The sequence below is a fragment of the Enoplosus armatus genome, chromosome 18 (assembly GCF_043641665.1).
Source record: "Enoplosus armatus isolate fEnoArm2 chromosome 18, fEnoArm2.hap1, whole genome shotgun sequence".
Taxonomy (NCBI): Eukaryota; Metazoa; Chordata; class Actinopteri; order Centrarchiformes; family Enoplosidae; genus Enoplosus; species Enoplosus armatus.
The window spans coordinates 13,608,672-13,680,760 of NC_092197.1; the positions used below are offsets into that span (position 1 = coordinate 13,608,672).

A 72,089-nucleotide genomic window follows, 5' to 3' on the forward strand; every position below is an offset into this window, starting at 1 on the left:
ATAGGCAACAGTGTGTGTGTTGGCATGCTGTTCACCTTTGCACCTGCCTACATCCCAGAGTGCCTTTCTAACGTGTCTGCATGTGAGGCATTTCTGCTGTAAACCTGCTGCACGTGAAGACAAATAATCACCGTCGGTGCTCTTGGAATACATTTCTATTCAATAACCCTTTTTCCTTGCAGAGATGAGGCAGTTTGACCATTCAATAAAAAAACTTTGTAAAGCATTGTGAGTGGGTTGATGCCTATAAGGATGACTACTTTAGTTGGCAGTGCCCAACACATGACATGTAAAATAAATAACAGCAAAATTAGCGCATAAGGATACCAAATGATATAATGAGAACAACGTTTCCCAGTTGTTGCTTCCACTGAGAGTCCACTGGCCCTCCACCAGTCAGCTCAGGAACTTTGTCCCGTGCTTTGGCATCATAGCAGTTCAGAGCGGAGGGCCAGCGAGAGCGTCCAGAGAGGTGGCAGCAGCCACATGGGAGACGTGGAGGGGCGGGCGCCTAAAGGTGAGGCGGTGTCAGAGGTGCAGGAGCACACCTCGTACCCGTTCTCTGCGTGGTCCGGGTGATGGTGCGCGTTGCCTCTTGTCTCCGTGCTTTTGGGCTCCGTGTCCGGAGAGTCCGACTGCATCTCGGTGCACAGCAGCCAGTCTTTAGCGATGAGGCGGGGGTATCCTGCCTCCGCCTCCATGTCACTGCCTGGCACTCGCCAGTACTCCTTCCCCTTGAAGAAATAGGACGAGCCTTTGGAGAGAGAGAGAGAGAGAGAGAGAGAGAGAGAGAGAGAGAGAGACAGAAAGAGAGAGAGAGAGAGAGGGCACAGGGTTGTATTAGTGTGTGTGAATGACATGGAACTGAATACAATTCAAGACGATGTGCTTTATCATTCACACAAGGTACAAAGTTGTCTTAGCTCTCATCTGGAATACACAACAACCACACATAAAACATCAAGGGCCAGATCAGATCACAGACTAGTGTGGATGATTTCCAAAGCATATCACTTTTTAGATTTTAGATAATGGATGTTTTTTTTCCCTCCTAAAACCATCTGAATGTGCCATCTATTTCAGCAAGGTAGAGTTGTTAAATCAGACCCAGCCACTAAGCTACCATGAAATGATGATGGCAAAAAAGAAAAAAAAAATAGACATGATGTTCATTCTTACTCTGTAGAAAATAGTACAAATCTGGTATTGTTACCCGTTTATTCCTGTGTAACCTCCAGTGACACTCTCCTTACTGGAAAAACCCCACTCAAGACACACAAAAAGAATACAATTTCACAGACTCAAATCTCTGCACACTGCACTCACATAAAAAAGAGCCCTTGGTCTATTGACACAAGACCGGTCTTGTAAAACTAAAACAACAACCAGATAAGCAGTCGGTGTGTGCCTTGCTGTTCAGATGGCAGGCTCCACTCTCTCCATATAAAACTAATAGCTAAGCTGGCATCACTACTGCCAGTCACCATGTGTTGTCACAAGCTTTCTTTTGGTTGCTGTTACTCGCCGTGGGACGGCGATGATTCGGCTCGGAATGATGGATGATCTGAACCAAATCTGAGGCGGCAGACGCATCCTGTATGTGCTTGGATGTTTTGCGGAATAGCTGAGTTGTAGGCAATAACTTGAGATTGAGTACGCACATTGGAAGAGACAATTGAGCACCAGTGTGCCCAAACAATCCTTCAGAGAGATGGTGTGTTTAGTTTTTCTGCCTTACTGGTACATTAAAATTATACTGTTAATGTGCATTTACACATACATGCTATTTGAAGAATGAATAAGTAAATCTGACCAGGATTACTTATATAATAAAAGGCACTATATATAAATGTCACTTTGTAGGGTCTCTGCGGGTGTGCTGGCGAGCGCTGAACACAGCAACGCCTTGTGGGTATTCTTGACACTGTAATTGCACCGTGCCACTTGAATGTTACTGACACACCCCCTACTGCACCTGTCCTTTCACTTCAGGGTACTTAAGTTAATCACCAAAATACTAAATGGACACTGGCAGAATAAAAAAAAAGAAGAAAAAACTAAACGCTGCGTGCTTCTGATGAAAACACCACTTTGCTGAGACAAAGCCTCCGAAAAGCTCCGCGTGCCATTATGAAAAATAGGTTCAGAGCTCATCAGAAGTGATAATGTGATGAAAATGACATATAAAGATTGAGGGCAATATTTCCGTTTCGCTCTTCCTTTGTCCTGAAATGCGACTGGATGTTTCCTATAAGGCTATTCTCCTAACCAGCCACAATATGCTATTGATTCCTACTCATTTTCTTCAGACAAACAAGAAGAGAGAAGTAGACGTGTGACAGTATTGTGGCTCAACTGGTGACTGAAATGAATAAGAGGCAAGAGATAAATGAGTGAAGAAGCAAAGTGGAGAATGTCCTCTTGTTGTTAATGGCCTTGGAGGAACTGCAGAGTTAATATTCTTTGTCTTCAAAATCCCATGAAATGCACAAAATCTATAGAAAATAACCAAATCTCTTTCTGTCACATCGTACAGGCACGAGCCTCGCATTCATTCATCTGGAGGAAGTAAGACGCTGAGATGAGAAAAAAACACGAATGAAGGACAGAGAACGACTAAAGCATTCAGTTTACTTCTGAATGTTTTCCTGCAGTCAAGGCCCTGTACCCTGAGTGGAATATCTCTCAAAGAACATTTGTGAGCAATACGCTTGTGCATCACTTTATAAATGAAATAAATAATGCAGCAATTTTCGCTGCAATGTGTTGCCTGCATGGACCTTTGCTGCTTATCAAGGCCAAAGAAATGCAAACATATGGCCGACAAAAATAAGTTAGATGTTCTCTTTCTTTCATTTTTAAGCAAAACAACATCCCCATGGAAGGGGAATGTTTTCACTGGACACCCTAATTTCTTGTGATGATCTTAAACAACAATAAAATGCCTGAAATGTACATGGTAATGTAAAACGGGGGTGATGCCGGTCCAAGCAATTTTCTTGTGAGTGGGTGAAGGCTCACGGCACCTAAGTAAAGTCCATTTCCTGTACATAATCATGAGAATATATGCAAGCCGGGCTGCAACTTGTTGGAATAAGAATAAGGTGTGCACATTGTAGCTCTAAACGTCTGAGGACTGTTAGAAACACAATTCATTTCTCTCAGTCCTGCCTTAACCATGAAAACGAGTCCCGTAGCTCTCTGAAGGCCTTTGTAGTGAGGACTGACCATAATATCCCAAAAACGTCCTCATTCTCCAAGTCTAGAGCTGACCTTGATCCTCACTAAGACCGAAGCACAAGAGTACAGACACACTCACAAAGTCACTCTCCTTATCCATCTATCACTATTATTGGAAGATAAGGCCTATAGGGCTGAATGCCACTTTGTTTTCTTCAAATTTGTCTTTCTTTACCTCAGAAACTCAAAGCCTTAGAGCTGTCAAAAGTGCTGAGCAAGTGTCAAATCTCACCCACGACTGGCTAACAACCCCCGAATCATCTCTGGCCCCTTGTTCATGGTAGTGAAGGAGCATGTCACCCAGTGGCCCATTGATGTGTTTTTAACAGTTTTGGACAACTATAGCACAGACGAATAAGATATAGATTTTATATATATTGCATATAGATGATATAGATTTTATAAAGAAAAAAAAAAGGTAGAATCACTTCCTGACTTTATTGCATCAGAGGTTGTTACTTCGACTCTAATGTGACACTGAGGTTAAAGATAACATTCACGCCTGATAAATTTCATTTTCTTCTCTTTTTACCTTTTTCCTCGCCACGGCTAAAAGGCTAAACTATTGCTGGGTGCCGTACTGATGTCAGCAGCTATGATTATTATCATCATTACAGCTACGTTAATACCCTTTATGCCCCCTTTTTTCCCTCCACAGCAACCATTCTCCATGCTTTTACTGCTTTTCTCTGTCTCTCTATGATTTGTCGATCTGTCCTCTGAGTAAAAGCATCTATCTCCCTAACATGATGTCTTCTTCTTCCCTTGTCTTTACTGTCCCTCTTCGTCCCCAGGTGTACCCCATATCTCCTCTTGTCTGGATTCCCCTCGTCTTCCTCTTTTCCCCACATCCCTCCCCTCCCTCTTCCTGCTCTATTTTAATAACGAGGTGTCACGATATCGCCTCTCTCCTTCTTGCTGTCATATCACTCTTTTCTCTCTCCCCTGTCTGCTCTATCTCTTTCCTCTCTCTGTTCATCCTGAGCTGGTGAAACAAACAAGAGAACAGGCTTTGATGTGGCTCCAGTTCCCAGGCCCCCATGGTCTGTCTATGTGCGTTTGTGCGTGCAGGTTTCCAAGTTTACCCTTTCAGGCTCCGTGGTGATAATGGCCGGGGGTGAAGCTGAGTCGGGACTGTGTGTGATTGGCCTCTTCCCACACACTCACACACACACATGTGCGTACAAACATCAAAGAGCTGGGAGCAAGACCGGAGACAGAACACAGACCACTAAACACCTGACAGGGAAAGAGCTTCCTTATATTCACATGCTGTAGGGGGGATTAGGGACATCCGGGCTCCCACTGAGAGGGGCCTCAAATTTCAGGACTCTGGCTGTTTTTTGGGGGTATTTTTTTTTTTTTTTATCTAAAAATGCCCTAGCATCATTGAGAGCTTAATACAGCCTAACAGACAAAAAGGTGCACAAAGTTTCTCAAACAAATGGCTTTAGACCCTTTTACACCTCTCATTACCATGCACATGTGATCGGGTGACTGTAGCTATGATCCTCTGATGGAAGCAGGCGCTGCGACCTTGACACTCAGCTGCTGCAGTGGAGCTGCTCGCTGTGATTACACTGGGCCAGCTCCAAGGTTTGAATGTGTTGGACTGCATGAATGTGAAGCAGAAGGTTGGCAAAAAAAAAAGGACCATGTGTGCTACGTCAAAATAACCAGATAAAAAGGTTTAAAAAAATATTTTGACACATGGAAAAAAAAAAACAATCAAATGCAAATGTGCCTCTAATCTGCACACTGCAGCTATGCCAACACAATATTGTGCATGGATATAACCATGGAGACTGCCAAAATAAAAAAAATAAAAAATGTTATGACAGAATGAACTGTATAAATGATAACAAAAAATTGGAGTAGATTTTCTCTGATTTTTCTAACTGCTTTTAACATGAAGATTAATAACAACTGCATGTTACTTTTGATTTATATTTGCTGACTGTAAATAAAATATATGACTCCAAATATTTTCAGTGTTTTGCTGCTCCTGGGAAGTCAGCTCAGAATCATAACCTGATAAAACTTCATCCAAGACCTGAAGCTGCATGTTTGCTAACTTGCATAATTGTACCATCATTGTCTCATATTCCTCTTGTATTTCAATGCTCTTTGAGGATTTCCCCTGAGAAGGATATTGCACGGTCTTGCCTTAGGACACCAGCAAATGCCAGAGCTAGCAGTGGTCTGACGCTCTGGTGAAGAGTTACAACTTTTTTTTCAGAGAAATGTAATCATTTATCCCTGGAAGACAGTGGTGATTAATCATTTATACATTGAATGTAATCAATCAGAATGTCTTTATAATCAATTTTTAATAAAGACAGAAGAGGTCAAAATATGTCACTGGCTTCCCTCTAAAACACCTTTTCACTGTGGGTGATAGATTACTTTTGGGGGTATAGTTTAGGTCATTTATTTTGTGGAATATTGAATACGTAGCAATACAGCCTTATTATCTCAAATACATTTATTTGAAGTTCTTTAGAGAAGCTGCCGTCTTATTGAAAGAGAGAAAGACAAACACAGACATCTGCTTCTGTGGTATTCTATCATGTTATGATACAGTATCGTTGTTATTTATGTATCTGCATTTTATGTCTGTCTTTTGTCTTTTATTGTAAAGCACTTTTGGGACCACGTCTAAAGGCGAAAGTGTTCAAACTCTGACTTCTTTCACATCTCGGCGCACCTGGCTACCAGCTGCATAAAGTGATGGAGTGTTTTTATGGTACTTAACTCACCATCAGACCATCTCATGGTGTCGTCAAGGTTTGGTGGCAGCCCCTTCCAGAGCGTGCTGTCTTTAGGGTAGCCCAGGTCCATACGCCTCAGGTGGTCATCATAGCGCCAGTAGTGGTTGTCCTTGAAGAAATACGTTTTGTCGTTGTGTAGCCAAACAAAGGCCGCATCCACGCCCTCCAAGGGTAGGCCAAAGTCACTGATTGGACGAGGGTAACCTTCCTCCACGATATTGTCTTTAAATACCCAGTACTTCAGACCTGGAGAAGGTGGACACAGAAAATCTAGCTAACAATCTATAGTTTTACACATCATGCACCGCAGACAGTGTATGCACTTGATGATACATTTGAAAAGATGACGCCTGAAAGATATGTACAGGACACACTCTAGATATAAAAACATTACACATATTTGTGTTAAGCTGCCAGTTTAGAACGTTCTCTGCCAGAAAGGCTGTTTTACATTTTGCATCCACTGTGAAACATGCCTTTGTTTCTGTACCCATGCTTTCTAAAATTAAACTTATAACTCGTCTGCCCATTCACATAGAGAAAATAAAAGTCACAATTTCCTTCAAAGTCTCAGCCACATTGTTAGAAAGGTGTGAACTATCTCTTATTATCTGGGCTCTTTATAGTGTGGATGAACCACATTTTAAAAAGTCTGCCGGTCATTGGCAGTATTCAAAAAAAGTGTTCATGTACCAAACTTTATTGGAAAGTAGATTTTTTTTTGGTACTGTACCTTTGAAAAAGACTATTTTGTGGTCCCCAGGCCTCTCATACACAGCATCCACACTGTCCAGATTGGTTGGGAGGCCCCTCCAGAAGCGATGGATCTGAGCGGGACGAAGAGACACCAGGTGCTTCTCTCTTGTTAGTCGCCAGAAGTACTTTCCTATGAGGAGCAGGACAGTTTGGAGTTAATAGGATCAGCACTATTCAGGATGCTGATAACAAATAATAATGGCTTTTGTGGCCATTATTATTTTTTTGTGCATTCCCTAATGGGAAACAACAGTACGACAGCACAACGATAAATAAATGTAATGAAGATTAACATGTTGTCATTGCCATGTTTGTATAGAGAATATATAAACAGCAACTCATACTGTGAATGTTAAAAGTCCATTTTCAAGGTTGACTAGTTGGGTTGTTTGAACTCTTTGATTTTTATTTTTCATTTAAGGCCTAAATCCGTTTCAACTGTAGATCAATCTTCATCAAAGGGCAGTAGCTGTTTCCTTTTCTCTGCAGTTTGTCTATTGTCATCTCTATCTTTAGCAGAGTTCACCCATGTGGTGACATTTCAGGACTGGTCCAAGGCTGTGAGGGGTTCGCCATTCTTTCAAGAAGCACAATACGTCAGATATTTGTGGCAAGCCAATGCCATCCCATATGTTATAGGCTGACTAGAACCGCAAGAAAAAACTACATTGATCAATACAGACGTCTATTCAAAGGGCGCATTGTAACAATGATCTATACACTTTTAATGCCATCTTTTGTAAGTTATATAAAAGACTAAATATTCTAAAAAAGTATACTTTGCTAACACTTCTGCTGTTGAAGGTATGTGAATATGTTTCTTGTTTCGTTTGTCAGTGGGAGGCTGGGGGGGGTCATTCCTCCAGAGGGCGAGCATGAAAGCCTGATGTAATTTTTGGCCTGCAGTCTCTCAGCAGGGCCCAACAGGCTCAGTCGGGTGTGTACATCTTCCCCACTCTCTCATCCTCGCCCTCTTCCCTTTTCTCTATCTCCTTCTCTAATTTGCTCTTCCTCCTCTTCCCTCTGCTCATTTAGCTAATTTCTTTTCATTTTTCCCACGCAGCTCTGTAGCTTTGCCTCTGTCTGTCTCCCTTTGTGACTCCATACCTTTGAAAAAGAAGGCCTCCCCTCGTATCTGGGCCACTGCATCAAAGTGACTGGTGCATCTGTCTGGGGCATCTCGCGCCAGCCTGAGAGAGATGTGAGGAAAGTAGAAGGAGAGAAGATTGTAAAAAGAGGGGAAAAAAAGCTCTTATGTAAAACTGGACATTAACACTTTAAATCTTTGAACACCACAAACAATTTCTGTACTCTGAGGAGTCACCTATCATCTAAAAGGATTCATTACATATTTGTAGTTGAATTCATACTTTCTTCAAATGATATATATGTGTTGTATGCATCTACATTTTGTTCATGCTTTTCTTGTCATCCGCTGCGACAAGGCGCCTGTGCATGAATCAGTGAAACCAGGCTAAACAAAAGAGGAGATGCTATCAGGCTGACAGGGTGAGGTCCCTCGGTGCATTTATCCCCGGGGTTTTTAAGTGATTTAAAGCACCGACGTGGCCTGCCTGCCAATGATGAAGCCATTAGCACCATGGGGCTGAGAGTGGGAGCCCGCCAGCCCTTATATCACCAACAAAGGTCTCTATTCAGAGCTCTATTAACACCACACCACTGCCAAGTGGTCAGTACAGGTGACCTTGTCAGGCCTAATCCAGCTTTTTCACGCATCATGACCTCATGGAGTCAGAGGGAAATGATTAATGAAGGCAGTGGAAGTCCGAAACTGGGGGGCAAAAGATGGTTAATTATCCCAACACTGCCTGTTCAGCTTAGACATCCTTCTCAGTGCTGCCTTGTTTTGTTTGTCTTTTTACTGTTGTGTGTGTGCATGCACATGTGTGTGTTTTCTGAAACTAATTTGAATTGCAGACCTTCAGAATGAAAACATTTCTTTTGTTGGAACTCTTGGGGGCTACTTTAAGGTTAGTACTAGGCTGTTTGGGCGTGTGTGTGTGTGTGAGTCTATGTACGCTCAAAATACATAAATGGACAAAATTAAGTCTAATTATCCTTGATAATCTGAAAAACTACAGGCTGATAGCCGCCCAACTGGCTTTGGGGAATTACTTAATTAGACGGGCAGGCTCCCGAGCTCAGTCTCAGCCTCTCATCTAATTTGCTTTGTTGGCACCTCGTGACTTCTTATCAAGCTCCAAAAAAACTCTTTTTACAATAAATTAGTAAATTCCTGCAAGGATTCATTGCATTGTTTCTCAGTGGAAATGGGGAAAAAGTAAGAAAATAAAAAACAATCACAATTTAATGATGCTGATGTGAAGGGAACCATCAGAAAAATAGAAGTAGCAGTAGAATAGAATCACTCTATCATGAGATCCAATACAGTTACCCTGCAATGAATACCACCTATGTGAGGCCTCGTCAACCTTTGCCATCTGAAGCCACGAGACGTTTCAAAGAGCAGCACTTGTCCTGAATCGACTGTGGAGCAAGCATCGAACCGAACCGTACAGAATGAGTTTTTTGTTGCATGTGAAGAATTCCACGTATCTTTACATCTACTTACAGAACAGTGGATCTGTTCTCAGGAAGGTCCAGCAGGACAGGAGGTTCAGCTGTCTGCGGGGGGTTGCCTGGTCGGTTTGTGTGGGACACCGAGTCTCTGACACCTAAAAGGTCAAATGTCAACTCAAATGAATATACAACATCTGTGAAAATCTTCTTTTGATTGTTAGTTATTTGCTCTATTCCCGTTTCTTTGTTCACTCACACACTTCACTTCACTTTACTTCACTCTTTGTGTTTGTGTTCATTATGCTCTTTCCCCACACTGCCATTTCCTATACTAGTGAATGGTGCGATAAGGTCACATGCCATAACAAGGTCCAATTAACTCCATCCATGTTTTCATTAAATCAATGAACTTGCTCTACAGAACTCATCTATAGCTGCTTCCTGCATGAGGAGGCCTCTGTATCTTCACTCTGCTGAGCTGTCACCAGAAAACTGCTGTTTCCACCACTTCACCAGGAAACACATAATTGCAGCGGAGGCTCATGAGTCATGGACAGTGGAGTAGAGGAAGATTGTGTGAATGCAGATATTGGTAAAGTACATCTTCGCAATGTTTACACAGACACACACACACACACACACACACTCTGAGACTCCCTCGTACCGTAGAGCTGCCAGACGCGGACCTTGTCTTCATAGGGGAGGTCGTATTTCAGAGGGTCTCCTACAGGACCCTGGTAGTACGGTCTCATTATAGACTCCATGGCGGAGGTGTGGACCAGGCCGATGGCATGACCAAACTCATGGACTGCAACCGCAAACAGATCCATCCCATGAGAGTCTGAAGGAGACAGAGAGAAAATGATAGTAATAACAATAAAGAGTTTACATCAAGGTGGTAAAACATAAGAAAATGCAGAAATGACAAGACAGGGAAAGTAAAACAGTACTAACACAATCCAAAGGAGTGACACAGTGGCAACTTCTCAATTTGTGTTACAATAGTTTTAATCTTAACTTTATTTTAAAATACACAACACTTACTGGGTGAAAATGGGTGGTAAATGCTCCTTCTCCATTGAACGGTATAGACTATTTATACCCCTTTCATAGCGAAGCAACCATCTCAGAAATACCTGGAAAAATCTGATCCATACCTGAGTTTAATGTGGACATCGCTCAGCATTGTATGAGGGGGTGAATATGAGTTACTATTGTGGCTATAGTTACTATAGTTACAGTGGGGTTACTACAGTCCAACAACTGTGGTCCTACCACTAATTTAGAGACATAAGATGGGTGACTTGCAGCCCACTTAGATATATTTTCCGCAATTCTTGATTGCACAGAAAAGTGGTTGCATTTACTTTCAGGTGACTGAATAATGAAATGAGAAATCATCAGGTAGCTTGTCAGGTTGAATCTCCAGTGTAAAAACAACATTGCACAAACCACAAACCATCAAAATCGTATGGCTTGCAGCTATGTTTATGGAACTTGTACTAGCTGCAGCTTCAGACTTGGGTAATGTGCGAATGGGTTATGGGTAAACAGCTTTTTACATGATAAATAGCAAACATGTTGAATTCATTGTTCAATATACTGTAAGTTTGTGTATGAACAGGGCATGAAAGATTTTTATTTGACCCAGTGGTGACAGTCACCAATGTGACCTTTCCGCTATAAGTGCCCCGTGTTCAGGTATTTCATCCTTTTTCAACCCATCTGCTTATGGTGCAAATTAAGAGGCATGACAGACAGCTCAGGAGGATTTGAGTGCTGTTAGGCGTGTGGTGTAGTGAGATAACTATGGTAATACTGCCTGAGTCCCTAGGCTGGAAATCAAAACCTGAGTGCAGAAAGACACCTAAAAAGCCTGCAGGCTATTAAAGCACCTTTCACTTGATGTTCAGCTAAAAAAAGAAAAGAAAAAGCCCCCCAAACTCTTTGTCAGACTTTGTGAAGCAAGACAAAACCTGGGGCTTGGAGATTTAGATTTGCAAAAATATGGAGAGCTGGCGTGTCGAGCCAAGCTAGCTTAGAGTTCCTTGGTGGCTGGGCTCAAGTCTGCATTCAGTTAACCTAAGGTTGGCCTCGGCTTGGGACATGCACTCGTACTTACAGTACCCAACTGGGATATTCAGATGGCAAATGCCAACTCTAATCTACGGGAGCACATGGTGCAGAGAGGAAAGGTGGACAAAAGGAAAGATAGCGAGAGAGAACAGGGGCTCAGAACAGAGTATGCACCATGTCATCATATTTACAGTCCGTGTGGGGCTGACAGAATAAATGTAATGCCTGTGGACAAAGTCGGAGCAGAGAGAATTGGGTGGACGAACCAGATTCATTTAGGAAGGCAGAGGGAGATAGAGAGACAGAGAAGACTACACATAACTAAATACAGAATATTGAATATTGTTGTGCTGGATTCACCAGTGAACCATTAAGCAGCTTTTCATCAACCCAAATGCTTTCATTGCTAGATGATTACTAGACCTCGAAATTCTACCTGTCTGTAATTCCTCAAGTCACCAAAAACTAGGATAACAGGACAGAGAGGCTTTGCTCTCAGAAGACCTCTGTGGATGCCCTGAAGTTTACCTAAAGGGCCAGCATGTTTATGGAAGATATAGTCAACATTGTAACTTATATAAGGATACTGTTTGAGGACCTTATCTACAATTAACACCTTCATTCCAGAGCTCCTGGTCTCCTGGATTACATCAGCTATTCGCAAATCCCGCAAACAAGTGATTTCCTACATGTGGTGGCACCAATAAAACTTTAGAAATGTCTTAACTAGTAAAGACTTTAGTATTGTGTAAATCGGCAAGGAAACATCTGTAGCACCATCCAATCAAAAGCAATGTAAACAGGAAGTCACTGTAGCATCACTAGCTGTAGCATAACTTCTAAAAATTACAATTTTAGAGGGAGCAAACAACATCTTAAACTTAACTGCCCATCCTTTGTAAATGTAGGCATTACTATGATTTTTTTTATATATATGAGCTAATCTCTATGTAATAAGTAATTTGGTGGTGGTGCAACTAATTTTAATTTAGTGATGTGTAAATCTCAATAAACACTTCAGAGACTTGAACTTATGGAAAGCTGGTGTAACCATCTCTTTGTCTCTAAATACTGTGATCACTGCATTTCCAACAGAGTAACCAGAGATAATTGCCAACAACCTTCCCATTCTCCAGTATCTGCTACTCCAGGCTCAAGAAGCTTGCATCCAACGTCATTACCAACCTCTTCCACTCACATCGTCCAAACTCCGAGAAGCACCTCTGGACAATTGGGAGCCAAAACAGCCAAGAACAAGAACTCATCACCCAGTGTTCCTCTAGGTCTGCTCAAGGTTTCTTCCATTTTTGTTTACCAAATAATGTCTTGTTGGGAGTTTTCCTCACAAACAATGGAGGTCTAGAGATGGTGGTTGTGCTTGTTACTGTATATCTCCTGAACACAATATTCTGTCTGCTGTTATGTTTCATGTTCTTGCTGATGTTGTGATGAATTATTTTGTTCTGCGATCAAACTTCTTCTAACTGCATTGCAACATAGTTAAATTCATTTCTAGTCTGGTGCCTAGTGCAGTATTCTCTAAAGTTGTATTTCTGTCTATTATTGTTTTCATAACTATTGAATTTACCACCGGAACAACTCCAGCTGTGGTAAAGATATCTTGCCACTCAGTCCTCTAGTTCTTTGTTCAGATGGCAAAGACAAGGTTTGTTAGCCTAAAAGTATACAAGATTTTTTGAGGAATTGGTAAAAAGGAAACTAAATAATAATGTGCCTGGAACAACCTTATGTAACACATAATTAATCAATTTATGTTGTGGTTCGTCATTCGCTCTGTCAAAATTAAAATTCAGCACCCTTTCTTGTGATTATGTATCTTAACTGTCAAAAAGTATATTGATTTTGTAATTGTCATCATTATGTGTCACAGTATTCTTCTTTTTTCAGGTTCATGGATGCAAATATTTTAATAATTTCAAGTAGTTTTCTAGTCTTCTTTCCATATCAGTGCAATGGAAACCCAGGTAGACAAGTTACATCAGCTTATCTCCCAATATCAAGTAAGAGTAATGGCATAAATATTCAGTGTTTAAGCACATATTTCGTGGTTACTAGTACATTCCACAAGAGGATTATCCCTCCCTGATATCGCCTGCATGCTCAGTGAGCCTTAACAGAGCTGTGTGTTTACATGTTTATCCACTGGAGTTACATGAACACAGCCCAGTCTTATATAATGTAAACTCGCAAGTCTTTTCCACTGGCACAGTTGTTCAAATTTAACAAGACGGAGCAACCTAATGGCTGAGTTGCGTCATATTCCACCAAACTCAGTGGACGAAAACACAGACACAGACTGTGCTGCTATAAAAACAATTCTCACAAAGTAAAAGTTGACCCATTTAATCTACAGAATATGTAATGTATTAATCAGATTGCATGAATCAGTAATGATTATAGGTATTTTTGAAAAAGTCACACTGTTTCTTGGTGGACTCATTTTTGGAGGAAGTTACGCATTTTAAAACAATATATATGTACCCTTTGTAAAAGATGGCAGAAGTAAATTGATAGTTCATGTCATATTTACTTGATTTTAAATCAAATATAAGTAAGTTAGGGTACTTTAGAGGATAAGGTTTCTCATTGCAGTACTGTTTTACTCTGCCCTCCTCTCGTTCCCACCTGTTCTAACTTTGTGGTTTGTTTATTGTCTCTAGATTCGGGATCCTCTTGCTATTTTCTGTCTGTATTGTTTGCAGATTTTTTTTTCCTGTTTTCTATTCTGCATTGTACTTGAATAATTTGTTATTGTCTGCTATGTTACAGCCAGACATCAGAAATGTGGTGGTGTGAAACCCAGGGCAGGGACAAGATGTGGCTTGATATTAAAGGGTGGGTCTGAAGAGAAAACTTTTACTTACACTTTCAGTAATGCTCTATATAAGTAATAACAACCACATGATGTAGCTTAGAGAGTCTAAATTCTGCCATTCTCCCCTTATATCAAGGATTTCTCTTGTAGAGGCTGTAACTGCACTTTCCTACACAACGTCTCCTATTCTCCTCTGCTAACAAAAAAAAGAGACGGAGAAAGGCAAGGTTTTTCTTTTTCTAACCAGTCCATGGCCCCATAACCTTCATTGTTCCCAACAAATTTCACACAGATAACTTTTAGATGTTACCTGAGAAGAAACCAGAAAATCATCGGTCACTTCATTTTGTAAGTTTCGGTTGATAGACCTTTATGACGTTCAATTGATGACTGTAAAAATGCTTAAAAATCCGGACTGTAACAAGTTGACTGGGGCATCTGCTCGCCCTAAGATATGTGTGTATGTCATATTATCTGATAAGAAGTTTATAGGAATGATGATATAGTAGCATTAATCTGTTTATAAGCATGCTCACATAAACATACACACAACGATACACGTGCACCACGGTAGCACACACACACACACACAGAAAAAAATTGAATGTCATGAAAAATTCACCTGCTTAATGACGCTTTTGTTTTAGTCAGGGTAATCAGTTTGCAGAAGCAGATTGCTGGCAGAGTGATAATTAATAGAAGCAATCTGCTGCCTGTGAAAGCAAAAACAGCACTTCCAGACCTCCACTTATTTGATCTCACAGAGATTCGGCCTCTCACGACTCCTAATGGACGGCGGAACCATCAATAACACAGCAGGAGTGAGCTGGTCCGCTAAATGTGGTGCTTAATATTCCACTATTCAGCATCATCATACACATTAGGAGATGGCCTTAGCGGACCCAGATTCAGGGTTCCCGCTGAGAACAATGCACCGGGAGATGGGGGAAGGGAATTAGCAAAGGCAATTACTCAGCTACGGATTTGTCTGATAAGGCTCATTTTTCTAAAGACGATTACATAGCTCTGCAATCTGCTGAAGCACCAACATTCACTTTTTACCTTCTGGGCTGACCCAACACGTTTACATCTTCTCAAGGGATTATCATGCTTTTGAAAAAGTTGCCAAGAACAACAATTTACGAATCTGATTGCTCTGTGGGAGCGCAGCTAAGCCGGGCAGGACTCAGCATCTGCTGTCCTACAAGCAGAACGATATGTAGAAGCAGTGATACTGACATCAGCTAAACAATGCCTTAGAGACACGCTGATGATGCTGGAGGAGGTTGTTGTGAGACAGCAACAAGGTGTGACTTGAAAGAAATTAAGACTTGTTTAATTAACTTTTTTCCCTCTGCCCCAGTGCGTCAGTCTGGCAGCCTCAGAGTGATAGAGAGGGCAAACTCAACACTTTAAACAAAGCATCAAAATCCGGAGGTGAGCTGAGCTTCACTCCAACACCACAATAAGCGAGAGAGAGAGAATTCTACCAGGTTTGGGGCTATCTTTAGGGAGCTGATTAAAAGACATTTGGGGAGAGTTTTTGTCTTCAGAAGATTTGGAATGGGAGTCTGTGCTTTGTTTACAGATGAAAAAGTTTGATGCACTGGATGCGATGCGAATTTCGCCCTCGAGGGAATTCATCACAGGTATGATGGTTCACAGAATCGATTCACATTTTTACTTTCTCCCACATCGAAGGCCTCTTTATTGTACAAACACAACGAGTACCATTATCCTTCAGTCTCCCTGAAATTGTTTATTGCTGGTGAAATCAACATCTTCTTTAGAATTAGCACTTAAAAACATATCAAGGGCAATAACTTTGCTGTTTATACTGTTCCTAGGTTTAGCTATTTCACAGGTTTATTCTTGAGTACAAATGTCTTGAATAAAATCTTTACTGCAGCTTAGTGGTTGTCAGAACCTGTGAATAACAGTCTTTTGGAAAGCACTATGATGGAGGCAGACACAGAGAGAAATAAATTGCAGTCATATAGACAAGGTCACAACTCTGACCCTTCCCCTGCTTCTCTGCCCTGCTGCCATTAACCAAACCTACATCTATGCAGCTGTTGCTACCCCCCATTGCCCCATACACATATTCAAACACACACTCAGGCTACACTATGGCATCTTCTGCTTGTCCTGCCACTGCGGCGGCCTGGTGGGAGGTCTAATTGGAGCAGATTGAGCTGCTGTCCTGTAACATATGGCTCACAGCCCTGACAGCACAAAACAAAGGAGGGAGATCCACGCAGGTCCTGGCCCCATCACAGACTCACCAGCTGGGAGAGACAGCCTGTCTCTCTCTCTCTTACACACACACACACACACATACACACCCTCTAAGCTGAGGTTTAATCTAAAACATGCGGTCAAAATGCACCATAGGGCACTGGATCTTTCTATAGACCTTTCTTGTTAACAGTTAAACAAAATGAAACCATGTTAACCTGGCATTAGGTTATTATCTGGCACAAAATGCCAAACCACTTTCAGACTCAAGATCAGTGATATTTGCGACAGAAGCTTTTATATTCACAATTTGTTGTTTTCTGCTGTGAAGGCTACCATGTTCTTACTAATGAAGAAAACAAAGTTGTTCCACGAACATCTAGGTTGTCTGATCCCAATCCACTACTCCTTTCAGCTAACAGCTAGCTGAGAGACGTGATGTCAAAAAGAGAAGAGAATTCAATTATTTTTTTTCCTCAACACTTCAAACTCAGTTAGGGAGAACATAATGCTAAATCAAATTTACCCTTCAGATCTGTGATATCAGACAAGCGACTGAACTCTTGGTCTCACAAAATATTAGCTCTTTTTACAACAGAGTGGAAATTGTGGTTCTGCTTGTTGTCTGTGGCAATCAAATAACTGTCTGTATACTAAATGACAAGGTTAAGTGATGAAAAACATCAGAGCTCCTGATATTATAAGTGTTTTTTTTGATGAATTAACCTAAAATACTTATAACTAACTAATATTCAATGACAATCAAATACTACAATTGCAAGATAATAATTTCCATACATATTCCTATGGATGATAGGAATGATTGATGTGAAATGAAAATTGTGTTAAACAAACTGGTTGCTTGGATGCTTGTTTCCCAGAATGCACCCTGGGAAGGGCCCACAAATGGCAGCTTTTTCAGAATGCAGCAACATCAAATTATAGACTGGTGCTTAGTGTGCATGTAACTGTAACTGAGCTCTGTTTCTTTCACTGCATTGCACAAGATAATGTTCACATAACCCTGAAAATCACACAGTATATGGGCCTACTTTCGCTGCGTCGGTGTGGCAAAATCACTCATATTGTCAGTGCTGCTGATTCATAAAATGCAGCTTGCTTACAGATTTCTCTCTGTTTTTCTTCCAGCTTTGGAAGAGGCATTCATGTCAGGTTTTGTCATTAATCCATATTTCATCCAGGAATTACTGTATTTGGGATGTCTGAGGGTGAGCTGAGAAAGAGGTATAGTTAGAAATAGGTATAAGCTGCCAAGTTGTGCAGTTCTGTTTCTTCCTGGAAGGAAAAATGGCTTCACTTGGGATCAGAGGAGGAGTAATGGCATCCCCACATATAACAAGCCTTTGGCACCCCTTCATCTCTTGGCTTCGGGGAGTTTTAAGCATATGGTGGTATATACAGCACGGCAGTAACAATTACTCTTTCTCTGATTAGGTACTATTTTCAATTCCATAATGCTGACATCAGTTACTCACAAACAAGTTAATTTCTTTATGTTTTAACATGTCACTGCCATGGAGTTGACATACAATACTTGTCAGTGAAAGTCCAGGTTGTCTTACCCAAAATGTAGTGGCTAAACTGACAGGTGATAATAAAAACTTTTGTGGGTCTTTACTGCGAGATAAAACCAAGAATCTAAAGTTTAACATGTCACAGTAATTACCTTTTGGCTTGTTTGATTAGCTTATCAGCCCACATGTGTCGCTTCAAAATTGCACAAACTGTATGTCATTATCCATTTTAGCTTGGGGCTAAATTAACTCAGTCTAGCAAACCTTTGCTCTCCCCACCTGACTCAGCCTGACAGAATTTTGCTCCACAATGCTGTATGTTATTTCTTTTTTGAAAATTGGAATTGATGGACCACTAGAGCTGAGCAAATCTCCCTTATGCAACAACAACATCACTGGTAAGTGGGCTTTGAGTTGAGATTGTTATGTCATACTAATATTTCCAAGGTCAAATATGAACTCTCATGTTTACCTTAGTTTGGAAACTTGTGAGAGATTTTTTTAGCCAAACATTTCTCATATCATCTCTGTCTTTCTTCTTGTCACCATTGCCTCTCTCCTCTGCTGTCCACCCATCTTTCAAAAAGAAGGGATGAATGGAGGTACTGAGCAGAGGAGAGAGGAAGGTCATCTTAAGTTCAGTCATCCAGATGAAAGGAAGACTAAAGAAAGCAAGTGAGAGAAAAGGAGAGTTAATGATTTATGCTGTCATTCGTGTGACCGCACTGAGACAGCCTCTGCCTGACGATGCATTCAGTGCGACTAGATCACTCAATCCGCTCATTTCATCCGGATGAGTGAACTTATAATGCTCCCCTGCCCTTTCCTGCTTGCCACCTCCCTTTCTCCCTTTTTTAAAAAAAGCAAAGGACAGTGGGGAGGAAGAAGATGATGCTGAGTGACAAGACCGCCGAGGTTCTTATCAGAACATGATGATTTGGCCACATTTCGAAAAATTGTCCTGTCGTCATGCAGCAACGGCTCTGGAATTCACAATTATTCACAAGATAACAAGGACAAACAGTTCAGCAGAAGTACAAAAATGAGGCGAGTGAATGACGATGTTTGCAGAGAGGACAGATATTGTGTTGTGAGTGAGTGAATGTATGAAAGTGTGACTGTGTGGAGGTTAGTTTCAAAAGCCAAATCACCAAAGCGCTGTCATGTGTTTTTCCAGAGCTGTCTAAGAATAACGGATATTTCTAATATAAACTCGTCTATTTTTGATTGGCAGAACTGATTGAATTCCATTTTGAGACGATGTCATCCTGTCCTCATTTCAAACTCGCAGATCTCCCTCAGCGGGTAACCAAGCCCTTTGAAAACTGTTTGATGAAAGAAATTTGGCCAGATCATTCAGGATAACACTGCATAAACCAATCTATTAGCCCACACAGCTCAAAGCAGAAACAGACTGAATGAATATGTTTCACTGGAATGGGCAAAACACAGCCTGTGTGTCGGTGGCTGTAATGATAGACTTAATAATGCAGATAATTTTGAATTTATGGCGAGGTTATGAGATTTCCACAACTGAGACCTCTGCCTTCACCTCAATACAATAGGATAATGTCATTTTATTTGATGTCCAAAAAAATCTCAACAGTTGGGCTGCAACTAATGTATATTCCTGAATCTATCACTTATTTTTTCAATCAATTATTTCAATCGTTTAGTCACCGAAAGGCAAAATAAATGTGAAAAATGCCTTTAACAAGGCTTGAGAGCCTATGATGATGTCTTCAAATTTTCCAAGTTTGTCAGACCAACAGTCCAAAACCCAACAATATTTACTTTAACAACAACATGACTCTTTTTTAAGCAGCAATTCCTCACATTTGAGAAACTGGGACCAGGCAATGTTGGGCATTTTTTGCAATTAATTGATTATTATGTTGATTTTCTGTCCATCGACTAATTCATTAATCTAATTTAAGATCTCGCTGCCAACAATCTTCACTATTTCATAAACATTTTAGGTTGTCATCATGTACACAACATTACAATTCATTGAATTATAAAGGTGTAAAGCAATTAAGAGCTGTACTACAGTATCACCAAGGACAATGATTCCCAATCAGGGTTAGGCCAGTGGGTACTTCTGCATTTGCCAGGGGGTACATGGAAAGCTCAACTCAACTACACTAACTTAAACTTAAAATAAACAGCCAGATATGACTACAAATTGGTGTGATGCTGATCTTTAGAAACTTAACAATAACCAGTAAGCTGTCCATCAACCTGTCAATTGTGGTTTATAATAGGAGATTGTTACGTTAATCACCTGGAGATCTGAAGGTCCAGGCCTCGTCATCATCAAAGTGTGTATCCCCAGCTGTGAACCTCTCTCCGGGGAAAAATGCGTGCGCCACGGTGCCGCCTGGTCCATCAAAGGGATATCCATCATTGTGGTCGGCCTTAGTGAAGTCGATTTGAATGTCTGCATCACTTCCTGCCACCTCGTGGAAGTTAAGTGGTGCGATGTCACTCCAGACCTTTAAGGCGTAGTACATCAGGGCTCGAACTGTGTCCCTGCCCAGTAAGGCCGAATCCTTAGGGAAGGTCCTCACTCTGAGAGAAGAAAGGGAGAGAGGGAATATATTACATACAAGAAGGAGAGAGAAGAGGGGGTGAAGAGGAGGAAAAGAAGGACATGGGGGAGTTGAGAGGACAAGAAAGGAGATGAGAGAACAGGTGACTGATGAAGGAAGTGGATAGGAGACTTGACAGAGGAACAAAGTAAAAGGGGAGACAAGAGAGGAAAGCTGGGCAAAATGAGAGGAGAAAAAAACGATGATGGACAAGAAACAAGAGGAGGAGAAGAAGAAGAGGGAAATTAAAGTAGGAAAGGGTAAGAGAGGTAGAATCCGTGGGAGGAGACAAGAGAAGAAGAGGAGTGTGTCAAGTGTAAGGGTGACAGAGATGAACATGAATATGGAGAAGAAACAAGAAAGGTAAAAGCATGGGAAAGAGGGAGCTGAGCACAGGGACAGAAGGAACCAGAGGGCTTGGTGCAGAACTCTAAATTGCATAAAAGCACAAAAGCATAATGGTCAACAACACACCTGAAAACAAAAAATTCTGTTTTGAATATCTTATGTGATTCCATTGGTTTCTGTATTTCATGGTTAGGTGCTCCTGCTGCTCACATATACTGATAGTAAATTGAGAATACAATGTGCATTTGAAGAGATTATGGTATCCGCTTTCAGGAACAACTCATGGCCTTTTTCACTGTCTTTCCCTTTCCCTTTTTCACTCACTATTTAATTTCCTTCCTCCCTCTCATCACTGTAACATCTCTCAATCCATTTCTTTCTGTCAGTGACAGTAGAAACAGGACAAGACGTCAGGCTAAGTTTGTTACCCCCTCTCCCTTTAAATCTCCTCTCCTTCTCCATTCTCTCGTTGCGTTGAGAGCACTGCCTCGTCTTACCGCCACAACCAGCTTACAACCTGCTAGAAATTGGTTAAAATTAACAAAATGGTGTACTGATGGAGCTTCCTTTTCCCATTCAAAAATCAAAAGCTAACAAGGTAGCATCAGCATTGAAATAAACACTGAAGGTACTTCATAGTACAGGAAATTGTCCACTTTCAAATGACTTCCTTCCGCTAACATCCTATTCAATGTATATACTAACATATCACAGGTCTTCAGGGTTACCCAGGTAGCATATCATGCTGGGTGTTGTGACTTGCATCAAACCAGACAAGGCTGTAGCTCAATCCAAAAAGGAGCACAAGCATGGATATTGATTCAAATATTGATTGTTATAGACAGACCTGAGGGTTTACTACAAAGCAAGATGTCCCACACATAACGACTGAATTCAAGGCCAATTCTTGCATGTACCTGTGCCTAAACAAGAATGACCATCTGCCAAGCCACCTGTGTTTCTCATTTATGCTGCAATTCACAAGTGGCAATGAAACTGAGGAATTGAATGTGGGTGAAATGGTGAATGGAGAGATGTTCAGTAAGCAACAAGGACTGTAAAAAGTACAGGGGGAATTGAAGGTGAGTGCACTTCAGCTGACCTGTGAGTTTTCAGTGTCAGTGGATAAACCGGCTTATGAATTAATTCTCTCATACTCAAGGGATAACACACTGTTTTTCTGTTTGGCTGGTGTATTAATCCATTAAAAAAAAAAATCTCCAGCACACGCACACATTTGTTAACTCGATTTCAGCTGTAGAACAAATAATCTTAATAGGATCAGCTGGTTCCAACTAAGCATGAGATCAGAATACATTTATATCGTGCACTATATGGGTTAGGGTTAGGGGTTAGGTTATCTCTAAACTGTCAACAGAACAGTCCAACTTGGTCTAAATCTAGTGGTTCTCAAACTGGAGGGCAGAGAGCCAGTGCGGGGGGGGGGGGGGGGGGCATAATGAGATGGGGCATAAAACAAGGAGCCCAGCTACAGTTGATTCAGTTGAATGAATCTGCTTTATTAACTGACAATGACCAAAAAAAGAGTGCTCTGATACTTTCCACTGGGGGCATGACAGCAAAGGTTTGAGAACCACTGGTGTAATGACTCTTGAAGTTAGAATCCTTACCATTTTCATTAAAGCGAGGGGCTCACAGGAAACAATGCATGTTAAATACTGTACGGAGTAAATGAACAAGAAGGAGAACACATCCAAAGCCTCCAACATCTCAGCAAGGTAACCAACTACTTTCACCGTGCTCTGCTGTTTTGTGGAAAACTACTCACTTTGTGCAGCATGAAATCAGACTGCGGTTGCTCATGGCATGATGGGAAGAGGCCAATTATTGACTGCTTTATTAAAACAACGTAAGTTTGTTTGGCTGCGATGTGAACAGATACACCACTTGTTCTTCTGTTGTATTTCTGATAAAGTAGCTGCTCAAGGAGTGTTTGCTGTAGCATTAAATCACACTAACCATGGGTGTCGGACTGAAATCTTACTATTCTGACTTTAAACTCGAAATGACAGTATAATAGTTGTAATGCCTGCCCACCTCTCCCCTTTATGGTGCATATACAAATCTCACTCCACAACAAAAATACCACAAAAACCTCATTATGTTTGATCAGTTTAGACAAGCTCCACCAGCTATGGGACTGTCAAACTCAGACTGTGCCAATCACAGTAAACAGTTATGTCACAAAAAGGTTCAGAGACTAAAGTTCTGTCACTTCAAACAATCTTGTTCATAAAAAAAGCCCTCTGTCATTCCCATTTCTACTTTTGTTGAATGTGGCATCTTGAAAGCCAAGTTTCTGTCAAACTCATCATCTGTTTCAATTCATACTTGGATTCTTCATGATTAAGGACTTCTTGCTGAGGACCGGTGACTCATCGCTCTGACTGAAGTCTCCCCCCCACAGTTTCTTTGCTTTGTTACCAGCCAAGGATCTCTGGTCATGGTGAAGGTACAGCAGCAGTTCACAATGATGGTTTCAAAGGTTCATTTATTTTTCTTGGTTGTTTATCTTTCCTTCTTTTCTCATTTTAAGACCATTGGCACTGTTAAAAGATGCATCCAATATAACTGCAATATAAGCTGCAGATCCATCCAATATAACCATCATTTTCAAGGGATGCTGGGCTGTTCACATATGACATATGTCTGCAGGCCACTTCTAGCATTCCCCAGATTTCAGACTTGTTTAATTTGTTAATGACATGTACCTAAAGACCACAGAAGTCTGAGGTGCTCTCAGCTTGGTGAAATAGGATTGTTTGTCCAGTACTCTGATCGCTGAGACTGGCTCTGTGAACTTGTACCCACCCAGCTTATCACAGGGGTTTTAAAGTAAATGCTTACCCTCCACAAACAACTCAGCTACTTATAAGTTGCAATTCAAGTGAGGAAGGTGAGGCTGGATGGTTGTGTGTGTGTCAGAGAGAAACAGAGCGCACTTCTGCTGTAGAGTAGATTCTTGTGTGTGCTTCCAAATGTATGTGTGCATGGGAGACTCGACTTTGTTTAGCATTAAACAATTTAAAATGATATTGTTAATCTTTTTATACATTTCGCCAAGTGACAGCCACTATTTTAGCTCAGAGGAACACACTGTGTGTGTCCAATCTGCAGAGAAACAGAAGGAGAGAATGAATAGGATGAAGATATAGAGAGATAATATTAGATAACAGAGACCTACTGTAATATGAGGGAGAGTGAGCAAAAGATAGGGTAAAAAGCACAAACGCAGACACTCTCCTATTGCAGAAACATTTCTGACATCTCCCCATGGCTTCATCTTCCACACTTCCAACTTTAGTCAGAATCACGGAGTTTGTTCTCCATGAGAATGACAAGTCCTTAAGTTTCAGCGTTTCTCCAGGCTACTACACTCAGAGGGATCGGTGATCACACAGACACATTTCCATCTCTGACAGAGTATCTGATGTCTCTTTTTCCTTACCCGCAAAAAAATGTTCCTCATTACAAAAGCTTTTTAAAAAGGGCTTGTGTTAGAGACTTGTAAGGCAGTACAGGGGTGTGAGTATGACAGACGGAGAAATACAGATGATACATGGCTGTAAGTGGGGGAGGGCAATATTCAGGGTTTAAAAAAATTATGCTTTGTGAATCCCCTTTCCTCCATAGGCAGTGTTATCAACTTACAGTAGCAAATAACACATTATTATGAATTGGTCATCATTCCTTCTATGATAAATGAATAAATGAATGAGTAAAGCCGTGTTCGTTTCTGTATTATCAATGGCTTCACCCTATGTATTTGCATTGTGAACCAAAAAATAGTATCAAAAGCAATGTCCTTTACAGTCCAGTATTATAGAGGTCCAGTATTATAATTACACACTATCAACTGTAAATCAAAACATAAACTAACTTTTCCTAAAAACATGGCAGAGGAGGACATGGTAAGGCTATGATTTTCAACCCTCAGTGGTGTCTTCTTGTCAGGCTGCATGGAACCCCAATAATCTCCAGATGGTTGCAGCCTGAGAGGCGAATCCCAGGGCAGCAAACAGTCCTTAAAGCACCTGCTGCTGCTTTATGCTAATTTATTGCTGTGAGTACATGGTAACATTTGAAAGGGATCTACATCTTCTCAGTGCTTCTTTCAAATTGATTATAATGTCTGGACAGCGAGAGGACACTGTTTAGAAAAAACTTAGCAAGACATTTAAAGTGTAACTATAAAAATATGAAACTAGAGAGGTCTATGGGGGGCATGTCACATGGGTCCACTATGGAAATGCAAAACCCCAGATTACATTCAGTGTCACTGTTTAAAAAAATCATACTTTCAATATCTAGAAGGGAGCAACAGTATGGTAAAGGTACATACCACCTCACTACATTACAGGGCACACTACTTCCTGTGTTGACACTGAGTGTTGGCGTTATATCGTAAACTGTGAGGTGCATAATCGTAAAATGTAATTTGTAGGGATACTGGGCTGGGAAAATTATTACTTTGCATCAATATGTCCACGAAACACACAAACCTACACAATTACCATGGCTGGAGGCGCCCTCCATACTCTACGACTGAGAAATGTTGATCAGCATGTTTGTATTTAAACATGATGTCAGCAGTATCACACTTTGCCAGCTGATGTGTTCTCCAAGTTTTGCGAATGCTGATTCATAAACAGAAGGTTTCCGCACAAACTTCCACAAACAAATCTGCCATATTTACTGCAGATCAAACATTTCTGTCAATCAAGAAGGCAAAAAAATGTTCCTGATTTTCAGCTCTAAATGCAATTTCACTCAAAGTCATGTTTCAGGTCACTATTCCACTCAAACGACGAGTATGTGGTATGGGGATAAGCAAGAAACAGGTCTGCAACTCATCTTCCTCTGCCAAAGATTAGGAAAAAGTGATGTAACGGACTTTGAAATTAGTTTGACGGACAGAAGGCTGACTAAGGTGGACTTAATTTTCTCGACCTATTTAATTGCGTGGCATGATTTCCACCTTAATTTGACAAATGAGTAAGAGCAAGCCAGGCTTATGTGTAGGTAAAAGTGTGTGTGTGTGTGTCTGCGTGCATGCTACATGTGTATGAGCCTAAGCTGATGTGGAAAGACACAAACGTTTGCATGCACACACACAATCTCCTATTACATTTCACCTGCTTGACTTGTAATTTCCACATACTTCTTATAGACCTTTCCACACGCAGAGTGATGATTCAGATGAAGAGAGGCAGAGAGGAAAAAAGGGGGATGGATAGAGGGAGAGAAACAGATGAAGAAAACTCTACGACTCTTTTGCTGTCCCCCGCCTTCAGCCTCTCAGCAGGCTTTTGCCTCCTGTGGCTGTGCTGCTCCACAGAGACATGAGCTGACATCAAAAGTGCTGCTAAAAAGTACATGCACTCGCAAACACACAGGCACACACACAGGCACGCACAAATAATATTCACCTCCTGTGCGCTGCTACCCTCCGTAGACATAAGCTGATTACCCTGAAAATCGAAAGCTCATATACAGACGGTGATTCATATGCTCGTATGCGTTTGTAGATGCACACATGTAGCAGCATAAATACTCAAACACACTCACAAACATGAAAATATTGCACTGACAGAGACACAGACTCATGTTGTGTATTACCGAAAACTCCTCATATTTCTCTGTTTCACACACACACACACACACACACACACACACACACACACACACACACACACACACGTCATTCAGGCTGAAGATGAAAGACACGAAATTAAAAGGCTCTGCATGAGTCTACCCTCTCTCCACAAATCTTTCTCTCCCCTTTCCAGTCTGAGCCTCCCTCTTTCTCTTCTTCTATCCTGACGATCACAGTCACCCACTCTGAGATGGTGATGAGAAATCTGGAGAAAAATATAATGGGGCCCTAATAAGATAACACTGAATAACAGTTTCTTTTTTTTATTGTTAAAGTTCCACCAAGCAATTTCACAGGTTGGTGGCCTCAAATGGCAGCAGGGAGATGAATGCTGAGGACTTCAATACCTTGGAATTACGTAGTATGGTGTCAATAAACTCTTCTGTGTGGCAGAACTACTTTATGATACAGACACAATGATGGATTTGTGATTGACCAATACTAGAAGCACCTCTCATACATATAAGGGAATGGCACACGCTTCCCTGAGTAGAATTTCAACAATATCTTACTCAAGATAGCTAATTCAAATAGAGAACTGCATGTAAACAAGGCTGTATTTTGAGAATTACTGTGATAAATATGTGAGGCGATTTCCTGAATGATTCATACTCCTCTCCTACTTCCTGTCATGAACAATGTAATTCCAAGAGTACTTGTTATTATCTATTGATGACAGATTTGGGCACCGGAAGCTTGTCCATGAGTAGAAACAAAAAATTGGTGCTCAACATCTTATTGTGATCTAAAGACATTCCCATTAGTCTCAGCTGTACTTTGTGGTAATTGTTAATTAGCAAATGTCAGCATGATAACATGCTAAGCTAAGTTGTTTAGCATGGAAAACATTATACCTAATAAACATTTCCATTTTAACGCTGTCATTGTGAGCATGTTAGCACACAGACGTTAACATTTAGCTCAAAGCTCCACTGTGCCTAAGTAGCTACAGCCTCACAGAGCTGCTAGCATGGCAGTACTCTTTTAGCATCAATGTATTATTTTGCAATCAGTCCAGTAACTCAGGCATAGATTGTTATCTTGTTCCTAGTTAGGCACGCAGCCCCAGTGTCTTCTCAGCTGGATATGAGAAATGTCAGAGGTTATCCTTTAAGGGGCGCTATAGTAAGCTCTCATAGTGAATAGCTCAGCCCTACCATTTTGGATATTCTGTAAAAGTTCTCCTTATGTAGTTCAGAATGCACACTTTGTGTGGATTTTTCTTAGTTTGCAAATAACGAAGGGATTGGTCAGATTTATGAATACTCAACAAATCCAAATATTTCACAGGTGCCAAAGGAACAAGAGAATTAAAAACCATGGTATGCCTGGCTGTTATTGCTAGCAGCTTGATATTGTTACTTCTTATAGTCCCAGAGCTACTTCTCGGACTATAACATCCTGGTACCTTTGGATACAGATGTGGCTATAATTAGTACTTTGATGGACCCCTGCTGCTGAGTTATGGCTATGGCTACACTCAGTACTCTCACCTTCTACTTGGAATACGGCTCTACTGTTTTTAAATAACCCTCGCGGGGCTTGGAGTGCTTGACCATGGAGTGCTCCCTCAGGTCTCACAGAACAATGGCTTTGAGCTTCATGGTATGTTAATACAATAATAATATACTCCGAAATGTAGAGAGCTGTGGACTTACATGATGGATTTTCATAGTCATTAAGTGTTTGCTTATGTTCTTACTGTGCTCATTCTTCAGTAAAACCCACATACTGTATCAGCCGGAGAAAGAAAAGATGCAATCTTCCTTTTCATGTCTGCTTCTTATTTTCTTTCTTTACTCTTCGCTATCCTCATCCACCTCCTCGTCTTTTCTCTCCTCCACTCAGCTCGCTACACCTATCTGTTTGAGTTATCAGTCGGGCTGCTAATGACTGCCAGGCTGTCTGCTGTGATAATGGACTAACAATATGAGATAATGAGCTAACAGTGGGCACAACTTGGCTATAACATACTTAGCTGAGTGCAGTGTGCTGCATGGGCGTGTGTGTAAGAGAAAAAGAAAAAGAGGTAAGCAGGAGTTAAATTGGGGATTAAGGGCTCAGCCCTAGCACAAAGACTCCCAGACATCATCAGAAAAATAATTTACTTATATTTCTATTGCTGGAAAACACATTACTTATCCAAGTCCCTAAAATGAATGGCTACTAAGCTTAGCCTAATCTTTTTTCTTCCCTCTATGAAATAAGTGACACTCACCTCTCACGCCCACTCTACACATTCTCAGAACATAATGATGTGATTGATGTGTGTGAATAAGCAGAGGAGAGTGTGAAGCGTCGGCCACCCGGACACTGTTGGTGATATTCTAATGAAACAATATAAACATAATGTGTTATGTTTATAAAGTGCAGACCTTTGCTAGATCAGGGAACTCCCGTAACAAGTCACAATTTAGCAGATACTAAAAGTCCCTGTTTCTGTGACTACCCAAATAAAAGTTATGGTTCTATTCAAGCATTTAAATGCTTTGCAGTAACTTTGAGCGTTTTTAATCTCGAGTTAACACCTGGGCCCTGTTTCACAAAGAGATTTCAGGCTGGTCTGTGGTGTTAGACCAGTCTTAATTCTGCTTTTAGATCAATCTACTTCAATTTAGACAGTTTCACAAAAGTAAACACTGACTTATTTGAAGCCTAAAAAATTTGCCACCCTACCCCGGCTAACTCTGAAGAGCCATGTTTCCATGGCAACAATCAGTATCACCTGCTGACCAGTGTTTCCATGGTAACAGTCAGTAACACCAAGTGAAACTTTTGTAATTGTTGAATTCTTCCAGAAGGCAAACATTATTTGCTCAAGTGAACAGAGTTTGTAGCGGTTGCTTGATCAGCCATATTTCTTAGTTTGAAAAAGTCTTAATTTATCCTGAAATTGATGCAAATTGATGAATTCAAACTTTTAGTTATGTCTAAGCCATAGTCAAAGTTTATCTTTGTGAAACCAGCTCCTAGGTATACAGTATGGTAGTCTACAGTGGAAATGGAGGGAGTTTTTGCTCATTGTTTCCCACAGTGATGATTTTATGGAGCTGTGAAGGACTTTGCATGCTAACACCTGCACGTCTTACAGAACTTTATATTCATTTTTGATTCAGGGCGAGGTGATACAATTTTTTGTTGAGGTTGACAAAAAATATGCTAGCCATACATCTCCTTTTTTGGTGAAAACAAACCACACTTCATCCAGTTTATTGGGCCGTGCGCACAGATTCAAAGACCAAAAGAACAATACAGCACTGTGAGTAAGACTAACAAGTAACTGAGCTCTGTCTTAATGTGAGTACAATAACCTTATTATGTCCTTAACATGACAGATGCTATCTAATTCATGTACCATTCACATGACTTATGAACAAACTCTTCAAAAACTCCGATAACAGGGTAACCCTAAATCCTAACACACAACCTAATTTGGGATCTGGGAGGGGTAGTGCTGCAGAGAAAGTACTGTCAAAAACAATCACATATGAAGAGCATATGTAAATCTTTTATATTCTGTGCCAGCTTCCAGCCTTTGAGAAAAGTCCTCAGTGTCAAAAGTATCAGATGCACAGCAAGGCCTCTGTTGCCAGAAAACTCTCAGACATTGTGGGCTGGTTTGAACTTGAATAACATATAAAATCAAGTTATTTTTTTGCATCCTTTCCTTATTTCATCCTGACATCATGTTATCCTCCTCAGTAGCATGCTTAAAAAAAAAGAATAAAAAAATGAACTTGTCCTGACTTAAAAGAATAAACACTTTTGTTTATATACAATGATGTACTTGATTGTACAATGAAATGATTCAAATGTATATATTGATGCAATATGTAGGTTGCAGCGATATAAATAACTATACTTTTCTTTAATCTGACTGATGTGGTGGATGAGAATACTAACATTTAATATGCCTGTCAGATTGCATCTGACTCATTAGCTGTTTTGCACATTATCTCCATTCTGTCAGCCCTGTTATTCGCCCATATAATCTAATGAAGCAGAGACACCGTGAAATATTAGATGATAAAAATAATTTTCTAAACCAAGCAGTGAGGGAATTGCAATAAAGTGCCACAACATCAGCTGAAAAAGACAGAAGAATGAAAGCACACCCAGAGCATTACAGAGGAGGCAAATCTATGCAGAATATCAACGCTTTGTTATGGTGCTTTACTGAAAATCTGCACCATATGGAAATCTCTCCGGATCTGAAGCCAGCGCATAATCCACAACTGTTCCAGTGCAATGTTCGACAAATCTGACTGCTGTGAATACAAAGGTGTTTCACTGGACTGAAGACAAACCTGTCTGATTTCAGAGGGGAGGGAGCTGACAGGAGCACGGAGTATGAATTGCAGCAGTACAAAGAAGAGAATGAAAGTTAAAGTCCACCAGGAAGGAAGGCAATACATACACGCCTATGTGTATGTGCATATATACTGTATGTGTGTGTGTGTGTGTGTGTGTGTGTGTGTGTGTGTGTTATCTCTCGTGATATTTCAATTCATGTGTATATTCACATTCTGCACACATGCACACACACACCACCTCATTGTTGATGAGTGTCTGATAGCTTCTATGAATCACCACAGACCAACCCTATGTTTCACTGCCTCCCCCTCTGCTGTCGAACACTATGCTATGGTTTCTCAGGTGGTCACGGATGACCATATTATTTTATCATGAGAAAACTACAAAACACCTGTCTCTCTGTAACGTAGCCTTTGCTCTTTAGGAGTCAAACATATGACTGACCATTAAACCTTTTATCAAATACTCACCACCTGTAGGCTTGAAAGGTGGCTCTAAAAAGTTTGTATCATGTTTCTTGTAGAAGACGGCAGCTTGGATTCACAGCAGTTGAAATTGATTCCAACAGGGAGCCAGAGTCCTGGCATAAAACGTTTCAAAACATCCATAGAAATCCCTCAAAGCACTCCTGCAGCTTTATCCACTCCTCTGCTGTTGATATTCATGCTCAGTGTATTGTCATCTCTTTTCCAATAGATCACTAAATACACACTTCTGGCGGAGCATCTGAGAAATGTGGAGGCAATGACATGACAAGGTAGTAGTGCATTTAGCAAAATTGTGTAGATGCTGGAACGTTCTGAACATCGGCTGAACAACAGATATGCTGTTGGATAGTGCTTTGAGAAGTTTCTATGGCTTTCACTACGTTTTGATACTTTGCTGTGACTCTAGGTCACCAATGGAATCCATTGTAATAAAATCAGTTTAACATAGACTATAGATAGATAGATAGATAGGTATAAAGATAGATAGATAAATAGATATATATATGGATTTTCAGTGGAATATTCCTTTGCAGTAGACTGTTACAGATATAATTATCTTTTCATGGACTTTCTGTGCCTTGCTGCCATACTGAGGGAATTTTGTCAAGTAGTTATTTTTTATCACTTTAAACAACATTTCAGTTTAAAGAGGAATCTGAGTCTTTGTACACCCTCTGAAAGGACAGACGTGTTTGTTGTTTATTAAAGGATTTCACAAAATGCCCTTCCTTTGAGCCAGAATTGATCCAGAGAGCAAAAGATTTCTGGCTTGAGGAAGGGTCCTCTAATCTAATTTATAAAAGGATGCGCAGATGGGGGCGAAAATGGTGGGATTTCTGATTTATTGCTGACAGCACTGCACTGATGTCATGTACTGGGCTGAATCTGTACAGAACTGCATTAGGCTCATATAAACTGATTACACAAATTACACTAAACGAACTGAGTGGATGTTTGTCCGTTACATAATCAATAATCAATACTCAATTTAACTGTTAACCCTAAAATTTGTAACAGAACCCTTAGCCTTAAGAGCAATACCAGGACAACTTCTGAATATCTATACAATTTGCAATTCAGTAGACCTTTCAGTGACACACAAATAGACAAACTCTACCCAAATAATGACCATGATCTGTTTTCAAAGGAAATGTGTATTTTCACCATGTCCTTTCATCTGAAAATTACAGCATTATAGTGATAGCAATATAGGTCTCATATTCCTTATATTCCAGTGTTTCCTACCTCCAGGACAGATGCCTCTTATTCCACTTGTTCTGAGGAGTCAGGCTTCGTTTCCTGCGGCCCATTGTCCCCTCTGCCTCGGACACATCTGGCAGAGAACATCTGGGTGTTTTCATTAGACCTAGCGTGGCTTGGTCTGGAGAGGAGAGGAGATGGATGTGTCAGAGATGTGCTTATTCAACTGTATGGATGTTTCTGAGGCTATAGTTGGTGGTTTTCTTGATTGGACTGTATTATATAATTCATTCTTTCATATATTTTGCTTCCATCCAGCCAAAGCACCAACTCTACCACATGATTCCCCCCAAACAAACACAGCCACATACCAAAGACTCCGGTCTCCTTTAGCCCTCCGAACTTCTGCATGGCTTTGATGGCCTTGGTCAGGGCCTCCTTGGTCTGAAGCTGACCAGTCACTGGGTCCGGGGGCGGGAGGTAGCCAAATTTGCTTAGCCAGTCCTGGAAGGGGAAACAGTAGGCACAGAGTTCAAGAGTCATCCCAGGCATTTCAAGGACTCCAAGTATCCCAAGGCTGCTGAGAAGCACCTGTTCATGTTTACTGTCTGTGGATACTGTGTGTCTATGCACATGTGCACGTTCAGGTTATGTGAATGGTTCAGCAAAGAAGCAACTGTGACTCGATTTTGAAAATTGCTCTTTTTGTCTTTCTCCTTTGTTGTTATGCTCGAGACATTTGAGGCTCTATCAGCGAGGCAGACTAGAGCAAGATACAGACATCTATTTCATGTTTTTTTATGACCTGATCTTAATTTAATGATAATAATTTTACACAAAAGCCATACAAATATCACCGACATGCCTATGATAATGATGATGATACAGATTTTTTATGTGTGTTTGACATAAATTCAAAGAATGATTTGGCTGAGTAGGTTCACAGAAGAAACGTAGTCCTGTGGAAATAGAAGACATTTCCATTTGAGACCAATGAAGTTGCTGCCAATCAAAGCAGCCCAGCTGACTGCATTGATTGGTTTTGGTACGTGTAAGATCTGACTGACGGATGCATCTGAGCTGCAACTTGAGCGTTGCTCTTTCTCTCTGGCCTTTTCTCCCCTGATGTCTTTCTTTGTCTTGTTTCTTCCGTCCATCTGTCTCAGCCCCACTAAATCCTCCGCCCTCCTCATGATCAGACAGCCAATAGGACATGGCAGATTTGAAATAGGTTTTTGATCAGCACTCATCAGAGGTGAGTGACACAGATCGATAGCAAGGCATCCCTTCTCCTGGGAAAATCACATTAATTCAAAGGCTTAGCTTCAGCTTCAGCTCTCTACTGGCTGATTTGCCTCCTCATCCTTGGCTTTGCCATCCCTGCAGAGGACTTGGGAAAAGGTTTACAGGGAAATCAAATTGACCCAAAGCAACATCAGGCAGGATGAGAAACAACAATTTCCTGAAAGAGTTTCAAACTGTAATGCCAGGGGTGAGCAGGAGAGGTAAACGACTTTAAAACACACTGTTTTTCAAAAGTTTTCCAATCAAGTTTTCCGTTGTTCAAATCATCAGTAACATTGTACTCACCAACATCACTAAAAAAAAGTCAGATGGGCCAAGAAACATGAGCGGTCAGACAATCGTATAGGTTTCAAACAAACTCCCAGGTTAACCAGACTTATTTGGAAGAAAAAACTAAAGTAAAAATGGTTATGGTTATAATCCAAATAAATTGTCTGTCTGTGGTGTTAGAAAAGTGATCAAATTAAGAATACTCAAACCAGACAATGTCAAAATAAAGTGGTTTTCTAAACTGATTGATTACAACTTGTCTGACAGCTCATGTTTCTTGCCACGTCAAACTTTTTTGAAGCAATGTCAGTGCAATCAGATCGAAGACATTTCTTTGTGAGTTTGTTGTTATCGTAACAATGGCCATAACTATGACAATGAGACCCAAGTTATAATAAACCAGAAATTGTGTTTAAATGAAAACAAATTGAACAAAGTGTGTATACATGTCAGTGTACACTGTGTAAGGTCTGAGTTCTTCTTTTCTGTAAGCAAGGTGTGCTATCTACGAAATTGCAATTCCCTGTTTTCACACACCACTCATAAACTCACTACATCAAACTTTTTTTGTGGAGCCAGCAACTAATTTAAACCCTGACATCGTAGCTCACTGCAGGAAAAAAAAGCTGTAAAACCTGCCAACAAGTTCAGCAACATGCTGAACACTGCTAAATTATATATGGGGATGTCACCGTGTTTAGAAGAGATTGGATATACTTTTTAAAGGCTGCACACAAGTCGTCTGAGTTCAAATAGAGAATCAAAAAAAAAAATCAAACATTACAACGTAAGGATACCAAAAAAATGCACCACACTTACAGTAAAATATCAACATTAGGCAATAGACAGAAATTTAATTCAAATTTAATAGACCAAAAACGAATGGCGCTTTTCTCCTGGGGTCTTCACCCTCGAAATAAAGATAAGAGAAATAAATGAGCGCAGAAAAAACACAGAATCTGGCCTGTACAACAAATTCATCCTCTCCGATTAACAATAAGAAGACAAAGACTCTTGAATCGCTCATTAAGATACACAGTTAAGCACAGGCACAAACCCACACATATATACATACACGCACACTCTGAATGCACAAAAATGATGTCAAACACCCTTGAATCACCGTACTGCATCCCAAATGAGAGGCCTTTTTTAAAGCCTTTGAAGCAGCAGCGGGAAGTTGTTTGCCTTAACAATTGCAGCAATATTTTGATTGCTGTGTTGTGGTCTGCGTAAAATCAGAATGTGGACTCTTTCACTTTCTTGTGCCAGAGTTGTAAAGCAGAACTAAAGAACATCTTGAATGGCACAGTTTAAAGTTCAACCACTGCTTCAAGCGACAAAATAACGTATAATTTATTCAGTAAGGCGAGAGTATGTGAAGGAAAGATAGAGAAGAGCAGACAGATATAAGTTCCCTGTCACAAAAAAATAATCAAGACTTTAAGGTCATGTGTAGAAAACTACCAGAGAGAAAAAAACTTTTATGTTCATGTCTAGCTTCAGTGGCTCTGGAAATATATGCACATTAAAATGCAGAGCAAACTTGAGCTGCGTCCTTCAGTTTGAACTTCAAATCTGTGTGTAATTAGTATCTGATCTAACAATACAGCAACAATACGAGCACCTGAACTGCGTTCTGAAAAGTGAAGGTTAGCTCAGTTCAATGCTGGGATTTGTGTAAGATCAGTACGCTTAGATAAGAAAGGCATTGAAAAACACTATGGCTGCATAAAAAAAAAAAAAAATTGGCTTCCATTTTTCAAGAAAGTAAAGAATAGTATAGAAATGTTTGTAAAGCTACATAATAAAGTTCAGGTTAAATGAGCACATAGTCATGATTTTATATCCACTCTCTGTTTGTTATTACAAAATGGTCAGATACAGTATTCATCAATTATCAAATTACCACCCATTATTTGTATAATCCGTCCTTAAATGCATACAAATAAAGGAGAGAGGCTCACTTCAGTGAATGCAAACAAATGTGACCATGGGTTTGCCTATATGATGAGTGACACACAGGATAGTGACACACTGAAATGATATCATTTGGGCAATTATTTTCTATTTGTAATATGACAACGCTTAATGGAGACACCCACACCAAGTTCCACTTACAAAAACAAACAAAACTTTCTCCTCTCTCTGTGTTTTCTCCCAGCAGTGAAGTCAGAGCTCCAGCTCAGCTGCAGTCCAGCAGCCCTGACACTGGTATTCAATGAGGGAGGGCAAATGCTTGCTGACGTGGGGGCTTGACCCCATGTCCCAGCTCAGGCCCAGGGGGTCTCAACCACTTAGCCTACTTGCTGCTCAAATAACCTGCACAGTCCTGGTGAATTATCATTGGTAAGCCTTCCCAAATCAACACGATGAAATATGTTCCTGTAGAATTAAGTAAAACCGCTTTGAGGAAGTCATGTGCCGTTTTGTCTGAAGACTAAACACAGCACTCATATGCTTGCCGTGTGTCTGCCAATGTGTTATAATGTAGTCATGTCTAATTTTTGGAACTTCAAAAGTTGGTTGACCAATTTCTATCCCTTCAATGTCTACTACTGGCAACTAAACATGACTGTAAATACATTTTAAAGGTTTTTATGATTATCTTAAGGCAACTCAAAGCTTCTTTAGGTAAAAGGAATTAATGTCATTTACCAATAGTGCCCTAAAATACAATGAACATTAAAACATTGCCCCCTCAACCTGTGTAGCTCACTGCTCCAGCGTATTTGTGGTTGCCGTAATCCTGTGAACTTTCCTGAGTGAAAGCTATGAAACATCCGTGTGAAATCAAAGTGCCTCCTACACTAATTCCAAGCAAAAAAGATTTAACATTTCGGAAAATGTGGTTATTTGTTTTCTTGCCAAGAGTTGAGATGAGAAGATTAATACCACTCTCATGTCTGTACAGTAAATATGAAGCTGCCGCCAGCAGCTGACTAACTTAGCTTAGCACAAAGACTGGAAACAGGGGGAAACAGCTAGCTGGGTTCTGCCCAAAGGGAATAAAATGCCTAAAGCTAACTAATTAACATGTTGTATCTCCTTCATTTAATCCGTAAAAAAAACAGTATTTCTGGGTCAGCAAGCTCCTGGGGTCTCTGCTGGTTGCCGGGCAACTGGTACAGAAAAGCCAATGTTTCCTTTTTACTGATTTTGACTGATAAAGTTTATTGTTTGTGGATGACAGCATTTTCTCAGGCACAACAGTTTTGGTAGCAAGTGACTCTCAGTTAACTACATATCAATACAATTTATAAGACTTCACTAATTTTTCACTTAAAGGCCCTGAAAACACATTTCTTAAAACCTACGTAAACACACAGTTCTATGCCAATGTTGGAACAATTTTAGTTACTTCACATAAAAGCTTTCTGTACTTGTCAATCAAATTTGATCAAACCAACTGAGTAAAGCACTACTTTATATTTATTTCCAAACTTTAACTTTGATTGCTGCTTATAATCATTAATATTTTATGTTTCATACTTTGAAACCAAGTTTTATGGGGGCTTTAAGTCTCCTACATAGCCCCATCAGATTTTTCCAGATTACTCCTTCATCAACTCTTTCAGTCATGTTTGTGAAAAAGCCATTAGTGGTGCAGAGTCCCTCCAGTGCTCTGCAAAACAACATACCCGTGCTCTCTTTCTTCTTTCAGCGGTATTATTTGAATACCGGCAGCTGTGCAGCATTTAATCAACTGAACAACACTTTTCATCACTGTCAATAAGCTGACATTTATCAATCGCTCTATACTTGGCGGGAGACGGGGCTGCACTGATGCACTTCACAGTGGCACAATTAGACGGCCTCCTAAACCAAACCTGTCTGTTGATGTACCACCTACTGCAACAACAGTCAATTTTCCTCAGCATGTAACCCCGGCAGATTCAGCTCTCTGTCTCATGGCATCCTTCCTAACAAATCTGTTGACTTCAATGCATGCTCTTACTTTTTTCCATGTTCTGGACACCTCGACTCCCTTGGTTGGGTGATATAATGATACATACCATGAGACATTTTACTGTTTATTCCAAGGCAGCTATCCCTTCTTTGATATATCTGGTTGTATATAGCAATGTTGGGTCCATTTCACTAAATTTGCAACACAAGTTCAAGTTCTCTCCCATTAATTTCACACGTTTCAGTAAAACATTCACAAAACGTACAACCAATGTATAACCACTAGCTGCAGTTTGCGAAAAACAATTATTTGTGAAACGTGACGCTGCAACCATTTGTGATCAATGCTTGCAAGTCACTTTTGTCACCTTTGAAACTACACTAAACATCAACAAACAGAAGACACGAGGACAGAAGACTAAATCCCTTCCTCCTACAGTGCCTATACATATAACTGCACCTAGATATAAATATGTACACATATACATACATACACGGACCATACGAGACGTTTCATATCATTTACATTTCCTGCCTTCCCTGCATGTTTTCTGGCTGCCCCTTGTCCTGAATAAATTATTGCCAACCCTAAAATGAACATCTTTAATGTCTCAGATAACACACGAGGGTTCTTCCAGTGAACAGCAGGCAGCCGTTTTTGCCGCTGTCAGACTTGTGAGGCAGAATGCAAAGTATTAAATTTGGTATATATATAGTCAAAGTGTTGCTTGCTAAGAAATTCAATGATAACTCCAAAATAAAACGTGAAAGAAAATGTTAAAAAATTTGCAGGCTGGATGTAACAGCAAATCCTAAACATGTTTTCAAGACTGCTACTGTTTATTCATATCAAAATACAAAAATGACATATACTGTGATATTACATCATTTTCATATTGCACCCATATACTCTCGTCCAATGATTTGTGACAGTAAATGATCTTGAAATGATGTATGGAGAGAAAGTCTGTACTATATCATACTTCAGGACACAACTCTACACACACAAGGATTGCAAATGTGAGTGTGAAGCATGGAGATCGTTGATCACACATTTTTACTCCACTAGAGTACAGTGCATAACCTTTTTCTACAAGATGCAGCTCATTAGCCCAAGTATGCAAACACACACACACTTGTTACTGACCCAAGAGATCATGCATACACGTTACACACACACTCATTCAAATCTTTTATTTATATCCACATTAAAACAATAATTCACCAAGAACACAAGACATGCAGCACACACATTCTGCCTTTCACTTTCTCACACATACACATGTAATTGAGGCGTGGAGTGGGTATTAAACGGTCTGTGAGGCAGTATCTGGATGTGAAGGATAATTTATCTCTGTAATCCTGAACCCTGGTCCCTGTAATCCTTTAATACAGTGAGGTCTGGAGTGGCTACAAATTCATAAGAAATATTTCGGGTGAAAGAAGACAGACAGAAAGAGAGTATAGGGCCTACCAATATTCCTAACAGAGCATTTAGTGGTGAGATTAAGTAGGGCAACATCTTTCTTCACCTCATTAGAGTTCGTGGCTTTTTTAGTACATTATAGCATGGTATATTTATAGTATTTATATGTATATTCTCCTTTAAATGACTTGCTTCTCAATAGCAGAGTGTAGCTGTGGACAAAGCAAGCAGAGTGAGAGAACTGCTCGCTGACTCTCTGCAACAAAGCTGATTGTCCAAGCCAAGGAAAAAAAATAGATTTGAGATGGAAAGCCAAGCTTCATGTGTGTGAGACATTGATTAATGTGGGCGCAGATTTGAAGCGCTGCTGAATTGCCGGTGCATCAGAGATCAGTGTAGCGTTTGGAACGGGAGAGTTGAGACGGAGAGGCAGTGTGTGGGAGAGCGAGTTTGAGGAAGAATAGGACAGCACTTATGTGATTTAATACATTTTGCTTCTTTGTGTTTTGTTCATGCAAAGGCATTTCAAATCTGTCTGTATTAACGTTTTCCATCCCCAACCAAAGCCAGTTGTTAAGAATGGGGGGTCAAAGTTCTCCTTTTGTCCACATTAAACTGGCATGGATACATTTTAAGGCACTGGCTTGAGTTCCTTTGTCTGACAACAGACACATATGTAAATGAGAACTACTAAATTGTGAGTTTGGCAAACACAATATAGGTGACCACAGAGCCGGAGAAGATTTGAGCAGAGGTTTAAAGTTTAAACACATTTAGTTATCAGTTTGTGCGATAAAAAATAATGCCAAAGGTATTTTAAAAGGTATTGTTATTAGTTTCTTTATTATTTAAAGGAAGAATAAAAGTGATGTGTGATTTATAGCAGCCAGCAGGCTTAGCTCTGGTACCAAACACTGGCAGGGGAATGAGAGGAAAGGTAGACTTGCGCTGCTAGCTTACAAGCCATGGCCAGACAGTGTGTTGTTAGCGGCTCTTAGTTGGTATTGAAGAGTAAGGAACACACCAGCATCTCAACGGACCGAAGTGATATTTGCTGATACGTTTACGAGCTGTTAAATTAGAGTAACCAAGCTGTCTGTCCCACTCCATACCAGATGTTGGCTGTGGTGCACAGTTTTTCTTCTTTATCAACAGAAAAGAGGATGCAAGAAGAAATGTTCGGGCCTTTCAGTGTGCATGGAGGACCTGGAAAGTCACTTTAAACTTAGCTGCGGCTGGGAGCGGGCGGTCTGGAACACACACATAGTCACCTAATTGAAACCCATGCAACTGTTGAATTGACAAATGAGTTTCCTGTTTCAGTGTGAGCTCCGGCAGACCCACAGGTCAAAGTTCACTGTTGTTTAACTTTGTCGGGCAAATAGAAACAACTGCATCTTGTGCTTGAAAATGGAGGAGTCATTATTCTACCATCACCAAGTTTGACACTCTACAAAAGTACAAACTCTCACTTTCCTCATTATTTCATTATGGGACCTGTGACATCACATCCTTTTTTGGTCTGTCAGCCGGCACACACACACACACACACACACACACACACTGTGACTATGGTATCACCATAGCGGCATCTCTCAAAAGCAGAATACATTTCTGTCCCACAATACCTCCCTGTTTAGCCCTGACGAACAGCTGTGGAGTCCCTTCATCTTCAGCCTCACTGACAGGAAATGAGTCACTGGGAGGCATTTAACCTTGCGACCTCACTGACTCTCAAAGGGTCATGAAGTAGCACAGTCCATTATAGTGTTTACATTGTTCCTTACTACCTCGAGGATGAGCTCAGACCTGTGGCTGAACTTTTAAAAGGTTACGAAGCTGCACTAGATTTAGAAGAAAAAGTTTAAAAGGTTGAATTTATTTGAAAAGTGAGAGCTATAGCATTAAAGGTTTTGAGATACCATCATGCGAGTCCATTAATTAATGCCAATTACGGATGTCCCTTGCCCCTTGGGTCCTCTTTGCTCAACGTGAAGACTTTTGTTTTGGCTCATGGAAGAAAGAGGGGGGTCCGTTCAGAGCAGGAAATGTGACAATTCATGCACACAATGCAAGCACTAAAAGAGTCATAAAGAGCACAAAAAGATATGGACTTGCAACTAAACTTTATGAGCTTAACAATCTTCCTCAAGGAGCATAACAATTCTGATTTCGAACATTAAAATGCAAAGCCTTTACCTTTCTACATATATTTCAGCTGAAAGACTTGTTCAAAGATTCAAAGATAAGTTGACTAACACAATGTCCTGAATGTGCCCTCCTGCATCTCTTGTGAGTTTAATTCTGAGGCTTGGTGTATTGTGATGGGAAACAAGTCAGGAAAACAACAACAACTGATACGACCATAAATTCCCCAAATGCCCTGTACCATGACGGAATTCAGCCATCACAAATTTTATTATTTACACTTGTGCTTTTCCTTCTGTGACATGTGAAAATATCTTTATAAAAAAAAGGCCTATCCGTTGCCTGTGGAGTGGGCTCGGAGGACTTGGACTGACATCAAACTGTCTTGATAAATCTCTACATTGCCGCACCACATGCAGGGACAGTAAAGAATTGGAATGGGAGCTGCTGGCGGCCCCACAACCAACAGAACTAAACTCTGCTGCAGTGAATTTCAGCATGGACTGCTTTGGTCAAATTCTGCTGTGGGCAGCAGTGAAGAGCAACTTCTGATCTGTGTGACAACTTGGGGCTTGAGACTTTCCAAGAAAAACTGAAAGTCACAACCAGAGCCATCAGAAACAACTGAGCAGTTGACTACCATATTGGCCGGAATATAAGTCTGAAAAAATGAGGGCTTGTAGCCTCAATGTTGCTAGGCTCGCAAGTTATTTCAGTTCTATATATTGTGTGCTTTTTAGACACTTTTCCACAGAAAAAATACATTTCTGATTGCAGGAGTCAAAATCTACGACAGAAATAGACTGGGAACCGAACCATCAGTCAAACAGCTAAGAACTATTCTATATAACTAAGTATGCTGAAGTGGAAGCATCTCATATTATACAGTATATATAAGAGGAAATGCTTTAAGAATGAGGACTTATCCTTGGACTTACGTACTTCTGTATTGGTCGTCTCATATTTGGGCAAATATGGTACCAAGTTTCTACTTTTGTATATGACTGGCAGTGTAATTCATGTTGTATTTGTAGGTACTGAGTATCTATGTGCTCTCAGCTTCCTTGTTCACAAGATGAGGATGAAGAAGGGAGTTAGTATCATGATGTGAGTGGTAAGATCTCTGAATGCAGATAAAGATCAGACAAAAAAAAAAAGGCCCCAAAATGAATGTTTGCCTAATAAAGAAGCGGCTTTGACTACAGAGAGAGCAACGTGTCAACTCAATGACATATAAGCCAATAAACACATATCACACAGATGTAAATGTCTCACATCAAGCAGTCCTCTGCTTCTTATGTTGCTCTTTGACGACGAGATTTCTCTCTCAACCGAATTTTATCAGAACATCCACGGGTGTCTGTGCAAAGATGCTATCATTATTCAAAGCAGTTGTAGCAGCTTCCCATTTTATATCACCAGCTTATTCAGAGAGAGAGAGACAGTTTACTTAAAGTATTACACTGGGATGATGTAGGATCCAAGGAATGAAAACGTCCTTAAGTGTGTTTGACTGAGGTGCTCCTGAAACCATTCCAATGGCATATCCTGAGAGTAAACACAATTTACTGAAGAAATGAAGGATTTAGTCTCATTTGTGCAAACAGATAAGATCAAATAGGGGGAAGGTAGGGGGATGGAGAGAGAGGGAAATTGGGGGCGACATGCGGCCTGAACGACAAGTTTAATTGAACAGAAAATTGAGGCTGGATTGCCAGGCGGTAAAAGAGTGAGAATTAATCCACGCCTAGAAATCATTCGTCTACTCTGATGTGTTTGCCTCAGCTTTCCTCTCGCTGCTTTAAACTAACATGACCTCTTTCACCTTCTTTATATGTTTCCATTCATGTGGGTATCCAGGGTTAACAGCTCAATTTTATAATTGTTTAAAATCCTTCAGTTTTAAAAAAGCAATGCCACAACGTTAGAAAGTCTCAAAGAATATTTTTTTCCCCTAGTGCCCGATTCATGTTTTCATTAACTGTCATATCTGGCCAATTAATATAAGTAAATATAAAAGTGGCCTGGGATTACTTTATTAGACTTGGTGTAGGGACATTCGCTGTTTTAAATTAAGATAAGTATGTATTCATTTAGATTAGCCATTTGCGTTAATCAGTAAAAAGAACAGAATTTCATACCAATGTTTTTGACCCTGCTATAGCCTGTAGACTGCTCACATTGGTTATCAACTAGATCGTTTTGGCAGAATTGGATTTGTGCTTCCCTCATTGATTTTCCATATTGCTTCAATTATTTATTGTAATTATGTCATGATTTTCAAGTAATTACCTCGCTAATGGATGATTATGACTTCATTCTGCTAAGTGAAATCAAGAGATAATCCATGAATTTGACTAACATGGAAAGGCAGTTTGTATGATGGTTGAAGAGTTGTCAATTAATGACTTTTATGCATGTTATAATTAGTCTGGCAATCAGACAAAACTGAATTCTATTAGAACGTTATGTGGAGTGTGTGGAGTTCATAGCTCATTGTTGTTTTCATCACATTTCTCTCTTCACTTTCTATTACCAGGAGCATTTGGAGCTGTCCTTTTCGTAAAGAGGACCTCTTTAACTGTAATGAGCAGTGAAAATTGATCATGAGAAATGTCTTTTTTGCAGCAGGAAATGCAACTTTTGGACGTAGGGAGCATAAAATCTGTCCGAATCCAGTTTAAGCCACTCCATTTAAAAATCTGGCTATTAAACTAAAAACAATGAGCCTTATGTTACTGAAGGGATCTACATCCACACCCTCACTTCCTTTTCATGCCTCAAATTATCCGGCCCAGTTTATATATTTAGCACTATTTGTGCATATATTATACAATATTTCCAGTGGATCCACAATGGACTTGGCACATGGCACTGCCTCTGCTTAACTGATAAATAACAAGTAGGCGTCAGAAAGAATACAGTACATATTAGCTCTTATGTCCCTTTACGAGTGGACACCAAAGAACAATTAATCACAGAATCATAGACACAGTAGAAGGAACGAACAGTTTTTATGCTTTGTAGTAAGTGTAAAGGAGAGTAAAAGAATAAAGGAAAATACTGGTGTCAGTCAGAGTTATAGTCTTTTTCTTCTGCTGCAAAATATCTCAACATTAAGTCTCAAATTTGTGCCTTAACATCTTTAGATCATCATATATTTAAAGAGATATTGTCATCTTAAAGATACAAGTTGTACAGTCCCACTACAAACAGGAAATTAGCTGCTGCTTTGGCCGACACGAGAACACAAGAAGTCATGGAAATTTGTTTGGTTTGAGTTTGGTTTCGTTCCACTGATTTTCATAGGGAGACTTTGCTTTCAATTCAGATGTGTTGTAATTTAACTATTTTCCTCAGATTGTATGCAGTGAACGTGAAAGACAGACAACAGAGAAAAGGGATGGCGTATAACACAAAGTCATCAGTTAGATTCCAGCCTGCTATGTTGCAAGCAGATGGCACACGCGCCACCCTGCTGAAACACTCAATCACTTCTCCTCAGGAAGTATTTTGCACTACTGCAGATACAATGTGCTTATAATGGGACACAAGTCTGACTTGTTGAAAGGATGCAGTACATTCTGACGGATGTGCTTATTCTGACACCCAGTTTCCATTCAGTTCGAGGTGTAAATGTCATTTCTGAGACACTTGGGGAGGAAAATCTGTCCTAATTTGCATGTTTGTGTGTGTAAGAGCGTGACAACGGGGATTAAGATGTGACTGTAAGTGAATCATCTAATCCCTGGTTTAGGAACAGCTGGTTGTACAGAAAGCTGAGGCTCAACTCTTGTCTGTTCCTGGAGGCAGCGAGGAGGAAGGTGGAGACACAGAGATGTTAAAAGAAAGAGGTAGAGAGACAGAAATGAGACGAAAATACAAAGAGGAAATGACAGAGAGAGAGAGAGAGAGAGAGAGAGAGAGAGGGTAGACAGAGAAAGAAACACAGAGAGGGAAGAGAAAGACGAAACAGACAATGCTCAGGGGAAAAAGCGATGCAGAAAGTGGAAAACAGAAAATGAGAAAGAGAAGAGAAGAAAGAGGTTGGACGGACAATGTGAAAGATGGAAGTGAAGGAGAAGAGAAAAGGAGGCACTGTGGCTCCATGCAGAAAAAAAGAAACCAGGTTATTGGGAGAAATGAGGTTGAAGCAGGACATTGTAGAACACGTTTCCATGCTCTGGAATAAGGTAGGGCCTCATTTATCAAGCTGGTGTAAGCACAGTTTTATGAGTAAACTGTGCATGCACACATTTCCACACCAAACCTTCTTGTGTGTTAGATAGCGCCTGTATTTCAAAACAACGCATATTGAACAATTTGAAAAAAAAAGTCTGTTAACACACTCAGTATTCTACAAATTAGAGTTATTTTATTTGATGGCCGTGGGTGCTGATACGTGAAAATTAAGTAAATGGGTTTTATTTCCATAAAAACTAAAACTAAAACAATGTTGGGGGGCGATGTAATTGGTGTATGCCGAATATAGTGTGACACCGGTAATGTGGACTACCACGGCAAGCCTAGCCATGGCCAGATTTGCTTCATCTGTGCCAGCAGCAACTTACCCACATTTTGAGCCAACAAGATTCATCAGTGGCATCCTTGTGCATATTCAAGTCCTATCAGTCCTGCATTTTTTAGGCATGGGTACTTTTCTGTTAGAAATGATGGCTATGCAGTGCACAGTAACTTAACCCTCTCTCATAGCAGGAGACGGAGTGTATGACCTCAAGTCACGACTCCTGTGGCAAATCCAACAAAGCCTTAAGTTGTGCGAAAGGCTGACACACACATACAACCCTGTAAATACTGTATGTGCACAAACATTCATTAAAGATTCATCTGCAAAATCATGAATCATCTCCAAATAGAAGCACAGATGAATGGATGGAGGTTTTTGTGACTGATTGAGGGAGTGAGGGATGTCATTAGGATAGGAAAGGATGGGAAAAAGAAAGAGGACGGCCAGAGATTTAAGATAAACAAACTGATGGAGCCAATTAGAACGTCCCACTGTAACTGAAGCTGAATTTAACAGGCATAAGTTTCAGTGGCTCCACTGAGGGGAAAAGCCCCCAAACCTTCTTTGAAGTTCTTCTCTCTGTGGGTAATGTGGCATGGCATCCAGCCAAAGCCAACAGACACAAGGATTGAATAAAGCTCGCCCTGTGTCCCCTGATGAGTGAGGATAAGGCTGTAGAGTTACACACAAATACATACGCAAACATACACACACACACGACAGATTTTAACTATCGCAGAGTCAAACATCAATTTGTTCGTTTAATGTCTCTGTGTGTTCAACCGTATGTGCCTCTGTGTATGTCAGGCTCTCTATTTGGGCACATTTTAGAAAGCACAAATGTTGTGCTTGTGCTTTATGCGACTGTAAATGTCAGTTCTTGAATGTCTTTCAAAATCTATGTTCTACGGGATATAAGCACAAAGCTGTAAAATTTGAAACCATTTTTTTATGTCCATCATAATGGTCTAAGAAGGATTATATTCACTCCAGTCACAGTTTAGGCAGGGTTTGAAGAGGGTTTTTCTTTTGCTCTTTATCATTGCATCATCTTTGAGAAATCTCAAACTGCATCACAGCGAAAGGTCATTCACCATTACATAATTGTTTTCTGTCAAAACCTCACTCAATCAGTTAATCAATAGCACACATGGATTTCAATCTCTGTGACCTTCAAGGATTTGGAAAATGTCAATCAAATCCACTTTACAGAAACCAGGGACAGTATACATCATAAAATGGTATATAATTCGGATACGTGTATGTTGACTTTTATAATAATCATCTGTAGCTCAGAAACAGCTTGAAAGCTTTTACAGCCATTTGAAGGTATTCCAGGTGGTATCCATCTTTGTAACTGCCTACAGTTCAAAGCTGTAGGAGGGAATACATACATTAGCATGTATTTATGGATGGTCCTTGTTTATGAAGCCCACACGAAAGCCAGGAAATAGTTGCCATGTGTCACTATAGTGATCCTGACAAAGAAGACAATGTGTAGCGCCGGCTGAGGAATGCTGGCAACTGGCATGTCCACAGTAAGCATGCAGAAATACACACACATACATGTGCACTTGCATGTGTGTGTGTTCATCTCCATATGTGTTTGACTCTATTTTTAAACTAAAACCTTGAAGAGCATGGCCCTGTTCTTAACATTAACCCAACTGCAAGATTAAGCACAGTCCAGACTGCAGCTCGCACAATCATGAGCAGCACTTGAAATTCAGCAGACTGTTAGCGACTCATTATATTCACTTGATAGGAAGTTGAGTATCAACGCCGGATTGAAAGAAAGTGGGCCTAATTGCCAGTGATAGTTGGATGGAGACGTAGCTTATCTCTGCCACCCACTCAATCTCTCTTGGTCCTCCTCCCTCCTCCTGTCTAATTCTCTTCATTTCACTTGGACCTTCAGAGGAATGGGATCATGAGTGGTCTTGAAGTTGACTCCTCAGATGATAAGCAATCCTCCTCCTCCATTCCCCTATCCTTTTTGTTTTTTCTTCCACCATCCGCTCCACTGATGTTAGAGAAACGGCAAATGCTAATGAGCGACAAACTATGAGATCACGAGTGTGGCAGTGACGCACACACGCACGCACAATCATGCAAACACATTTTATAGTGACACGCAAGATGAAACTGACATGCGCACACACAAAACCACATTTATTATAATTCTGCCAATTTCTGCAAGCAATTTCAGAGTAGCTTTGTTGTTGCTTTCGGGTTTTCTTGATCGTGCTATTAAAGCCGTCTATTGGCTGTTTGGTTGGCAGGCCTATAGATTATTTTAGGCTTCAGCATGCGAGCCAGCGCAACGCCAGAAACCACCATAATTACAAGATCTGGTAGGTCCTTTGAATAGCAGTGGCAACCGAAACCTTGATCTGGTCAAAGACAAGCAGGAGAGGCGGGGCTCCTTGGGTTAAAATAGAACTGTCCACATGGAGTTAATTTGAGGTTTTCTATATGGGGAGCCCTGGAGTGGGCCTGCTCAAGTAATGAAGTCAGTTCAAACCAATGGAAAACGACCATCGCGTGCAGCTCTGTTGTGGAAAACAGCACTCACTAGCCCACAATATTAAACCCATCACTACTGTAAAATCAAGCAAAGAAAGCCGGGGTAGAGCTGTACTGTGTTGTGACTACAAATGGACATTTAGATATCCACACTTTTATTTTGAAATGGAAAGCAAATAAACTGATAAGATGCAATCTAGAGTTCTTGAGTCACGGCAGTATTGTTCCACAAATCAATTCAATCATTGCATTATTACAAAAAGTAACACAGCAGAGAGAGAATTAATTAGTTTCTTTGTATATTACTCAGATTGCAGATGCAATACATAAACACATCTCCCAAGAGCACCAGGGGCCAGTTTCACAAAGATTAGGTTGGTCTGTAGTGTATTTTAAGGCAAAGCACAAAAGTTAGCCACCAGACGCTCATGCTAAGTCAGAACTATGACCCATATTTCATTTGCCTGAGGAAACTATCCTGAGCCTGACTGACAAGTTAGTTGAAGGACTGAGCTCTGCCACATCTCATCCTTGCTGCTGGTCTGCTCTGTGCTGACATTGTGTGCTACTGGAAGGTTTTTGTATTGTTACACTGAGTGTTCCCAGTAAAATGTCCTGAAAATGTTGAATTCCTCCAGAAAGAAAACACGTTGTGCCGGAATGAACAGAGCTGAGAAGTTTGATGTGGTTGCACGGTCAGCCATGTTTTTTAGTTTGGAAAAAAGAATATATAGCAAATTAGTCCTACTTAAGATGGTCAATAAGTAGACAGATTTGTGCAGTGGATGAATTTAGACATCTATCTGAAGTCTGACTATTAGTTAAGCCATAGTCAAAGTCTATCTTTGTGAAAGCGTCCGCAGGTCCGCCAGATTCAGTACCGCAGTAACAGATGGGGATTTAGCATTTTGATCAAAGACATGGCCAGAGATACATGCAGTGTTTACCTGCTACTTATATAATGTTCTGTTTAAACAGCAGGCTTTCCTGTCTATAATATCAACTTTAAGTCGTGAACTAACACAAGTGTCTCTGGTGGTGTAATTGACTAAAAACATAAAGCAGAAGTGTTGCAGCTGCCACACATCAGTCCCACACCGCCACACTGCAGTGGCAGCTAATAAAGTGTCAGGGCCCATAAGATCCTTGTTGAAATGGCCTCTAAGGATATTATAAACCCTGACAATCTCCTCAGAAACTTGCAACTCCCTGGAGAACTTTTACACTTAGCGAAGCTGCGATGACAGATTGGATAGGAGTGGATTGAAGGGCTGGTTGGTTTCCACAGTATCTCCCTCTGCTTGAGAAGCTGACAATGTGCTGTATATTACATGACGAACGGTCTCTTGTGCTCATCTCAGTCATCACACAATAATATATATTCTATCCTACTGTGTAGTCATCTCCCACTGAACGTAAAAAAAAGGTGTCCTTGCCCTGGATATAAGCCCCCTGATACAGTGCTACACACAGAAAGATCACACAGCTTGATGGAAGTGGGACAGCGGGGCTAAAAGTATCCCTGATAGTCCAGCATGACACTGCAATGAAAAGAAATACGCGTTAACTGGCATTTTGAGAGGTTTTACTTATCTGCAGTCAGGCCACAGCTGTTTCAGACAATGACTCGAAAATATCTTATAGGCATGACATCCAAAAGTAAAATATCTCCCTACATCATTAGAAAAAAATAGTCCCATTGTGTTTTCCTTTCTTGACCCTGCCTGGTCGATTACTTATTTCAGCCTCCATCGTACTTTTCCCCTTGACTCTTACTGCACCCTTTTTTCTCTTTGAGCCCCCTCTACCCCTGGGCCTCTGGATGTAATCAGAGGAACTATGATGTGCTGGTAAAAAGAAAGCCTCCTATCTGGATTGGAAGAAGAAAATTGAAGGAAGGAGACAGAGAGACTGAGAATATGATACTGGTGAAATGCACGCTCATGAAGGGCAAAGAGAGAGCTAATGAGGAGTGGTGGTGGTGGTGGTGCTGGTGCCGGGCAGGCGAGTTGCATGAGAACTCAGTATTATGAGGCCTATCAGGGGAGAGAGAGCGGTGGAAGTAGGTGGTGTCTACCAGCCTTTTTTTTTCTCTCTCTCTCTCTTATATTCAGCGGATGCAAGACCAGATGGTACTCTCATTGAAGAAATTATAAAGCAAAATGAGAATTAGAAGCAGACTGGCAGGGTGTGGCAGTCCCATCAGGCGTACGCTGCACACTCGTTTGGTTTGATTTCTTATGACACATAAAAAGTGACAGAAATTAAATTTTTCCACACTGAATGAGGTTAAATACCACACAGGCATTTTTCAAGGTCAGTTTGTAGAAGATTAAATAGTAATTGAAGATTTTTTTATCGGCAGCTGATCTGGTTGCCTCAAACTTATGACAGCTGTTAAAGCAAGTACAGTTCTGCCTCCGATGGCGAATGGTCCCCCGAGGAGCTCAGTCGTTCTGTACCAGCGCAGAAAACAGCCATCATGAGTAAAATGATATGATGAGCGGAAAACACACTGCAGATTACATTATAGCTGTTATGTAGCAGTTCCCCAAAATGCTGAAATTGCAAATTGGTGCTCTGCAGTGATATATTGGGCTAGATAACAACAAAACTAGGAGCTGGATGCCTCAGAGCTGTGCTTAAGTTTGTGGTTCAGTTAATTATGGGCACAGTGTACAGCAGTTGCAAAGAGAGACGGATACATTCAGCTCGACTAACAGCCAAGTGATGCAGCACAGTGGCTCCAAAGTGTAATGGGACTGGGGGAGCAGCAGGGCCGGGGATCAGGACACGGTTCTGTGGGTAGATGGTTGTTTTCGTGGACCAAGTCCCAAATGTATGGCCGTTATGAGCACAACCGGGCACAACTGAAAGGAGAGCCCACTCATACCCTAAACAACCAATTTCATCCACCTGCTCTCAGCAGCTGAGATCAATTTCATCAACGCAGGAGAAGTCTTATTTAAAAGTCAATCAGCCAGTCACAGGGGAGGAGCGTGTCTGTGGACGGGTGCCCATCTGTCCATCTGTCTGTCCAAGTCCCTTGGTCATCCCAAACCCCGTTCACACCAAACCAACAACCTGACGGAAATCTGCGTCTGCCTTTGTTGACAAGAGCAGTTATCACGCTCAGGTGTACGATGCCATGCGGCCCGAGGATTGCAAACAAGTCACTGTACAAAACACACTCACGCACTGTACGCTATGACTTTAGGCTGAGTCTAAGGTAGTAACTGAAACCATTAGACTATTAATTGATTAGTCGATCGACAGAACATTAATCAGAACTATTTTGATAATTAATCATTAATTCATCATTTGAGTAATTTTTCAAGCAAAAATGCCAAACATTTGCTGTTTTCCAGCTTTTCCAGGATGAGGATCTTCTGCTTTTTTTCAGTTTTCTATCATTGTAAAAGAAATATTATGGAGTTTTGGATTGTTGGTCGTAAAAACATCTGAAGACGTCACCCTGGGTTCTGAGAAACTGTGAAGGCCATTTTTTCGTTTTTTTCGTTAGATTTTATAGACAAAACAACTAGTCAAATCAATCAAGGAAAGAATCTGCAGATTAATCAATAATGAAAACAAGCATTAGTTGCAGCCCTACTTCTAACCACTGAATTCCACTCTTCTCGACTGTAAAGATGCTTAGATATGACTGGTAGGTTGGTGCTTTAACTTTACAGTACATGATGTTTAGATGACATCATCATCGTTAAAACAAGGAAAAATTTGCTTGAGAAGTGAAAGTAATTTAGGATAAACTCAGATAGCAAATCTGTAATTTTTCAATCTTAAACCTAGAAAATAAATCCTCTAAATTTAAACCTGCATTAAGCAATATTTAATATAAAAAAACGACTGTTTTTTTTGGGCTGCCAATCTCACTGAGAATACTGATTCGGCACTCTGCAGCTTTTAAGCTGCTTTCAGCTCATTGTTTTGGTTTGTAGATTCATAAAAAAAAACTTGTTTTGGAAGACTGATGCTCGGTGGCAAATTTGGAGATAAACTGCAAACAATTGACCAATGTATGTTGATATTAGAGCAATTAAAGCAAACAGTTAATTAGGACGTTGTTGTTAATTAGCAGATACTTTTTTAGTCTGCAGGTGCTCCAAATATAAAGCGGAAGTATGTTGATGAAAATATGAGATAATAGCTTGGAATTCATGGGAAGGGTTAGGGTGATGCTAATTACTTTAAAACTATCATAAAGCATCCATTCACAAAACGAATTAGGTGAATATTCATATAAGAGACTTATCATTTCCTCCATATTTTCACAATTACCATTTACTACTAAATTAAACTTCTAAAAACTACTACATTCACAGCTCACACCCTTTATATGCTAATATCTTGTCATTCAATAGTCAAAAATTGCCTGTTTTGTTTAATTGGTTCGGCGGGATCTGCTCCCTCCTCCACATCTCCATTTAAACAACCTCATTTCAAACCCAGTGATTGTTTAAACTCGGCATCAGATGGCATATCGGAGCAGTTCTTCAAGAGGCATGACTGAGGAAAGGAAATAGCCAATAACGTCTTATGGCTTGGTTTGTCACCGTGCGAAAAGTGAGCCCCCGTCTGCAATTCATCAGTGCAGGATATATACTATACAATGTCCGCATGCTGTGGAGGAGGTCGATATTCTGCCAAGGCAAATACATTTGCATTTATTTATTGCGAGCCATTACTGGGATCCTGATTCCTGCTTTGGAGAACAGGCTCCTATTTTATTTTTCCCATCACATCCAGCCTGCAACGCCAAGATGTCTCGTGCGCTGGACAGCTGCCAGATGTTAAAATTCAGATCAAGTATGGAGAGGACAGCATTTGCCTCCGACAAGTAGGTTAAACTGCCCTTTCAAAGACAGGGGTATGGTAGAGAAACACACCACTATAAGTCCAGTGGTGCTACCAAGTGGGAAAACTTCCAACCTCGCCATGTCCAAAAGTGGTAATAAGTAGTAAAACTCTTACCCCACCCCCGTGAAGAAAAGGTAGCAAACTTACCACCCCCGTGTCCAGCTGCTCGGTAGTCAGAGAAGGAGCCGCTCCAGTCACAGGTACAAACCACAATATCGGCACCAGCAGCAGCAGCATCTCCGGAGAAATATTCCTCATCCACTTGTGAAGAATCAGAGGAACCATGATGCCCTAAGACAGGCTGATCCTGCAGGGCTCAGACACCGACCCCGACAGCCGCATCCACGGGATAAATCACACGCCGACACTCCTGAAGAATTAGCCCGAACAAGTCTACCTCACTGTTGAGCGCAAACACATAAAACACATTCAACCCCAGAGGCGGCGAAGGACGTATGTACAAGTTTGTTCTCCACAAGCGGCACTTGTAACTATCACCTACGCGGTCAGAATCAGATGAGGGGGGGGGGGGGGGGGTTGTGTGTGCTCCTGTCCTATATCAAGTCCATCAGAGGTGATATCCCTGCAGCAAGAAGCGCGAGCTCCCCTCCTGACCGTGCAGTCTCGAGCGCAGGAAAATGAAAGCAGCTGCGTGCGGTTTGTCCCGAGCAGCAGCAGAGACCGCTCGTTGACGCACACACAGTGAAAGAGGATTTGGCCCGAAGGATTGGAGGAAGGGGGGCAGGGAGGGGGGGGGGGGGGGGGGGGGGGGGAGTTCAGCGCCTTCTTAGCCCACTTGGTCACTATAGACTTCATGACGCGCCTCGTGCGTAATTTGAGAGTCTCCAGGGTTGAGACCAAATACATAAAACACAATTTGTCAGCGTTGCTATCATTATATGAGAAATATTTCGGTATTAAGCGGGTTTGACATGCCTTGGAGCGAATCCAGTTTCGAACTAGTATCCTGAATATAATTTGATCCTTATCCCAACATGTAGCCTAACACAAACAGGAGAAATTCATTTAGAATCTATTTCTACTGAGAGAAGAGGGAAGTTTTTAGGACTCACGCTTGTGCTCTTAGCAGGCTAGTTGTGTGTTTCTGCGAACAGACCTAAAACTAACTAGTCTGATCATCATCATCACCTCCACTCCTCAGGTTTTGGTGGTTCTGGTGCCAGTGGGGTCAAAAGATGTCAACTACGCATAGCCAGATTGCAGCCTTTGGGTGCCCTGGAGCAAAAATGAGATTTTGGACCCAATTTACATCTCCCTAACCACTCAGCTGCATTGTGCATATATTCTGTGGCGTTAGTAAAAAGTAAATAAATTACATTAGAAATATGCACCATGTGAGCAAATTATAAGCATACATAATGAAGGTATTTAAACTATTTATTTTCTGCCATGCTTGTGGCCCGATCGTCTGTCGGTCGGGTGGTCCACCACTTTGGTCCACACTGAAATATCTTTATTAGTATTGGATGGATGGCCGTGAAACTTTGGTGATCTTCTGACTTTTTCATCCAGAGCCACCATCAGGTCATAATTTAAATTTGTCCAATACTTTGGTTCACGACCACCTACCTGCAAAACTAAAGACACTCCCTCAGCTGTGCTCTTTGCGACTGTTTTGTGTTAACTGTTAGCATGCTATCATGCAGAACTGAGATGGTAAACTTGGTAAACATTGTTTAACAACAGCATGTTAGCATTGTCAGTGTGAGTGTATTAGTATGCCCACAATAGCATTTAGCTCTAAGCACCAGCTTTACCTAATCGCAGCCTCACAGTGCCGCTAGCATGGCTGTAGACACAGCCTCAAGATCAGGTAATAATGTAGGATCCTGGTTAAAGGACCTTGTCATGACAAATAAAAAAAAAAAAAGCAATGTCCCAAGTTTACTTTGCATCCAGAGTTCTGTGACAGTTGCTTGCTTTGACTGGTTGGCATGCTTAACTGACTGGTTGGCATGCTTAACTGACTGGTTGGCATGCTTAATATTCAGTGTTTTTCATGTCCTGAGCTCCCTCATCATTGTAAATGTCCCACACAACAGTAAAATGCAAAGCTGACTCATTCAATCTACCACAATCGTGTTCATGGCCATTTGGAAATAAAATGACATTTAATGGATCCACCTTGAGATATAACTGGCCCATAATCAGAGACATATAACAGAACATAACCGTTATGTACATACATTTAGTCTTTGATTATTCTTTTTTTTCTTCTATACATCATGAAGTGTGTCTTAATAAGGTTTATATTTGCCCTGGTCCAAGCTGAGACAGGGTTTTGGAGGCTAGAAAGGACTGAGGAGAGGGATGAAGAAAGAGGATGTAAGTCATTTTTTTTTTGTCTTGAAACTCTGAATGCAGCCTCCAGTCAACTGACTCCAGTCTGGCTGCTCTGTCACTGCATCACCAGAGAGAAATCTAAAACTAGATCACTACAAAAGGTCATGCAATTATTCGTTCAAACTTCAGTTAATCAGTATCTTTGTGCCCTTTAACGACATGTAAAGATGTCGATCAAATCCATTTTTCAGAAAGCAGGGACACATATTACTACCACTGATACTGTAATAATGATACAGACTTTCACGTCAAATGTGGACGGTGAGCTTTCAAACAGTTAAATTATACCCAATTGAATATACATATCAGCTGAAGCTGGGTCACTGAAGTAGAGAAACTGCATATGTCTCTGAAATGCAAAGATGTTTTATTTTGTACCCCTCATTACACTTCTATTTTCACCATATTTGAGAAAACATCAGAGGAAAGCACAAAACAATTTGCTGAGCTGCAGAGATAATTATTACATGAAAGTGGTATCATCCCACTGCTTTCTTCTTCTGAGAAAAGACTAATGTACTTATTTATTTCTTTTGTGTTGCATAATCTTAAAATCCACCAGGTAATGAAGGAGCATACTGTAATGACTAACAATTGCTAAGAGCTACATGCCCCTGTAGCATATTCACTAACAGGCCGAGTGATCTGCTGATGAGCCAGTAAATAAAAAAATCTGAAATGAATGACTGTTGCTTGTTTTAAATTCATCATGCCCTCGTTCCTGCTCAGAACGGACTCACATGCACAAATACTTACATTTCCATTCCTTATCTGTATCCATTACAGCAGTCGTTCATCACAGGACCAAAGGAGAAAGACATGCAAAATATTTCTGCTGTCTTAGTGCTGAAGGCTTAAAACTTCACAACTTTACGGCTGCAAGTTCCAGTCAGACTTGTCGTATAGCCACAACATTATGATAATTCTGGCATCTGAGTATTGTGTCTCATAGCATGTCTGCTGGCAAAGAGAAGCTCCAGTCATTCAGTTTTATATTAACAGAAGGTTGCAACATCCATTCACTCATCTCAAGTCTGCTGTGCACATTTTACCTGAAGTGTTTCGCCATCTTCCCTGACAGATGTAGCTCATTTTCTTTGGAAAAGCCATTGCCCAGTTGGCTGCCATTGTGACACATTCATTGTAATATTTTGTTGTAGCATTTTGTGCCAAGTTGGCTGCAGACCTCTTGCACTGCTGAGGTTAAAAACTTAACAGATGACTGTACCTGGCTCTACCATTGGACCATGTAGTATCAATGAGGAGTGACGCGAGTATCTTTGTGTGGCTCAGTGGGCTGTTTGAACATGGAGACAGTGTTTGATATTGAATTGTTAATAACATGGCTAATACATTTTAATGTCAACACCACATTGATTAAATCGCATTTTATTCTTTGTTATTATTCTGGCGTGTTTATGCTGAATTTGGAAGAAACCAAAACACCTGTAGAATATGAATGCAGCCTTTGAATGGGGATGATTGAACACCTTGTCATAGTAAAGTTAAATAGGCACATAGATAAAGCCCCTGTATGTATGTGCTCTGCACTATGATAATGGGTGCAAGATTAATGTGGAATGTTACTGCAATCAAAAGAGGTTCCCATCATCTACATAAATACAGAAAAGAATATGCAAGGATAAACATACAGTATGCAAAACCTATATATTGTGAGGCACAATACATCATAAGTAAGAATCAACATGGCATGGCATCTCTCTGTATAACTATAATCTACCTAATTATGTTGGAAATCATGGTTTGACCAATCAGATCAGAGTGATTTCAAAAGTGACGTCTGTCTACGTTTCCTTCCATATGCTCACAGTGATTTTCCTGCAAAAGGGAGGTGTAAAAGGATCACTCCTAAACTATTTAGAGTCCCAGAGCCAATACCAATTCTTATTCATCCAAACACTGTCCCTTTGTCAAATTCGTTTCCTTTCAGATAAGGTTCTGCTGCTCTGTTCATGTCCAGTCTGGTGTAGCAGTGACAAGAGAAAGTTCCTGTCCATTTTCTGACTCTGGGATGCACTGCTATGCATAAATAGTGCACAAACTTAAATGCAAATACTCACCCCAGGGAAGTTTGAATGTAGTAAACCCCATTTAGTCTGCCAGTGCGCATGAGCTTTACTGTAAATACTGTTTCCAATAACATTTATTTGGTTTGGAGGACTTATCAATATCACTGTGGACAGTAAAATCAATGACGAGTAATGGATGAGTTGTAATTAATCAATCTTACACGTGTATGTCTACACGTGTAACCTATTCCACCTCCCCATCTCTCTCTCCTTCCTCCTTCCTCTCAAAGTCTGTCTCGACCAATTTCTCTGTCGCAGGCTCTCAGACTTTGATGTACAGTTCTAGTGAGTCCACGGCAGCTCGGGGCTGCCCCACCATAAAATCTACAGTGGATGTGCATGGGGGGGCTTTCCCGCAGACTTTTTCAGGCCTTTATGCACACTTTCTGTGAGTCGACTTTGCTCGAGGACATAATCCATAATTCATATGATTGTGTCTTTTAAAATGGTGGTGGCAGAAGAAGCCCAGAAGTGTCCAAAAACAAATGAACATAAAGAAAACAGACAGCTGGCAAGAAGATGTCTAGGTCTGTGTGCAAATATACTGTAGATGTTTGCCAGCACTTAGTTGTTTTTCCTACAGTATGTGATGACATTTTTCACCATGTGGCATGTCTCTAGGCAGGGGTGGACGTAACACATTACATTTATTCTTGTTATTGTAACAAAGTCATTTTTTGTGTGTACTTGTAAGTCTTCGAGTATTTTCAAAGAATAGGTAATTTTACTTTTTATCACAAGTTTGTACTGTTACAGACCAAAAACAAAAGTCACATGAAGAAGTCATGATGAACCATGTGAGAGTGGAACTAAAGAAAGAAGCCACATCAGCAGCTGCAGCAGAGAAGAAAATGTTGGTGTGTCTACAGCAGTGGTGGAATAAGTAAAAGTACTAATACCTCACTGTGAAAATACTCCATTACAAGTAAAAATCCTGCATTCAAAACCTTACTTTTTATCAGCAAAATTTGGAGATACATGGTTTTCACTGGACAGGAAGGGTATGAAAAATTGTAATCTGAAAAGTAACTAGTAAATAAAGCTGTCAGACAAATGTAGCTGAGCAAAATATTTGCCTCTGAGATGTAGTGGAGTAGAAGTAAGAAGTTGCATAAAATGGAAATGCTCAAGTAAAGTACAAGTACCTAAAAACTGTACTTAAGTGAAGTACTTGAGTAAATGTACTTTTAGTCCACTGCTGGTCTGCAGCCGCAGGAGCGCAGAGCTTGACACAACATACATGTTGAATGTATATAACATATACATGTATACATATGGGGGGGTGGCATGGCAGTTAGTGAACAGGACATAAATGCACAATAATGATGATGTCCTTATGGTTATACCTCAGCATAGTCTTAAAAAGGTGCACCTTAATTAAGCACTGACTTAGTACACCACCTGGTGAGCACACTAAGTGACCCAAATCAAACACACCCACGATATTGTGAGACCATCAGGTGCATGCTGGGTCTGGCTGAATGCTAAAGTGCTCGGTGGATCCTCCAGCAGACTTCTGCGTTCACTGAGGAAGTTTTACCCTCAGTGAGGTGTGTGAGGCCTTTCTGCTGTTTCTCACATAATACACAAAATAATCTGTGTCACAGATGTGACGGCAGAGCCTCTTTCAGTTCTCAGTGTTAAAAAAACAGCAGGAGCACAGTGGGACAAAGAGGCTGGGTGGACTGGTTATACTTTGCTGTGAGAATGAACGAGCAGAGAAGTTGAATTTAGAGCAGATTATGGAGGACTTTGCAGTGCACAAGGCTCACAGAATGCCTTTCAGACAGGTGAGTACAATAAAAAACTTACTTATTGTTGTAACTCACTGCATAGATGAGAGTATCAGCAACCACTCCACTGTGTTGCTTAGAAATTTAGCATTGTGTGTGTGTGTGTGTGTCAGAAATTCATGATCCCCAGAGGATGAAGCCGACTGACTTAACTTTTTCGTCCACAGCCACCATGAGGTTGACTTTTGTGGTTTTTAGTGAAATGTCTCAACAACTACAGTGTTGGATCGATTGCCATGACATTTTTTTTGCAGACACCTACTGCCACCATCAGCTGAAGATTTGAATTTGTCCAATACACAAGGTGAACATGGTAAATATTATTCCTGCTAAACATCAGCATGTTAGCTTTGTCAGTGTGAGCATGTTAGCATGCTGACGTTAGCATTTAGCTCAAAGCACCGCTGTGCCTGAGGACAGTCTCACAGCCTCTTTGTGTTGTTGTTGCAATAATATTCAGATTTTATTACATTTCCTCCAGAAAACAGTGGATAATTAATCTCATAGGACTGTAGTAAGCATGACTCTTCCTCAAAAACTTCAGTTTGAATTCTTTCTGAAGCTGTTCTGAAACAACTCTTTACCATTTTGCCTTGTTTTGCTTGCATGTGAATACATAGTGGCAGGTGCTGACTGCTGTGTGTCACCCAGGGGGGACTGATTGTGGCGAATGCACTTACAGTGGCATCATGTGTATCCCTGCTCACGAACACTTCACTACAGTTACACCCGCAGCTGTGGAAGGCACTCCTATTTAAGGGGGAGGGTATAAATAGGCAACCTGTGGGACATTCTTGTCGCTCTCCACCATAAGCAGGAAGCGGTCACCATGCATGCTGATAGACATCATGCTCACACAGCTGTCGTGTGTAAAGTAAATCTCAAGTAATCAAGTCAAGTAAATTCCAAATTCAAGTTTTAACTTCCCTGCCACCGTGAAAAGACACCATGCAAAGTTCATGTACATGACCAACATAATAGCTGACAGTATATTAAGAGCAACACATTTATATGATGTTTCCCCTTTTCTCCTACAGGTTGTCTTTAATTTAGGTCATTAGTCAAAACCAGTGCACACTCACTGTCTGACGGTGTAATAGTTTACTTCCACTCCCTACAGGTTCAATGACACCCAGAGGCTTTTTCATGCTTTTGAGTATCTGTATCTCAGTAGTGTAAAGTAGCTCAGTACAGTTTTGATGTATATATTGCTACTTCACTTTTTATTTTTTGTGACACTTGATATTTTTACCGCACCTACTAACTCTCCTTCTTTTCCAAGGTTATTTGAAGGACATTTACCTGCTCCCATTTTGTTGTCTCTCCTGTTATATCCCCAACAGTAATTTAAAATAACAGTTATGGCTGTGACCGTGTGTTCACTCTTAGCTGTCACTTGCTATGAGGTCAGCCAGGGTGTCAAAGGAAGTTGATGAAACTGGACACAAGAGACTTCAGTATGACTTTACTTTAGTTTTGCAGTTGATTTGACCAAAATCAAAAGTTGATTTAAATGCTAAGTCATACTTTAACAGTCATAACTTAATTCAAATCTAATTTTGACTTAACTGTTGATAAAGCTTTGAATACTTTGAAAACATGTTCATAAGCCACACTGTTGAAATGGAAGTTATGGATGTAAGAGCTGATTCTTGGAGCCAGTTAGACGGTTCTGTTCTGCTCAGGGATCTGATGGACGATTAATGAGGCGTGACAGAGTAAGGCCAGGGGGAAGAAAAACTGGGCCTTGACAGTTTCTGACACTTGTTGACCTCACTCACTCTGGTTATGCGGATATTATATTCATTAAACAAAACCCACATCCTCTTCAACTTCACCAAGACGTGCTCGAAACCTGTTATATAACGCCTGCTGTTAGCAGTCATAAAAATTGCTCTATTCAGACATTAAAAGACAGACAAGGCATAAAACGGATTGCATAAACAAATGAGTGCTTCACTGCAAAGAACAACAGAGGGAGGAAGCAGAGCTTGAGAAGTGCCACTTCAGTGTGTGGAGTACTGTACTCCTCTTACCATAAAAGCCTCCTTTTAAAAAGGTTTTGGAAATGCTTTCCATTTCACATTGAAGAATTCTATCTATCTATCTATCTATCTATCTATCTCATTCCTCACTTTTAGATCCAAATCCTATGTGGGGAAATTTGTAGACATGAACACAGATTTAATTTGCTCCATCAACCCCACTTTTCCACATTTTTCCACAATGCTGAGCTCATCAATCATACGTTAGCCGGATATTGCTGTGTGTTGGTCCGTGCACAACCCTGTGAGATCTCTACCTTGTATCCAAATGTGATGTGATAGATTTATGAGTGACCTAAAATCATGTGGTAGCTCCGCAAAACAGAAACTCACAGTAGTGAGCAGATTGTTCCCTCAATCATCCTCCCTTTAATTAATGACCAAATTAATCCAATTAGGCCTTTAAAGTGGATTTATAGTATAATGGATTATTCATTACAGGTTACATTTGATGTAAAAGAACAGATGAGGTTTCAGTTGTACCACTAGGATAGTCATGTTTAATTCGTGGATCTCTCTTATTGCTTGATTTCATACAAGATGCAACACACTCTGCTCGGTGTTTGCCGATGAGAGGTTTCACATATGTGAATTGCATATTGATGTCAAGATGTATCTGTGATTAGTGGCAATAGTATGATTAGACTCTTGATTAAATCTGTAAAAGGCGAGCTGCAGCGCGGCATAATGAAATCTGATATCCTGTCTGAGAGAGGGCTGTATGCAGACAAGCAACATCACTGCTGTGAAAAAGGCGAATGTCCGGAGGTTCAACATCGATCGTCTCCTTCTCCTTTGTTCCCTCAAGTGGAAAAGCCAACACTTATTGGATAGTGAAATGAGAGAGGCCAAGGGTTTGTGCATGCAATAGATATGCACCTTTTCTTCCATCCATGTTAATCAGACTGGAGAGCAATCCCGATGGCTCCTCCTGCCCAGAGGCTCTGAGGGTTGTGTCCTAGATTGGAAGTGGTTCTCTGAAACTGTGCCTGGGGCTCGTCTACACATGCCCAGAGGTAATATTTTTCTTCTTGGCCTCCGTGTCCTTCCAGCTGCACACAATGGCAGCACACACAGCATGAAAACAACTACTTGTTGATGTCTGTTCTGCAAGTGAATATTTGTGTTTGTCTCCAGGTCAGGGCACGGCTCTGATTTATTTGTTTAACTGTAAAAGACGGGCTACTCTGTATTGATTTACCTGAAGCCTGCGTATTAGTTAAGCATTGCTTTCCTCTCGGCCTATACAGTATGTGTGGGCGTAGGGTGGGCTACTTGGCTTCATTTCTCCAATGTTAATAAGTGTCAGCACAGGAAGGGCTAGTTAGTTACTGCTCTCCCGCAGTTCAATGGTGCTGTGACCCTGATGGATAATAAAGAGCTGCACCACAGGGGTGTGGTAAGTAATGCATCATGGAAGCAATGTTCCAGTCATTCTGCTGTCATCCTTTTACCTGTTCACTCCGCTTTTCATCCTGCCAGTGCATCACCTGTCAGGCTGAGAATCTGTTTTTGTTATCACACTAAGTAACCTTGAATAAGTATGGCTGCCTCTGCCCACCAGGCCAATGAAAAATAAAACAAATAAAGAGAAACACATTGTTACAAACAAAAAGAAAGAAAAAAACTACGGACAGCAGTAACAGTAACTGTTTTTACGTAATTTTGAGATGAAATGACATTTTAACCCTTAGATCACACTCCTGGTCATATTGTGCACCTGTTTAACAATATATGCCAATATCCTTCTGTAAAACAAAATATGACATGTGCTTCTGTAAGCTTGAACCAACAATATCATGGCATCCACCCATCAAAAGATCTTCAACTTTTTGCGGTGCAGGGCCAAAGTCACAGCTCAGAAAATGTATAAATGTAAAGAGAAACAATTGGAAAAAACACGGATGAGCTGATTATGCACCAGACTTAATTGATTAATTAAAAATAATACAAGAAATAGTTAAAGACTGGTTGTATTGGACATTTTATTTTTAGAATGTGATTTTTGATGGATTATACATTTTTTATTTAGTTTACCTGTTACTAATATCACACCATTACTAATTCCCAGATTTTCATTTGATGAATGAAATCTGCGTAAGCTAGTCAAAGAAAGGTACAGACGACAACAGAAAGACAGCCATTTCCATTTTTACTTGTCTTTTGAGGCTAAATTAAAACCTCAATCACTCAATATACAGGGATATTAAATATATGGATTTTGTCATTGTTACATTGAAGATATGCACAAACTCTTATCTCAATGGCTTTTGTAATTCAATAATAAGTTGCTTTAAAAAGAAAACACTTAATTGTAAATAACTATTACTAAATGGAGTTTTAGAGTAAGTAGCAGTCCTTAAAACACTTGGTAGTTTGATTTATGGCTATCTACATCTATATCTATATCTATCACGCAGACAAAATGAGACCATGGAGGCTAAGAAGCACATTTAGAAAGATTGAGAGAGCCAAGTAAAAAAAAAAGCTTCAGACCACAGCTTCCTGTCAGAGCACAGGGTGTGCAATGGCGTATCAAAAGACCTGAGATTCTGCCAAGGAATGACATAATCTCTCACAATACTGTGTTTCCTTCCCGGACAGTTTCACCAGTCCCTTGACAGGGTGAGAGTTAGTGTAAAAATGTAAAACAATATTCAACAACAAATGGAAACCCATTTAAAATGGTCTCAAACTAACATCTCAGCTGTGCTCGAGCCACGCTTTGACCTCTCCCTTAAATATGTTCAGCTTTAATAGTATTGGCAGCGCATTCAGGCCGCAGTATAAGAGAACAAGTGCTGACCTAAAGTATCCGAAACCTTACAAGACACAGATGTGTTTAACTAAAGCTTGTCAGAACGATGACTATGGGCCCCGCCATTAATAATATGAAGTACATGCACCGTGATGAGCATAGGTTGTGTTCATATTAATTGCTACTGGAAGGCATTTTTAGACTTGAAAGCTTGCCAAGTTTATCTCTCTCTCTGCCTCTCCCTTTCTGTCTGTATGGATGGTTATTGTTTTCAAGTCAGTGCTGTACATTTCTGTGGGTGTTTGTCTATTGTGCCTGTATATTGAAAAATATTGAATTAAAAAGAAAATCCATCACTTCATGCTGTTCTGAGAAACATGCAGTACTTTCAGCATCACAGACTGACCTTCACATTACCAGGAACTACCATCGCAGTGAAATGAAACTAAGCAAGATGCTAATAATCTGCGTTAGAGCATCCTTATTTGTAAGATTAGTCTTTGTGACTTGGGATTTCATTCTTTCATTAATCTTCGGTTCAGTAATTACGGGGAGCCTTGGACCTCGGTTCTCAAAACAACTTTCAGCTATTTTTGGGTCTAGAACCAAACACAATAGACATAGTGTTCCCCAAAACTTAGTGAAAGTCAGTTGTCATTAAGCCACTCCCTGATGACACAGAGCTCACTCACACGTTTTACCAACAGAAAGTTCAGGTCCCTCTGCTCAACAATAATGGCTGATTAAGCATATAAAACAGCTTACATAGACAGTTCTTATATCAGTCATTTAAAGCATAAAGAAATGCCCTAACACACACATCATAATGAGGTGCCCCACAACTAATAGGTCATAGTGAACCATTAATCTTCAGTCCCTTATCTGACAAAACAGAACAAGGGCCTATTAAGTGGTATAAGATTCATTCATATGTCATTCCCAAAGCCCTGAATTTGAGGAACAATAATAATGGTTATGCACTGTTACAGTGGCTCCATGAATATTGGTCTTTCTATATTTGGTCTCCAGTCATTTATTTTCACAGACCACCTTGTGCATCAATTAGACACATCAGTCAATCAAGGGTGACCTTGCTGAAAATGCAAGTGAACCAGTGGGGAGGATGGTTAGAGGACTCCATCTGAACTCTACAGAAGGTGGGTAACTTTCCTCTTTAATGGGGCTATTTAGGGTTAGCAAATGAAGATTAAAAACTGACCAGGTTTGGGTAAATATAGCACTGATGCAATACTAACAAAACTTCATCCAGTACCAATGGTTTGTTTTAACTTTTTTTATATTACTATTACTATTGGATTATTTACTTAAACTAAAATATGGTTATTTTTGCCCAAACTTGATATTGTTAGTTATATAAAACTATATAAATATCATATTAAAAACTGCAAAGGATAGACTGACATTTAAGTTTAAAAAACGTTAGAGGAGATGATAACAGTTTGCAGCCATACCATGTTTTAGTTTTAGTAAATTACCTAAGAGTAATATAGAAAATAAGATTAGCACTGGGTCAAAACAGCCTCATGTCTTCAACCATGGGCACTGAGTAAAGTTAATATTGTTTTGGTGCTTGTATATAATTTGGACCACCCCTGTCAAGTGAATTATCTTTGTCTGGTCCAGGGCTGCCAGGGTCTTTCAGTTCCTCCTGCTTTAGTCTCCCAGAATTCAGGATTCACACGGAGGACAGAGACAGAGCAGAGAGAATACTGCATCTGGTATCCAAAACCAGTGGTTCTCTGTGGCCTTCAACTTCAGCAGTGCAGGCTGAACACAGAACTATTGGCCACCTCTGTCTGCGTCTTGCCTCATGTTGTGAGATCACTGCTGTCAGTTCCAGTAGGTCCTTATTCTCCTTCAAGGCTCCCATTCTACCTGCTGTGCACAACATCTGTGAAGTAGCCTCTTGGGGGTTCTTCCCTGGTAGGTTAGGCGTATGTTGATTGGTAGGGGAATAGTTACTGGTAGTGTTTTGGGACCAGCATCACAATGACTTCTTGTGCCTGGGAGCAATTGAGACATAAAAGTATGTGTCTTTTAAGTATATAATGATGAAACCATCATCACTTGGACCAGTTCCAACAGGCTTTTCACAATAAGTATGTAGAATGGCAAGAAACCAGTGAAGCTTCGGTTCTATGCTCCTGGTTTTCTTCTGTCTTAGAAATACCCGGATTAGCAGCCTCCTCTTGTATTTTGCCAGGAGCTAGACAGTGTTGAATGGACTGACAGGCCAATCAACATCAGGTAGTGGGGGAAAAACATTAAATCACAAATCACTCAAAACACAGAAAAAAACATAATTAAACAATGAAATCCTTGATGAAATATGTAACCTAGTTATTAACAATGCACAGTTTCCCCATATGAAATAAGATGCAGGATACTATGGATTAGACCCGTAAGCATGTGCTGACCCTGAAATTACATGAAAAACAGCGACTACAAATGAAAAGCAGCTAGTGACTCCTTCTATGGTAATTACATGATGACAGCTTCAGCTGGCTCTTGGCTTACTGCAGATAACAAGGTTTTAGAGATGATGAAAGGCCCAAGAGATTGTAAGACAAACTCATGCCTACACATTGAGAGTCCACATCCAGCAGCCAGAGTTGAGTTGAGACATTAATTGGGTGCAAACGTCAGGAACTGTTATAGAAAGAGATGACATTAAATTATTATTGCAGGTGTAGCTTCTGTCGAACCAGTTCTAATTACAGAACCTAATTGTGTAGTTTTCTTTAACTGTAAAGCTTATTAGCTATGTAGATACTTCAGTGTGTCACTACTAAAGTGGGCATAAACGTCTACGAGCAGTTTCACTCACTTAGAGGTCTTAAAACACACCCCAGACTCACAAATGTATTGTGAAATAATAGTATGGTCATTTACAGCTGTGAAGATACAGATACAAGATTTCAATGAGCAGTGGGTTCAGTCTGTACTGACTTGATCTCATTTGATGTCTCTGAACGACATTTGTGAAATATTTTTCAAAAACTACAGGGACACTATTTCTAACAACAATGGGTTTGATCAGCGCTGATGGGCTCTCTGTGGCACAATAAAGCAAGTAGCATCACATGACTATCTATAAAATTTTCTCCAGATTACTTATTCATAGGAACATAGTTCAGATGAATGTGTTCCGCTTTGAGCCTTCAAAATATTCAATTTCCCCCTTTGATTCCTCAGTTAAATTAACATTAATGGAATCATCAGAGTGCAAGTAAACAAACTTCACAGCATTTTCCTGCTGCTCGAGAGGACTTGGAGCAGTTCTCGGTGTCTTACCCTGTTTATCCATCCAGATTGTTGCTGAGCGACATTATACGGGAGAGAATTTATAATCTTTTTGAGACAGTAAGTAAGCACTGACCAGCCATCAACTCTGCTCCTCATTTTAGCATTCAATTTGGTTGAATAAAGGAAGAAACCCACTCTGTACTCCAGTCTTCCTCTTTCCATTATGAATGTTTGTCAGACTGTGTGTGTATAATGTCTGTGAGCAAAACAGAAATGAATATGAGAATTCAGTCAATCATAGCAAGAGATTATTTATTATTTATTCATTTTTGAGTAAAGAGTTTGGCTACGAAACCGCGAGGGTGTTGATACAATTTACCCAGAAATGATTACTGAATTGTTCTTGTTATTGCTAACATGTAAACAGAGCATTTTATTCTGTTTTGCTTGAAATAGAAAAACATATATTGATGAAAATGAGCATGTTTTCATTAGTGTAAAGCAACAGATTGTGTGTGATTGGTCTTTGCAGCACGATTTTAAACCCTTACTACATCAAATGATTGAGGAAGGTTAACACTTCCAAGAGTCTCTCGCAATAGGAACAGCAACAAATCAGGATGAAGCTACTCCTCTGGGGGGATCAGTTGTTCAACGTGTTGGTCGTTTTGTCATTACATGTCAGGACCTATAATCCAGTGGCAGTCACGAAAGAGACTCTGCAAAGCAAGTATTGGATCTGTAATTTCAAAACAATTGGGTAGACAGAAACAACTTTAGTCTAAAAGTTACAAGCGACTGTGTCTTTGTACCGTGTTTGACCTCTCCGCACACAAAGTTGTTGTTATTACTACAGCTGACTGCCCAAACATTACCGAGCTTGGGTTTCACATTTCAACACTATGGCAAATGAAAGGGGATTATTTATTTTTGCACTCAGGTAAAGCAGGTCCTGCAAGCACCTCTCAAAACAAGGTGTTTTTTGGTTTGAGAGGCTGCAGTCCCACCGACAGTCCCACACAACCAACAGTGGAAAATGTCACCATGCTGTCTGTGGCACCAGCAGATGACCCCTTGATCAGGTTTGTGGGCAGACCTTGTCAATGTACAACATCAATGACTCCTTTTGTCTGCCTCCTTGTTTGATGTGAGTTAAAAAATGGGTTCTGTATTCTTCTATTCAGTCCTCTTCAGTATGTTTGATGTTAAGCCACAAGGTTCCTTCCAGACAAAGCGTCTGTGTCCATCTCTAAAGATGGAGCGAGAACTCCTCAGTTTTCCCCTCATGTCACCTCACTCTGAGCTGCCACCTTTCTCATACCAGTGTCTGGACTCTCAATATTTGGTCTGCAAAACCACATAAACAAATTTCTGCATTATTTATTGTCCCTGTACAATGTCACAGTCATTTGAAATAAACAAAACAAAATCAGACTTGTTTGTAATGTCTGATGTAATATATGTTTGTAGTAGTTGTTTTGTTGTTTGGTTAAATGTTGTGTTTTATTATGAACGTGAGGCTGTTTGCGTCTTGGGACACAACACATATTTCAGAAAGATATTCTGATAATAAAAATCAAAAATCAAAAATCAGACCAGCACCCATTATTCAGCTGTTGCTGTTCACCTTCTCTCTTTTATAGTCCTGTTGTTAATTTAATGTCTAACCATAATTCTGTTTTTATTAGTGTCGGTCCCTGCACAGCATTCATTGTCAGTAATTAGAGCTGCTTCAATAAATGAAACCTCTGGCACACAGTGCTGTTACTGTTCCTCACACTGTTCATAAGGTGCTGGCGCCTCGTCTTTTTTTTTTATACAAAAGATATCACAATATTTAAATGATGTAAACTGTGTATGTTGTAAACGTCCAACCTTAAATCTATTTAATCTAACACTGAAGCGAGACTGTGTGTCTTGACCCTGGTGATGGGAAGTAAAAGACGTGTTCTGAGCAGGTGTAACTGTTAAACAGCCATATTTTCTTTTTGTGTAAACCCCAAAACAACAAGGGGAATCACTGCAGTTTCCAGTGGGGCTGTACTTACGCACAGCAGTTTGAGCAAATGCTAACATCAGCAAGCTAACATGTTCACAGTGATAATGCTGACATGTTTACTATGTCAACCATAGCATAAACTTAATTGACAAATCAGATCAGTGGAAAAGCAGACACACACACCTGCACATACAGCTGGGGCTGATGGGAATGTCATATACGTTTGCAGGTATTTGGTCATAAACCAAAGTATTGGATAAAATAAAATATCGCCTCACCATGCATGATATGAGGCATGATGTACATTTTTCTGGTAATGCTTAAGCAACTCACAGCATTTGGTTAAAGTTGGGGAAAGATCTTGGTCTGGTCACAGTAAAGTCAAGTGTTGACTTTCACCAGGTGTTTTCGTAGCCGTTGGACGTTTCACACAGTGTGAAGTGTGGTGCATTTTTCTGGGTGCCATCAACTGCAGGACATATTTATCATTAAGGATTGGAAACTTGAAAGCATCACGGTTGACTAACTGAAGGTATTTACACAGTGTTGGGAGATTGGGACAATGTGCAGGGACCTCTCACTCCGAGAATGGATACAGGTGTTTGGGTCATTTCCCCTGGTTGCCTCAGGTCTGGACAGAATTCTGCATTAACTTATTGACCAGGGGGGCGGCTGGCAGACCTTTTCAACCTTTTGCAATCAGACTTTGTGCCTGAGGCTGCTACTTGGGGCACAAAGGGAAATATTTCAAATGCAATGACTGTCTCTGTGGCTTTGGCCCATCAGTGAGTTCTGTGCAGCTTCCTCATGTTATTGATGGCATTCAGAGCTCTACCACCTCAGCTACAAAATCTCTCTGGTGTTTTTCTGTCTTCTGTACAAATCATTAGAATTTGAACAGGATTTACCTGCATGGATGAAGCCATTTTCAATATTTGGTGTATGTAACTGCAATTTTAGCCTTTTTTTATTGGTTATTAAAGCTTCCTTTCTCTTGCATTCTCACAAAACACTTTTTCATGTTTCAGTCAATTTCATTTGCTTGCGGCTGAAACTACTGACACAATGGAAAATTTGTAAAGTTACATCAGTAAATAGAAAAGTTTTGGACACAAGTGGTGTGAGAGGATACATATTTATTCCAGAAAAAGACCCACATTAGCCTTTCAGAGGCTCCATAATTTACAGTAAAGTGTGACATATATTGAAAACATTTTCCTCTCCATTACTTCCTCTATAGCCAGTCTGGAGTATACAAATGGACTTGTGTTCGCTTCCACTTGATTTTGTGTTGGATATATGATTGTATTACAGTATACATTTACACAACCACTTTTAGCTGGAGAGCTACTTAGAAGGAAGATGGATTGTAACATGGGTTTGGTAGACATTAGAAGTTCTCATGGATACAAGTTTGAACGAATGAGAATAATGTGCTTCTGGGCATTGCTGTTAATATTATAAGTGCATGTAAGTGGGATGGTGTGTGGATATACTGTATGCGCTTGTGAGTGTTTCTGTATGTCATTCTCCATAGGATGAACCTTAAATATCCTCTTGAATAATTACTTAATGCCATTTTTCTTAATTTTCAGACTTTGGTGATCTTTTCATTCAACACCTAAAATCTCGAGCAACAAAACACAAAGTGGAGTGTGGGTTACAAGGCTTTTCGGGTACCTTTAATATTTATTATATTGTATTAAAAAGTATAAAATCCCACTCATCACAAGGCAAACATGGTCAAAATTTCTAAAGACTGACTGAGGTCCCATTTGGCAATAACTTTCCAAGAAAAGTGTTAAAACTCTCAATCCTCAGGGGATGCCTAATTTGCAAAATATTTCAGGGAGGGCTGTCTTCCTTTTCATTGCACTCACTTAGGCAGCACTCCATGACTGTAAAAGACGTCCCCTACTCCAGAGGGTCTTGTTATGTTGCCATCAACCTTTTAAAAGATCAACTGTCATTCTGGCAGGATTCCTTGAACGACTGCTGGTAGATTGCTCAGACAGACTGGTGAGCATGGAGGGATCAAAGAATCACAGGAAATAAAATAAGGGAGCAAGTGTCCTTATGTTTAATAGAGTTGGCGTGAAACACACACTCCTTTAATATTGACCCCCCTCGAGATAAGCCCTGAGTTTTAGGTAATGAGCAAACATCACAGGG

The 72,089-nt window shown here is 40.4% G+C and overlaps 1 protein-coding gene across 1 annotated transcript; it reads right to left on the reverse strand.

Annotated features, from left to right (window-relative positions):
• Positions 1-428: 428 nt before the first annotated feature.
• LOC139301266 (matrix metalloproteinase-17-like) lies at positions 429-53,886 on the reverse strand. Its single transcript, XM_070924610.1, has 10 exons — positions 53,749-53,886; positions 32,983-33,115; positions 32,657-32,792; positions 20,278-20,564; positions 9,973-10,149; positions 9,361-9,463; positions 7,875-7,957; positions 6,745-6,897; positions 6,000-6,257; positions 429-754 (listed from the first exon to the last, which is right to left on the reverse strand). The coding sequence occupies exons 1-10, from the start codon at positions 53,884-53,886 to the stop codon at positions 429-431; spliced, it is 1,794 nt and encodes a 597-aa protein (XP_070780711.1).
• Positions 53,887-72,089: the final 18,203 nt, after the last annotated feature.

What these genes read in the sequence shown, in the direction of transcription:
- LOC139301266 (XM_070924610.1), bottom strand. Translation starts at nt 53,886, where the DNA reads ATGGTTCCTCTGATTCTTCACAAGTGGATGAGGAATATTTCTCCGGAG. An exon ending in CAAAATAGTCTTTTTCAAAG is followed by an intron (nt 6,258 to 6,744) that starts GTACAGTACCAA and finishes CACCTTCTCCAG; the next exon opens with GTCTGAAGTACTGGGTATTT. An exon ending in CACCATGAGATGGTCTGATG is followed by an intron (nt 755 to 5,999) that starts GTGAGTTAAGTA and finishes CTCTCTCCAAAG; the next exon opens with GCTCGTCCTATTTCTTCAAG.